Source organism: Filicampus tigris, chromosome 7, assembly GCF_054856515.1.
Source record: "Filicampus tigris isolate MCC_2025a chromosome 7, RoL_Ftig_1.0, whole genome shotgun sequence".
Lineage (NCBI taxonomy): Eukaryota > Metazoa > Chordata > Actinopteri > Syngnathiformes > Syngnathidae > Filicampus > Filicampus tigris.
This window is the reverse complement of record NC_141223.1, coordinates 25477501-25531881: the sequence shown is the minus strand read 5'-3', so window position 1 is coordinate 25531881 and position 54381 is coordinate 25477501. Positions and strand designations below refer to the sequence as shown.

The 54381-nt window shown below is 42.1% G+C and overlaps 1 protein-coding gene and 2 long non-coding RNA genes across 3 annotated transcripts; 1 reads left to right on the top strand and 2 right to left on the bottom strand.

Moving 5' to 3' along the window:
• Positions 1–4643: 4643 nt before the first annotated feature.
• Positions 4644–18529, top strand: masp1 (MBL associated serine protease 1). The gene is made up of 12 exons (XM_086036452.1): positions 4644–4741; positions 5421–5655; positions 5747–5948; positions 7484–7615; positions 8051–8247; positions 8392–8539; positions 9630–9748; positions 9998–10085; positions 11199–11273; positions 11357–11604; positions 13282–13467; positions 13854–18529. Exons 1-12 carry the CDS (start codon positions 4737–4739, stop codon positions 14247–14249), a joined length of 2031 nt encoding a protein of 676 aa, XP_085892578.1. The 5' UTR covers positions 4644–4736; the 3' UTR covers positions 14250–18529.
• A 9055-nt stretch (positions 18530–27584) lies between these two features.
• LOC147145363 (uncharacterized) lies at positions 27585–29745 on the bottom strand. The gene is made up of 3 exons (XR_015087506.1): positions 29217–29745; positions 29067–29147; positions 27585–28979 (listed from the first exon to the last, which is right to left on the bottom strand). It is a non-coding gene; the product is annotated as an uncharacterized LOC147145363 (long non-coding RNA).
• A 348-nt stretch (positions 29746–30093) lies between these two features.
• Positions 30094–40856, bottom strand: LOC147145362 (uncharacterized). The gene is made up of 3 exons (XR_015087507.1): positions 40801–40856; positions 30360–30455; positions 30094–30150 (listed from the first exon to the last, which is right to left on the bottom strand). It is a non-coding gene; the product is annotated as an uncharacterized LOC147145362 (long non-coding RNA).
• Between the last annotated feature and the right edge of the window lie 13525 nt (positions 40857–54381).

Genomic DNA, 54381 nt, shown 5'->3' with positions numbered 1-54381 from the left:
CAAAAGTTGTGTCAGTCCTTCATTCACAGTAGAGCTGTTCGATTTTTCCTAACAAGAAAATCCCGATTATTTTCTCTCAAACCCGATTTTACGATTACGATTTCTTTGTAAAATAAAGAATAATGAAAAATTAAGTATTTTGAATGTCTTTTATTTAATCTTAATTTTTCTTTCTTTGAACTCAAAATGCCAGTCAATTTAACTTAATACACAGAACAATCCATTGGGATTAACAGCATTTTACTTACACAATAGATTTCAGATCTGTTCTTAATTAAACCAATAATGAAATAAGAAAGTGCATATACCATCTGAAGGTCCGCTGATAGTGTAGTGGTACACACGCCTGAGTTGTGTGCGGGCAGCGTGGGATCAATTCCCGCTCAGTGACAGTGTCTATGTGTGCCCTGCGACTGGCTGGCGACCAGCTCGGGGTGTAGTCTGCCTTCGCCCATTGACGGCTGGGATAGGCTCCAGCAACTCCCCGCAACCCTGTATAGGATAAGCGGTTTGGAAGATGACATGACATGACATGACATATACCATCTGAAACGAAATCATCAACATGAGAGAAGGTAGACAGTCAATCCTGTAAACCAAACAGTCTGTCAGCAAGTCATTTTGCCAACCAGCTAGTGACTAGCCTTTCACCTTTCTCCCTGGTCTTACTTAAACATAAATCAATGATTAGTGCAAAACTGTCACTCAATAATACAATGTACTGTCAAGCTTAAGTACGTATGCACCGGCTGGCCAGAGGTCCGTTGTAGAAGAGAAAAAAGTGGTGCTTTTCAGACGTTGAGTTACTTGCTCACAGGTTGTATTGTACATACGGGGCACACACTGCACTACAGATCTATATTTCCCCGATTTATTAAGTAAACGCTCTCTTGCCTGAGCAAATTGCAGAATCGCCGGTAGCGCTGGTGTTGTTGTAGTTTTTCCGGACTGCGCGCTCGTGGGAGGAAGCAGAAATGCAGAGGAAACTACGGTGGCTTAGATACACCAAAAATAAAAAAATCGAACGTGCCGATTCGAACGTTTTTAACATCGTTTTATCCAGAAAATTTGGTTTCGGTTCAAAATCGCTTAATCAGCCCTTAAGCAGCCCTAATTCAAAGTAAGAGTTTTTGGCTACAGAGATAAGATATTATTTTTTCAAAGAAAGTGTACAATGTAAAGTTGCATTTCAACGAAACTAAAGAAACAACCCCATTCACCATGTCATCCGTAAATGAAATACTGTTTTTAAGCATGTTGCACCACACAGTAATCCACTCTGCAACACGTTATGGATGTAAGTTGCATAACTGATCAAAAATATTGTTTTTTAGATCCGACACATATGCTTATTGGAAATTCTAGAAATTCATATAGTGAAACCTGGGCAAAGCCCGCAGGTATTTTTTTTCCCCATCCATTTTAATCCTACAATTCAAATAAATCATGTCCAAATAGGGTGCTTTTTTGCTTTACGATTCCTATAGTAAAACGTATCACAGAATGAGAGGAAACTCACAATTTAACACAGTAATAAGTATAATTTAATTTGAGCAATGTGTATATATAAAGTGGTGTAGTGAGTGGTACACACACACGGTGGTAGTAATATACACGGCCACATCGCCTGTTATCCATCGATCCATTATCTAGACTCAGGCGTACACATAATTTTTTTCGTGCAGGACTCGCATGAGTACCAGGAGATTGTCTTTGGTGCTCACTAGTGGTCCAACGGATCACATAAGTCACAGTTCGGATCGGTCACGGATTTTGAGTCACGGATCAGATCGTTTTTTGTATGAGCAAAATAAATAAATAAATAAAGCTAAATTGAACTTTGTCTTAATTTATTTTAAAAAAAGGGGTTTGCTCATAAAACATTTTAAAAAATCAACTCTTAATATCTAATATGGCCGTTTAGGATTTAAGAACACAATTTAACACAATTTTGTAAGTGGTATAGTGTATACATTTCAAGGTATCCTGCCAGACATTTTGAGCTGAATGTTTTCTTACAATTATTAGGCAAAAGTGTTGTTATAAATTAAATAAAGATAGTTTTATTTTTAGTTTGGTTTTTTTTCATAATGAAAAAGGCTTGAAGTACAATTCAAGGCACCTTTCTTAAAACATAGACAGCACATTACAAAGTAATCTAACAGCTGCTAGCCACTAACGCCGGAGACTTGTGCCGTATCATACAATGACAGCGTAATTAACCAGCGGTTTGTTCGAGTCGGAAATTAGCGACTGAATATGATTTCGAGACAGCGTTGTGTTGGTGTTAAAACGTTAAAACTGCCGATACGTCAAAAACGGAAGTCAAGTTAGCCGTTACGCCACCACGCAAACCAACTTCAAAGTCAAAGTTCACAAAGGCTATTGCATTGGTATTGATGAGTGAATGTATTATTTGGTAAGCTTTATTTTGAAGTTAGCCTTTGTGGAGGCGCTGTGTTCGTTGAGTATGTTTGCAAAACGCTGTTCTCGAGGGTAACTTCCTCTGCTGAATGCAGACTAATCACGTTGCCTTATTGTGAACGCGCATAGTTTTTTTCACCAACCATTCTGTGGATCGTGCCCATCCTGAACCGTTGTTTGATCCTTACCAATCAAAGATGATTCTTTGCACTGCACCATTAGTTTATACAGGTACGCAAATGCGCGTCATGATGCAAATGATGGTACGCATCAGTGATTTCTGTTGCGCATGCTAACCTGCGTACCAGTTATGTGCACCCCTGTCTATACTGCTTATCCTCACAAGGGGAGAACGGGGGAAACGGGAGCGCTGGAGCCCATCCCAGCTGTCTCTGGGCAGTCGGGGGGGGGACCACCCCCCAATTGGTTGCCAGCCAATCGCAGGGCACACAGAGACAAACAAACATCCGCATTCACAATCACCCTTAGGGGCAATTTAAAGTGTCCAATCAACCTACCATGCGTGTTTTTGGAATGTGGGAGGAAACCAGAGCACCCGGAAAAAAACCACACAGGCATGGGGAGAACCTGCAAACTCCACACATAAAGGCCGGGGCCGGACTGGCACCCACGACCTCTGCACTGTGAGGCGGACGTGCTAACCAGTCGACCACCATGCCGCCCGCCTGTTGCCCTAACGAGGCTATTCTAAAATGTCATATTTACAATGTACGATGGTCATAAATAGTTTCAAGTGTATAATTTTAAATGAAGATTTTCCATACAGTTATAAAATTGGTGGTCGACTAATCAATCCGATGCACAGGAAGCTGCAGTCCAATTGATGTGGTTGTTGATGCGCTTCATCCAATTCTTTTCCGCAGCCCTTCGTCTTGCTGATCGCATCCAGTTTCTTTGAAATTCCTACAGTGAGAGCAACATACAATCCATTGAGTAAAATAACAACCCATTTTTGCACTACCATCTAGGATGGAGTTTGGTTAGTGACAGGCAGGGTTCTGCACCATTTGGAAAAAAGGAGATAGTTACAATTATCTACACAGGAGATGACATGGCTGTTCACAAGGAATTAGGTGGGGGATGAAGTGAGGTAGGTGTTGAAACGGTTGATGTTTCACATGTGAAAGTGGTCTGAGTGGGTGCTTTTATTGATGTCTTGTTGGAATGACAAAATGCTCTAAAAATTGACTCTCGTGATGGATTGGTCCATTTTTTACCCAAAATTGTGTTATTTTTAACCCAATTGTTTTTAGAGTTTTTTAGTTCAAGGTCTGCAGAAGCTGGATAATGATCCTGATCATTTAAATCAGGTGGGTTGCACCAGGGTGACATAAAACATGCAGGTTACCGGCCCTAGAGGGCTTTTATTTCTTTGCTTTACTTTTAAATGTTTTTGAAATTAAAAAAGTTAAAAATGCAACTCAAAATGCTGTCCAATAAAAATGTCCAAAACACAACATAAAAGGAAGACCCGCATCCACCCTCCTTCCCAACAAACCCAAAGACATATATCCGCCTGTATATCAGCACTTGCACATACACAACCACCCACCCACTCACACACACAAACACACACACACACACGCACACACCCCCCCCCCACACACACACGCACACACCCCCACCCACGCACACACAGCACACAACCTGATAAAGTGTGTTAAAAAAGACATGACAAGGCACAGAAAAACCATATGAGGAAAGGGTACCCAAGTGGGGCTCATTCACGCCGAGGGGAATGACAGCACACGGGCCACGGGGAGTGCCACCATCACATAGACCCCATGCCTGGATTAGCCCTGTAGACCCCACACCTAGTGTGGAGGCCCCCCAGAGCCCTGAAGTGCATGCGCTTGATGGTGACGGTAAAAGTGATGGTAAAAGTGAGTGATTAGTTAATTATTATGAGCTCAATAAATTGAGATTGCTAGTTTTGCAATCTCCTTATCCCGGCTTTTTATTTTGTATTTATGGCGGACTTTCTCTACCTCCTCTAGAAACGTCTCCTATGGCGCCACAAAGTGGCAGCCGTGTATGGAAACCCATCTTGGAATGTTTCACTCTCAATGAACTTTGGAGATATCGATGACGTCGTTCTGACTACGTCCCGCAGCCAGGCCAGCGAAGTAGTCCGGCGAAGCATCGTTTACGGGTCGCCCCGCCCCCTCGTCTCCATGGCGACCGCCCCGCGCCGGCCCTTTGGCGGCCCCTCAACGTCAGCATTCCAGCGGGAGCCTAATTGCCCGTCATTCACACTCGCACGCAAGACTGGACGGCGACACGCAGGCAGCATGAGGTCAGTTTGACTTGATTGATTGACTCTCGACTGACTTAATAATTGATGGACTGTCATCTAGGGACTTATCGTCCAAGTTGGACTAATTGATAAGTGTCACAGTCATACTTTTTACTTGTTGATTGAAGTGTCACTGATTGATCGATTGATACTTGGATATATGGAGCTTCCGCCACGAGCTGACATTTACTCATTGCTTATCGATTTATTATTGATTGAAATTGATTGATTCTGATATCATTACTTAATTGGTTATCTGTCGGATCGTCCAACTGGCAGTGTCAGGTAACTTTGACTTATTATCATTATTGATTTGTTAATCATTTATGCATATATTGAGCCATTGATTGATACATCTAAACTTCTTCCTTCAAGAGTTTTATTGTACTCATTTATTGATTCATTATTGAGACTTGAATTGATTGTTTCTTCAATTTATTGGTTGTCAAGCAACATGTTGATAGAGAAAGTGTGTGAACATGCGTGTGAGTGCGCATGTGTTGTGTGTATGCGTAACTGCGCGTTTATGTATGTGTGTGCCAGTGATTGTGTGTGCATATGCATCAATGTGTGTTTAGGTGTGTGAGTGTTTGTGTGCGTCTGTTTTTTTGTATGTGAGTGTACATGTGTAATTGCATAGGTGTGTGTACGCATCCATTATTTGCGTGTGCGCGCATAGGCAGTGGCAGGCGTATTTGTGCGCGTGCGTGCTGCTGGGCCTGGCGGAGGCCGAGCACGTGGTGTCTTTGACTCAACCCTTCGGAAGCTTCCAGTCACCAAACTTCCCGGCGACCTATCCCGATGACACGTGCCATCGCTGGGACATCCGCGTTCCCGACGGCTTCCGTGTCCGACTGGAATTCAGCCATTTCGACCTGGAACCTTCTGACTTGTGCCAGTGTGACTACGTAAGGGTGAGATGCGCACACCCATACACACGCGCGCACACACACACACAACAGAAACCTGAAGAGCAAACAGCGACATGTAATGTTGCGTGCGCAGGTGGAGGCCGGGGGTGGTGTCTCGGACGGGGGCGGGGCTTCTGTCCTGGGCGTGTTCTGCGGTGGCGAGTCTCAGGATCCGGAGAGCCTTCCGGGTCCCGAGCCGCTAAGCTCTCCCGGCAACGTCATCAGTGTCATCTTCTCGTCCGACTTCTCCAACCAGCAAAACTTCTCCGGCTTCCAAGCGCACTACAGTGCGGTCGGTGGGTCCGGCTGTCTGCGTGACACGTCTGCGCGTCAGACTCGCGGTTTGGAGTTGAGGCTTCGAAACTCAGCTTGTACTAGGATTGGGATTGCTTTGAGATTTCGCAATACAGTTCATTTGGATTTTGGCTTTTGTTTTTCAAGTGTAGTCAGTTTTGAATAGTTTTCGTGTTAGCTTTAGTTTTTTAAATACTGAATATGGGGTCACAATAAAGTGTGCAATAAAGTAAAGTCATAAACTACAATAAGCAAACGACTATTTGGACCTTCCTTCCTAAAACCGGAAGAAATATATTAAAATGATGAAAGTTACGCAGGAAATTCAATGACAAAGACGAAAACCAAGGACATTTTTGTGATAATTATACTTACTTTCAGGGGAACTCAACTCAACAATGTTCTTTACAACAATACAGTCATCCCTCGTTCATTGCGGGTAATGGGGACCAGAACCCCCCCGTGATAGGTGAAAAACCGTCACACAGATGTTCACTTATTTTTATTATGATTACAATTTTTCAATTTCAAATGACATTTATTTTAAAGTTTTATTTTGGAGAGACTTACGCCTCTATTACACCGTTGCGAACCCCCTGACATGGTTTCCACCCTTCTACTTGTCTACTTGTTACACAACAAATTTAACTTTAAAAATGCAAAATGAAGAATCAATACCAAGCTGCAGGCTGTGAGAGGAACGTTAGTTTCAACCGTGAAATTTTATTCTAAAATTGGCTTACCTGAATCAGAGTGCCGTGGTGCATTTTATCCAAAGGTACAATCCTGGTGTAATGCACTTTTAAAGCAGCACTGGGCAAGAAGAATTCCTCCTTAATAAATTTTTTTCACAACTCTTTTGATGAAATATTGATTTACGAGTAGTTGAATTGGACTTTTGTCATGTCCCAGGGGAGTCTGTATCGTTTTTCACTGGCACTAAGCAACTTTGAGGAGGATGAGAGCAACCCTGGAACACAAAAAAAATACAAATGTCCTGAATTGTTTTACGGCATACTCACTTCCTGCTTTCGCTATAAGGACGGAAGTCGATTCGAACGTCTACGCGCTATTACTGGTGTCATGGCAGAAGCGCAAACAAACAAAAAAATAGTAACAGTATTGTTTAAACAAAATTAGAGGAGAGTTCGGAATGGAGTTAACCAAGTCCGCAGTACTTTGTGGTGAGCCCTTCTTCCAGCCATCTAACATTCGACCAATTACGTCTAATTTCTGTTAAAATCGCACTTTTGTCTCTGCAGACAGATTGTTGTAGCAGTCCAACGACATTTCATCTCATTTTGAAATCAAAATAATCCTCACAAATGAAATGACAACGACCCAAAGTTCAATGCTATTCAATGAGCGGAGAGTTTGTTTCCACCGACTTGACCGCCATCTTGACCTGTGACGTCATTTTGACGTATGCTTGGAATTGTCCATATGATTGAAGGTGTTGCCCAAAGCTAGGGTAGGCTGAGGTTGACAATCACCATTTTTGACTGGTGCTTTTTGTTTGTCCTTTTGCCAACCCGAGACGTGGATGAATGCACGGAGGGCGTGGAAGAGGATTTTGCCTGCGACCACCTGTGTCATAACTACGTGAGCGGCTTCTACTGCTCCTGCCGCCATGGTTACCTGATGCATCCCGACAAGCGCACGTGCACAGGCAGGTGACAGGCACTCGCGCGTGCACACACACACTCAAAAACACACACTGAAGTCAGTAAGAATGCGTGTGAAAGGCCAACTTGTTGGTCCCCCAAAAACTTGTGAAATTTGGTTCTGTGCCAGAATGTTCAAACACACAAACGACCTTTTCAACCTTTAAGCTACGCAACAGATACAACAACTATGTGGGCGTGTGTGTGTGTGTGTGAGGCCGCTGTGTGACTGATAGTGCCGGCGGATTTCTTGTAAATATTTACATGTACTGCATTTTTCTACTCACACACACACACACGCGCGCACACAATTTGATTAATGAAGTCTATGTTCTTACTTTGTGTGTTTGGGTTTCTTGCTCTCTCTGTGTGAGAGGGTGTGTGTGTGTGTGTGCGTGCGTGTGCATGCAAGTGTGTATTGTGCGCGTGTGCATGAGCAGTGGAGTGCAGTGGCCTGGTGTTTTCCGAGCCTGTGGGTTCCCTGAGCAGCCCCAACTTCCCGTCGTCGTACCCGAAGAGGACCGAGTGCTCCTATGTAATCCGAGTGGCGCCAGGACTCAAGCTCCGCCTCCACTTCAATGACACCTTTGACGTGGAGGACCACCCGCAAGCCCTCTGTCCGTACGACTACATCAAGGTACACACACACACACACGCACACACGCACCCACGCACACACACCCACACACACACACGCGCGCACACACAAATAGAGACAATGTTACATTCTCACACACGCACACACACATGCCCAGAATGAGTGCATGCATGTGCGTTTCAGATCCGTGTGGCGTCTGAAGAGTTTGGGCCATTTTGCGGTGGTCAATCTCCCGGCGTCATCCAGACGGACACCAACGTCGTCGCCATCTTGTTTCACAGCGACCATTCGGGAGAAAACGCCGGTTGGAGGATGACGTACACCTCCGAGGGTGAGTCACAGGCATGTGTGCACACACACACAGAGCGAGGGTACTATTAAGTTAGCTAACGTGTGGGTGAGTCATCCAGGTGGTGGAAGTTTGTCAAGACCTTTCAACTTAAAGGATTTTGTGCTTCTTAGGAAACGTGCCCACGAGGAAACAGTCCACCTGGATTTTTACTTTTTTAGAGTGTAAGGGACACGAAAAAGGTTACCCTAAAAACTTTAAGGAGTACAAGTACAAATAATGAAATTTCAATGATTACTTTGGTTAAAAAGGTAATGAAACGGCCTAAAAAAAAAGATGCAGAAAACTCCATATTTTCATGAGCAGGATCTGCCCAATGTCCGTTTGACCCAGTGCGTGCATGACGTCACTGGCCCACCAGCGTCATCTTCAGACTCTGAAAATCGCGATGACAAGCTGTCGGTAAGTATTGGTTGCTCGTATTTATAGTGCAATCAAAGGAGAAACTAAATGAATCAGAAGTAAAACCACAATGAGCACACAGCAAGTCAGAGACGTGGCTCGATCATATCCTCCTTCTTCACGATTTTGCCCCACCTGGAATGCTTTCAAAGCGTAATGCTAAATCAAGGAAATACTCGGTTAATGTGTATTAGTTCGAGAAAGCGTCATGGATATTTAAAGTTTAATACAACATATTAACGTTTGTATGTTTGTATGGACAATCATGTCCCATACACTTTAAAGCAGGGGTAGGGAACTCTGGTTCCTCGAGAGCTAGATCCTGCCTGTTTTGGATCCCTCCCTACTACAACACACCTGATTCAAATTGCGAGCTCATCAGCATGCTCGGTAGGAGTTGCTAAAACAATCCTGTTCATTTGAGTCAGATGTGTTGTAGTTGGGAGAGATCCAAAACAGGCAGGGGATAGCCCTCGAGGAACTGGAGTTCCCTACCCCTGTTTTAAAGTCACATTCTCTGTCTTTGTGAATAACGACATCACTTCACCAATGGTTTGAGACAAGCTTTGGGCAAGTGAAGATAAAGTGTAAACTTCTCCAAGAAGCGACCACTCGTTGATGAAATCCTCTTTTTACAGATTCCTGTCTTGCTTTTATTTTATCGAGACAGGAAGTCAGTGTGCGTCTCCAGCGCTTCCGGCCAATGCAATGATGAGCCCACTCCAGCTAGAGTACTTGGCTGGAGACCGTGTTCTGGTCTCGTGTTCACCGGGATTCATGCTCATCAAGGTAATGTCATTTCCTCTTCGGCACTCTCTCCTTTAAATACGCCTTCATTAGCTTAGCTAATGTTATAGCATAACTCTTGTGATCTTATGCTAACATCAGCATTAGCAAGGCTGTGGCTGAAATGCCACAACTTAAAATAAAAACCCATGCTATCGTTGTTAACGGCCACATTTCTGTGATGATTGGCATCACAGGAAGTAGCACACATGCCAACAGGAAGAATGAAGCGTTTTTTTTGTTCGGCGGCAGGATGGTGAGCGCATGGATGGCGACTTTGAAATGCACTGTCAACAAGACGGCACCTGGGATACCACACTTCCTGTCTGTCAAAGTAAAAGTAAGCGTTGCACCCCTTCACTCCCTGTGTGTCAAATTTAGAGTTGGTCTCCTTCACTTTCTGTCAAAATACGAGCTGCAAGCAATCGTTTACTTCCTGAAAGCCCAGCTGCGGCCGGCCAATTAGCTCTCTTGACACTCGGGAGGCGGAGTCAAGGCCATGTTGTTAAGGGTCCTCTGGTTCCACAGAGACCGTGCCCTATTGATGGTTAGGTGAGCACGTCGTCAGTGATGAAGCTCCGTCTCTTCGTGTGATGTCACCATAGTGGTGGATTGCGGAAGTTCGAAGGCCCTGGGCGGAGCTTAAGCGTGACATTGCGACCCAATTTGACGCCTATGACCGCTACGGCGACAAATACGCCCTCAACAAGATACGCATTCTGTGCGTTTACTGTCGCTTGCGTTTGATGGCATTTCTGTTGTTGGACATCAGTTTCTGTCATTTGTGTTTTTGAACATTTTGACGTCGTTTGCTGTCATTTATTTAGTTTGATGTTAATTTCACGTCACTTAATTTGCCTTTTATGATGGCACTTGTTTTTCCACTTTATTTCTTTGACGTGACTTGCACTTTTTGCTCAAACTTGCATTTTGATGTCATTTGTTTTCAGTCTTTTGTGTATGTCACTTGTCTTATCTGTCATTTATCCTGTCTGTCAGGTCTTTGATGTCACTTGTGTGTTGATGTCATTTGGTTGCTGACACCTGTTTTTGTCCGTTTTGTGTTTCTGATATCATTTGCGTTGTTTGATGTCACTTGTCATTTTTAATGACAATTTGTCACCTGTCAAGTTTTCACTTTGTCGTCACTTTTTTGATGGCCTTTTTCTTGGATGTTTTTGATTCGATCTTTTTGCTTGTGTCACTTGTGTTTTATGTCTTTTCTGTTAGATGTCACTTCGTGTTGCTTGCATTTTGACCTCTTGGTTGGCGTCGTTTCTTTTTTGATATCACTTGCCTTCATGTTATTCGTTTGGTTACACGTGTATTTGGTAGTTTATTTATTTAGCATTGTGATGTCATTTGTGTGTGTGTGTGTCTTTTTTAATCACATTTTTGTTGTTTGATGTGACTTTAGCGTGATATTTTTTCTGGTTTGTCTGACCTGTGTCAGGTGAGTACGGCTGCGGCACAAACGGTCTGACCGTCCATGACTCGGCAGGTGCGGAGCTTCCATCCTGCGTGCTGGGTGAGTGCTGACGACCCGTCATGTTGTTTTGACACGTTGTCTTGTCGTTTCAATGATCATGTCATGTCATGCTCACCCGCTAGCGTGTGGCCGTCCGTCGCGTCCACTGGCCACGCAGGTGAAGCGCATCGTGGGTGGTCGCGTGGCCGAGCCAGGGAACTTCCCCTGGCAGGTTCTCCTGAGCGTGGAGGACTCGAGCCGCGTCCCGTCGGAGCGCTGGTTCGGCTCGGGCGCCCTGCTGTCTGATGCGTGGATCCTGACCGCCGCCCACGTTGTGCGCTCCCGCCGCCGTGACACCCGCGTGGTCCCTGTGGCCCCTGAGCACATCAAGGTGATAGCAGACAACAGCTGCTATTCGGGTCAAGTTTGAGGAAATCTAGTACTTGGTGTTAAAATGAACTCAAATCCACTGATGTTGCTTTTTGGGGTTATGGCTGAGGGGTTGGGGTTGCCTGCCAGGGGTTGAAGAGTTATCGCCTTCTCAAGTTTGTTAGCACGCCGCTTAGTTCTTTTGAAGTGGAAGGATGTATCTCCTCCTACAGTATCACATTGGATTAGAGAGGTATTATTTCATCTAAAACTTGAAAAGATTAGATGTGTGAACGGGAGTTTCCTCTTTTGTGGGGAGTCTTTTTGGACATTCTATGATCAACCATCAACAAAGGTGTAAGATTGAATATTTGTGGAATATTCTGGCAGTTTTACATAGTATTGGTCTTTTTGTATGTGCTTGTGATTTGTTTACTTATGTGGCGGTAGAGTTAGGGCAGTTGAGTTTGTGTGGGTTTTTTTTTGCGGAGGTGGGGGGGTCTTTTCTTATTGTTGCATTGTTTAAACTTTGATAAATATATCAAACAGAAAAAAAGTTTGGAAACACGGACCTCAGCAAATATGAATGACTGCCGATCGTTGGCGTGCAAAGCACAATGGATGCCAATCCTAACTCTGAAACACTACTTTGAAATCCTAACCCAAATTTAATACTAGGACTACCACAATTCTAAAACTAATAGATCTCCCAGAGCCATTATTGTTCACTCTGGAAACATCGCCTAGAATGATTGTTAATCACTACTGTAGCTAATCTGAGCCTTTGCCATCGGAGGGCTGGCCATCGGAAGGCTGCTCTTGCTCAGGGTCGATGTCTGAATCAGCCAAACCATCCAGCGACCACTCATCCTCAGGTTCTGCTATATTAAAAAGCAGATGTAATGCCACCTCTACTATATGTATTTTTATGGACTTGTAACTTTTCTCCAAAATCAATATTGGTTGCTATGGAGACACTGTGGTGCCATCCCAGCACCGCGAAAGATTTACATGAAATTATTAGTTGTCTGTTGTATTTGTTGTTGTTGAAGGAATAATTAATCATAAATATATACTGTATTTTTTAATACAATAAAAGGGCAGCATAGGAATGATATACATACAGAGAGAGGAAAAGTCAAAACTCCTAGAACATCATTTATCTATGTAAACAGAGAAACAACACATCAACATGACGGCTCTGGGAGTTGAAACCCGACCCCTAGTTTAACCCTTGTTTGAAACCTTACTATAAAACCCTAATCTGCATTTGAAAGCCTAATTTGCAAGCAAGTTTTCCCAAGTTTTCGCCGCTTCCGTATGCCAATAATAAATCCCCAATGGGGGCGCTATGTGCCGTAGATGCCCCCTCTGGTGACTTAACGGGGCCACTGCCTCTTTGGCCCAACCCTCTGCACACCCCTGCTGCCGCCATGTCCACTTGTGCTCTCAAGTTGACGTCGCCAGGCAGAATTTGTTGGACATTTTTGGAAAATAGGACTGATGGCTGAACAAGGAGGGTCTGATTACTTTCTTGATGCTTGTTTCATGATTGTGCTTTTCTGAAATTCCTTCTAGTTTACTCAGTTTGAATTCCATTTAAAGTCAAATGAAAAGTGTTTGACGTGATTACTCATGTTTTGCTAAAAAATGTTAAGGAGTCGTGCGGTGACGTGACGGCCAGTGCGTTGTGTGCCAGGTGTTGGCGGGAGCGGTGGACGTGCGGGACAAGCAGGCATCGTCAGTCCTGGCCGTGTCCCGGGTGCTGGTCCATCCCGATTTCCAGCCCAGCGACTTCGACAATGACATTGCCCTGCTGAAGCTGAGCATCAGGATGGAGCTGAACCACGTCATCCATCCCGTCTGCCTGCCGCCACCGCCGCAGGTATGTACAGTAAATGGCCGCTCAATTACACCACCAAATATTAAATGTTAGTCACGTAAAGTTAGTTAATCAGGTCTGTTTCAATACTTTTGCTCACTTGAATAGTGGGTGGGTTCAAACCTAATTTGCTCTGAGGTGTTTATCACATCTCGATGTAAAATAAAAGCACGGTATTCTGAACTTTTGTCTCATATTCATCTCTTGATTCCCAAATGTGTTTATGAATACAACAGAAACAAATGAATTGACCTTGCCCTTCCAATACTTTTGGAGGGGACTGTAGTTCTCAATTGATGCATGTTCTCAGCCCTTATCTTCAAACATGTCAAATGTATTCAGGAAAGAACATCTCTGACTTGCACATTTGTTACCTCTGCGTCCGACAGAGTGATGCCCCGGCACCCCCACCCCACTCTCTGGGCGTGGTCGCTGGGTGGGGCATATCGCACCCCGACATTACGTCCGACCTGCTGCAGTTTGTCCGGCTGCCGGTGGTCACGCAGGACGAGTGCCGTGCCAGCTATGCTGTCCGCGCAGGCGGCTACAACATCAGCGACAATATGTTCTGCGCCGGCTTTTACGAGGGCGGGCGCGACACCTGCCTGGGCGACAGCGGGGGTGCCTTTGTGGCCCAGGACCCTCTCAGCCAGCAGTGGGCGGTTTTCGGCCTGGTGTCGTGGGCAGGGCCTGAGAAGTGCGGCAGTCGACGGGTGTACGGCGTCTATACACGTGTGAACAAATACCTCAAATGGATACAGCAACATCTCTTGGTGGTCCCGTGATGATGTCGCACACAGAACACGCATGCGTCTTACAATTCTAGTGTGACTATGTACTGTAGTCTAAATTTAGATAGCACAGTGGCTAACATATAGCTAGCCCTAGCCAAGCTATATTGAACGCTCTAGGTATCACGTAGGAGCTCCGATATAGCTAACAATTATTGTAATTTCAGTTATAGCATCACACGCTAACAGAAAGTGCTAACTACACGAGCTAAGATCTGCAAGGCCGATTGTATATTAGCTTAGGTATCTTAGTGCTGCTGAATCCTTTGACTAGCAAAGTTAGCATTTGTTCCTGTCAGCACACAAGAGTCAAAATGTATGTCATGTATGTATGCAAACATTGAACACACATTCAATTAAATAAATATTAACCAACTCTGTATATTATGTTAGAATATCAAGCAGGCAGGAATTTGCCATTACACGTCACATTCTTGCAAAGTCATACTCTTGCAAGAGTGAAAAATATTGGCGCCTGTAGGCGAGTAGATGCAGTATTTTGAAGGCATGCTTCTAGGATAAGCTACCCTACTTTGTAGATTTAAGAAGAGCTTCAGACAACGAAGCTTTAAACCACCTATGTCAAAGTCAAGGCCCGCAGGCCACATCCGGCCCGCGAGAAGGTTTTCTACGGCCACTGGATGATATTGCTTTATTATTAGATCCGGCCCGCAGCCCGCAGCAAGCCAGTGTGGGTAGCAGATCTGAACGGGTCCTTCGCACCTGCCGAAGATGTCACGCTTTAAAATATATTGTAGCGACTTCAAAGAACACGCCGTCAGACGTAGTTTGATCAACATGTTTTTATTAGTCCAACCGGCTAATAAGGGCCGCAGCCGACGCCAATCCAGTACAACAACCGTTCAGTCAAAAAAGAGCAACAGCGTGTTTTCTGTTGAACGATTCAGATTTTAAACATTTTTTCCCAACAAGAAATTTCTAGAAGTACTTTATGGGAGGCGTGCAAAGCTATAGGGGACAAGCTATTTCATTTGCTTCTCAGAGGAAGAAGGTCGAGATGGACAGGCTGTCTTGGCTCTCAGATCAGATTTTCCAAATCAATGTGCAATATGCTACTGCCCCCTCGGATCCTCTTTACGATGAACATCTCAAACTCCAGGCCAAACATGTTCTTTTGAAACCAACTAAAGTGGAAGCGAAACTGTTGAGGATTGAATGGCGTTACTTTGAAATGGGGGACAAGGCCGGTAGACTTCTTGCTCATCAAGCTAGATCCACGGCCCTCTCGAGGCTGATTCCAAGGATAAGGTCTACAACTGGAGCAGTGATTTCTGACCCCAAATTGATCAACGATACCTTCCTGGATTTCTATTTAAACCTGTATAAGCCGGGAGATCAGGAGCGTTGTAACCCTCTAGAAAAGCTTTTTTACCTAACAGTTGATGTTGATGTGGCCGAAAAGGTGGGTTCTTCGACTATGTTGTCGGACATATATAAAGTGATTGGACAGCTGCAGACTGATAAATTGCCCGGCCCAGACGGCTATGGAGTGGAGTTTTATAAATTGGGGCCACACTTTAACGTTTACAACGAGCCGTTCTCCATCGGCAAGCTTCCTCCAAACCTGTTTGAGGCTGACATTTGCCTTCTACTTAAAAAAGATGTGGTAGCTAAAGGCTGAAGCTACTCGAGGGCCAGTATCCTGCATGTTTTCTATGTCCCCCTAGTGCAACCGACCTGATTCAAACGATCAGGATCGTTATCCAGCTTCTGCAGACCTTGCTGACTATATGATCATTTGAATCAGGTGTGTTCCACCAGGGAGAGTTGGTAAACAGGCAGGATACTGGCCCTCGAGGGCCGGAATTGCCCACCCCTGTCCTAAGATGATCTCTACCGACCAGACTGGGTTTATGGCTGGAAGGAACTCATCATTCAACAGTAGGCATCTTTTCAACATTATTGGCTCCGCTGGAGTTGATGTGGTAATCTTGATTGCAGAGAAGGCATTTGATCGGGAAGAATGGAGATATTTATTTTATGTCTTAAAATTTTATGTCTTGAAAATTTGGTTATGGTTCTGACTTTATTGCAAGGATTAGTTTGCTTTATAATTGTCAGATGGCACACATCATTACAAATAGCGTGAGGTCTGCCTCCTTTGCCCTTCATCGTGGTACCAGACAAGGTTGCCCCTTTCCCCCCTTCTTTTTGCTTTGGCCGTGGAACTGTTGGCCATTTAGCTTCGAGCTAAGGAAAGGGTTGAGGGCATTGCAATATATGGCATTACCCACATACATGGGCGTTCCAACTCTAAAGGATGGGGTGAGCATAAGGGCAGTTGAAACGTCTTGTACTTGTCTGTCTATGTATCTGCATGTAGGTGGAAAATTACTCAATACATGTGTGGTCAGACATGAGTGGAGAAATCAACAATGTGGCAGGAAATTTCAGCAATCACCTTCATATTAGCAAATGTTAGCTTGACTTCTCCTGACCTTCTTGCGATTAGTTTATGAAAGCATCATGAGCAGCAAATGTATGATTATCAAATGATTGTGATTGTTATAAGAATAATTACTCCCACAGTTACTCCGACCTTTGATAATCTTTTTTAATATGAATTTTCTCCGCTTAATGGATAAGTGTGAACAGGACGTGGCTCGCTGGTTCTCTCTTCCGCTGTCACTGTCCGGTGGCTTAATTTGGTGAAAATGGTGATGCTACCCAAGTTTCTCTACTTGTTCCAACATATCCTGGTTTTTATTAGATAATGTTTTTTGCCACTTGGATCGCTTGATTTTTTTCATTCTTGTGGTTGACCAAGGCCCACTGCATCAAGAAGGCCATTCTACAATTATCAAGGTAGCCTTGCCTTGCCAAATTTTATCAGGTACTATTGGGCGTGTAATATTGGACATTGTAAAACCTAATCACTGGTTGGATGGGTGAAACGTGTTAAATTGAGTTAAGGTCCTCAAAGCTTTTGCTTCATTCTCTACTCACCACAGAACTGCCTCTTAAGGTACACAATCTTTCTCAGAGCTCTGTTGTCCTTAGTGCTATAAAAATTTGGGTTCAGTTTCGCAAAGCCTATGGCTTAATTGAACCATCAGTTCTTGCCCCTGTTGCCATGAATCACCTCTTTACACCATCCAATTTTGACCCTTCTTTTGCAGGTTGGCGTGACAGGGACTTAGCACATATTAGGGACCTCTACGTGGATGACCACTTAGCTTACTTTAAGGAACTCGTAAGCCGATTTGAGCTACCTCAAGCACATTTTTTTCGCTTTTTGCAGATTAGACACTTTGTTCAGGCTACTTATTCTAATTTCCCTAGCGATCCGGGTCTTTGATTGAGTTGGCGCTCAGCTTAGACCCTGCTCAAAGGTGTTCCATATCGGCCATTTACAATTTCTTGGGATCCCACGACTCCCACTTCCTCCTTTCTGCAAAACGGAAGTGGGAGGAGGATATTGGAATAACGATACTTGATGACCAATGGGAGCATATCTGTAAGCTTGTTCATTCCTCCTCTATTTGTGCTTGGCATGGTCTGCTTCAGTGCAAAGTTCTTTTTAGGATACATTATACGAATGTAAGGCTTGCTAAGATTTACCCTAATGTCAATGACAATGAGTTACAATAGGTGCGAACAATCACCGGCTAATCACACCCACAAGTTTTGATCGTCCTAATCTTGTCAATTTTTGGCATCAGGTTTTTAATACGTTGTCAGTGGTGCTCAATGTCAAACTTGACTTCTATCCATGAAATGCCCTCTTTGGTTGCCCTCCTATTCCGTCACCAGATCTGGCTAAACGTCGTGTACTGGCCTTCACGACTCTTTTGGGGAGTCGTTTAATTCTATTTAAATGGAAGCATGCTCTTCCCCTGACACATAACAACTGGCTTCGAGAGGTTCTGACTTAGAGAAGATGAGATTTTCTTTCTCAGGAGATGGTGTTGGTTTCATTAAAACCCTTCAGGGAATATTTAGATAATCTTGTGATCGGCCCCCCCCTATCGCCCTCCTTTTATTATTTGTGTTATTCCTTTACTCATTCATATATACTAAGCATATGGAAGGATGGTTATATGTGTTAGATATGTTATTTTGGATTGTCCATTATATAGTTCCCTAGGTTTTGTTAAATTCAATGTGCATTCATTAGTCACAAATTTTATTTATCATTATTTATTTATTTATATATTGTTGCAATGTTCTGCAGTTGTCTAGGACATATGCCCAGTTAGCAATTTATAAAACAATCACTTACTCAATGCGTCTTCGTTTTATCTTTCAAGAAGGTATCCAATGTAAATAAAGACTCACACAAGCCGATTGAATTTGCTCGTCTGTCTTTTCTATCTCTGAAGTTCAGGAATCATACAATGATCAAATCTGGGCAGCTTTTCCATCCTCGCGAATGCTCTCACTCGAGACGGGCGAGGGCAGAAAAGGGGCACAATCTAACATGCAGCCTTCGCATTTATACTGTCTTCAAAATCTAAACATAATGTGGGCTTGTCTCTTCCCTTTCTGGCCTTGTCTGTAGGGTTGATCCTCTCCAGTTGATCCCATGGTCAGATCCGGGCACACTGACTCGAAGACTCTTAACTGATTATGCGATGCCCGTAAATGTAATTGCTATATTGGTTTCTGGGTAACTTGTTGGCTGATATAAAGCCATTCATATAGATCCTTCAACTATGAGATAGTACACAAAAGCAAATACACTGTAAGGAGACAGGCATAATCTAGTAGATTAAGATCAGCAAAATGTTTCTTTATACTTACATTTGTTCCTGCTTGATTGTGAGTGTGATGGGTATTGTTCTGTAGATGTGTGAATTCCATGAATAGGCCTATGTGTGCATTTTATTTAATGAAACCCTGACTGTGGGTGGTTTGATAAAGAATAACAGACACACACAGTTACTCCTGGCTAATGGAGAAGGGTATTCATGGTGTGTGGCTACTTTGACGCTCACGGGGAAGATTCGATGAGCAGAAGTTCAATGAACGGAAACTGTCAAAAGTGCAAGCAGAAGCTGTATTTGTTTTTGGACATAAGAATATGGAGTCACTGCCGGTAAGTTACGTTGTTCAAGAGTATCTGCAAAAGTAGACAATAAATAATATTAGCAGACGTTAGCTTGTCATGTCAGCAGGTGAATTGAAATAACAGTATGGAGTCATGGGTAAATTGCGTTATCCTGCAACCGTGCATCTGCAAGTGTAGACTTTAGTTAATATTAGCTTACGTTAGCTAGCAACGTTAGCCTCTAAATATAATTTTCTGTCCGTAAAACGCATTGAAAAGATGCTTATTTCGTGGTTGCTGATTTACATTTCTCAGCACCTAGATGTTATGGAATAAGAAAGATCAGAACTGGGCACTTGACCCTTTTTTGCTGGTCCGTCCTCCGTCCGCGACCTGGGTACTAGGCGTGTAACGTTATACGTGGGTGTATTAATATGTTTCGGTATGGCATGTTCGGGTCGGTCCACCTTGCGTACCGTTTCTGAGTTTTTATTAGGCGCTATTGACTGTTGCACGCGGGAGAGGAGAGTGGCGGCACAAAAGAGGAGCCAGTACGCCATGCATGGATAAATGGTATTATTATGACATACGTAAACAAGCCAGTGCTCGAAGGTCCCCCTGTACACTGCGGTCTCCTGTTTGGGAACATTCTGGCTTTCCTGTTAAAATCGCAGATGGGGAAAGGTACGTGGATAAGTCCCAAAGTTGTGTGCCGACATTGCTACATGAAATCGGCGGCTATGTTGCAGGTAGCACATCTAACATAATAACGCACTTAAAACTGCATCATCCGACTTTGAATGTTTCTTAGACAAGGAAGCAAGCAGTCTTTTTGGCCAAAACCAAAGTAGAATAGCTTTCTTCTTCGTTCTCCGCTGCATCTCTCTCTTGCCATACGATGCATTCATGAACCGCGGAAACATCACAACTCTGCAAAACACAAATCCGACCACAACACAGATAACCCAATTCGTTACAATATGCTGTTGAACATCCAAAGATTTCAATGCCTAAAGAGTGTAAATAATTTCATAAAGGCTTTAAAGTCACTGTATTTTTTTCATTATAAAAATAGTTTTAATATAGTTAGCAGTAATTGTAACTGTTATTGTATGTATTTTTTTCATCATAAAAAGTGTATATATTTACTGTCATGACAACTTGTCTTTAACTTGAATATGTAGAGGTGTCATAGTCATAGGCTGTTGAGATCTTTATTGTTAGTGTATTTTTTATTCGAGTGTAATTTCTTAGAATATCACCCGAATGGTTCGCTTTTATTTTTTCTAAAAAAAAAAGTACCGTTAACTTGTCATCATTTCAAAATTAAAAAAAAAAAAAATCTGTTTTTTTGTACCGAAAACATACCGAACCGAAGTTGTGATGCAATGCGGCAGTTGTCGCCCGTGCCGAAGCGGGAGTATAAAGAAGCCTAAAAAAGCCTTTCGCCGAGTAGGTTGAGATGAACTTTGGCCGCCTCGTGACCACATACACGCATGAGGGCCGATTAGTGGACTGGACTAAAATCCACCGCCGCTCTTTCTTAGTCAGCTCCATTGTTTTTCAAACGTGTCACCCCCTCGTCCTCCGCTCCAAAAATGGGCGTCCGTCCGGTACGGACTGCCCAGCTCTGAGAAAGACATTGTATACACAGTAGGGGTGGGAATCTATGGGTACGTCACGATTCGATCCGATTCAGAACAGGGGCGGGGCCAGAACGTGGCTGATGGGTGGGCCTGGAAAAATCAGGGTGGGCCTGAATATTTCTCTCACTGAGCACAATCTTTCTGTCCCAACACATCATATATTCAAATAAAAGAACAAACCGAATAATATAAAGTTCTGATTCTTAGACAACCACAATTATGCCATTCTAAATATTCAATAAAATTAAAAACAATTACAACGAAACATAAATTCAAACAATAAATTCATAATTTACTACAAATTTGAAAGTATATATTTTTTCATGAATCTCACTGGGTGAGCAGTCTGTCAATCTGGGTGGGCCTTTGCACACCCAGGCCCACCCATAGCTCTGCCCCTGATTCAGAGGCCCATGATTCGACTTAATTCCGATTCAGAGGCCTATGATTCGATTTGATTGCGATTCCAATGCATCACTACATTGGCTTACATTTTATAGTCCATGTAAAACACTGGTACCTTTGAAAAAAAAAAACTCAAGGAAGAGCAAAGATTTATATTTCACACTTTGACTTTTCTCCTCTCGTATGAGGTTTTGTTTGTTTCCCCATCTTGACACGTATTAGCTTACCCAGCACAGACGTCTGACGCACAAGCGCACGCAATCGCTTGCGCATGCTTTTAGTTTTTTTAGTAAAACTTTAGTAAAAGATCGATTATAAATCCTTGAATGGATTCATAATCTTTTTAATACGCTGAACGATGCATCGAAAAAATGATTATCGTTCCCAACCCTAATACACAGAAAAAACATTAAGCTCTTGTTTCTGAATAACATTAGTTTGTTTTGTTTGAGTTTTATTTCAAATAGCTCATTTTTAACACAATAGTAATTCATATTGATATAGTTTTAAATGCAAGCTCTGATGTCATTATGTCATTTAGAGCAGTAGCCCCCAACCTTTTTTCTGCCACGGACCTGTTCATGCAAGTCTATACCGTTCGTGGACCGGCCCCATAACTATTCACTGTCAGCGGGGGGCGGGGTGGGGGATGTGCGAGTGGGGCCCAATACATCTGTTTGCTAGAGATATTAGCAATAGCGTTACGCAACGGAGATGCTAGCTTGTTAACATTCGAGTGTCGGAAAACAAAAAACTCAAAGAATATTACAGTGCATTTAATATTTGTGTTACGCGACGGAGACAACTTGCCTTCACCGTCAGCGGGGGGGTTGCCACGGCCCGGTCCAAAGTGGCCCGCTGCCCGGTGGTTGGGGACCCCTGATTTAGAAGTTTGGCAGGGTACAACAGAGTCTATATTTTTTCTTATTCACTGATCAAAGAAAAATTGAAGTCTGTGAGATTTGTATCTCTTTAAAACACAACAGTACAATCATTACCTACTTTGTTTAGGAAAGATTTTGCTTGTACCCCAAATGTGGTTCAGTATTTTTTTTTTTTTTAACTAAATAAAGATTTGGAATTTGCCAACCAAATATTTGATTAAGTAATAAAGGGAAATAAGTGACACTTAAAATAATGCATATCGTATTTTCCGGACTATAAGTCGCTCCGGAGTACAAGTCGCACCAGCCATAAAATGCATAATAAAGGATAAAAAAAACATATATAAGTCACACTGGAGTATTAGTCGCATTTTGGGAGGAAATTGTGCGCTTAGTACACATCATTTCCACCGAGCTACGATGGTATCATTTCGCTAACATTCACACATGGAGCATACAAGAAAGTTACTGTAGGATAACTTTAAACTCACCAAAACGGTTGTAGATCGATTAAATAAGTCTTTTATTTATTCCCGACCGTGTAGAATGTTTCCAAGTCTCCAAAAGTATTTATGTATTCGGTCATAATTATGTCTTCGTCTCCTCTGCGCTCGGCTTACGTGTGTGGCTGCATGATGCAATACCCCAGCCAGAGGCAGGCAACTGCCTGTTTGTGGTTCATTCTTGTTCAACCATCGTCTGTCGGTAACTTAGACAATTGTGTGTAATGAGCATGCAACATTTATATACGAGCTGATTGTGTTGTTGACTGACCATACTAATCGCTATCACTAATGCTAATCACGATCTCTAATCGTTAGCATGTCTGCTTGTTTGTGGTTCATTCTTTTTCAACCATCGTCTGAAACTAACTTACACAATTGTGTGTAATGACATTTATATAAGAGCTGAATTGTGGATGATTGTAGGTTGTTGACTGAACATACTAATCGCTATCGCTAATGCTAATCGTGATTGCTAATCGTTAGCGTAGGCTCATCCGTCCATGTCTATGAAAGTACATGTGTATGTAATGCATAGATTGATATAACGTGCTCATAACGTGGACGTGTACGCGGAAGTACATACGCGCGCCGCGCCGACTCACAGCAGATTCGCCGGAGAGACGAACGACGAACGAGTGAGTCTTTTTCCCCCCACATGCTACAACTTCTTCTTTTTTTGAGACTACCCTGAAGATTTTTGGGAAGCAGCGGATCGCTGATTCCATCAGTCTCGGCCGCACAAAAACTCGGACACCGGCGGTCTTCCACGGCTTCCTCGGCTGCTCAACTGCCTTCATCCACCGGGCCACTACACACAATTATGTCTTTGTGCACCACTTGCACTTGTCTCATTGAAAGGCTTTCCTTGCTAGAGGGACGTGTCCGTCAGCTAAAGCAGAATAATGCGGTAACCGTAGATGTGGCGGACACAACTGTTAGTATGGGTTGTAGCCAACCTGCTAGTCCGGTTAGCATTAGCCCTAAGCGGCCTGCTAATCGCGGTGAGCCTGTTCAGACGCATACGAGATTCAGCCCGTTAGCTAGTCCCATTCCACCTCGGTCTACTGGCTCCCGCACTTTAGTAATAGGTGACTCCATTACCCGTAACATTAAGCTAAAAAATCCTGCCACCGTAAGGTGTATTTCTGGGGCCAGAGCACCCGACATTGAAGCTAATCTTAGGGAGCTGATTCGCAAAAGGATTAGACACCAGCACAGGGCAAACAACACTAGGTACTCCGACATAGTGATACACGTCGGCTACAATGATACTTGGATGAGGCAATCAGAGATCACAAAGAAGAACATAGCTAGGACTTGTGATCGTTATATTTTTCGCTCACGATGAATTCCCACGCGAAGCAAACCCTCACACTCTTGACACAGTATCGTGAAATGCTTACATTGTCAACGCTCGCTCTTGTATTTGTAAGATGTAGATGGTAATTCTGCCAAAAATAGTAAAGTCTCGAGTTAACCAGCGATTAAGGGCCTACATCGCTTTCTCTGTGCCATGTCACGTCTTTTTAACACAGTTTATAAGGTTTTGTGTGTGTGCTGATGGTACTGGTGGCTACTGTATATGTCTTTGTGTATGTTGGGAGGGAGGGAGCGGGTCTTCTTTTTATGTTGTGTTTTGGATGTTTTTATTCCACAGCACTTTGAGTTGCATTTTCGTGTATGAAAAGTGCTATATAAATAAAATGCGATTGATTAATCTATCCTTTAGAAATATACAGGTGTCATCCGCAAATTGACTTATCTTAAATTCTTTATCAAAAATGGTAATCCCTTGAATATTCCCAGCATTATTAATAAGTAGTTGTGTTGCCAGTATAAAAATCTTGGGAGAAACCGGGCATCCCTCGCAAATACCACATAATACTGTAAATCTAGGGGTCACTCCATGGTTTAGATCAACAGAGCTGCTGATGTCAGTTATAAAACATTTTCACGATATTACATTTAATCCCAAAACCTCAAAAGTGCAGCGCTTCTAACAAAAAGAGATGTTCAAAGGTATCAAAAGCCTTAAAAAAATCTATAAACAGTATATAACTATCAGTTGTAACATATTCACACTCATCTCACAAATCAGCCTCGTATGGTTATGTATGCTTCTACCCTTAATAAAAGCCGATTGTCATGGACGTGGAGGACTGCCCTGGTTGGGCATCTGATGTAGCGCTGATCTCTGCAAAAACATAAAGTTGGATGGGCGGGAGATCGTCCTATGTGTTACACACAACCAAGCATTCTTTGGCATTTACCTCGCTGCTCCATGGATGACATTGCTGGCTGACTGGCTGGCGGGCTGGCTCCTGAGCAAAATGAGGGGCTGTCTTGAGTGAGCTGCTTATTGGTGGGGTCCATCTTCCGGCCATTCCCGAAGGCGGGCTTTGTTGACCGCAAGGCAGGGGAGCACGTGCCTCACGTAGGCCGCCTGGAACCAGGCCATGCCAGGCAGTGGGTGCATGGGCTTGACAGCGTCCTGACCTGCGACGTGGACGCCCAGCTGCGCGAGGACGGACAGGTAGCCGATGCACCCGGCCATCCACTCCTCGCAGTGTGTCAAGCTGGGAAAAGCTGCCCAGATCTGATTATTGTATGATTCCTGAACTTCAGCGAGGGTTAAGAAAACTGACGAGAAAATTCATTACATTGGATACCTTCTTGAAAGATAGAACAACCACGCATTGAATAAGTACCGTATTTTCTGGACTATAAGTCGCTTCGGAGTACAAGTCACACCAGCCATAAAATGCATAATAAAGGGGAAAAAACATATGAGTCACACTGGAGTATAAGTCGCATTTAGGGGGAAATTGTGCGCTTAGTTCACATCATTTCCACCGAGCTACGATGGTAACATTTAGCTAACATTCACACATGTAGCATACTGTAAGATCACTTGAAACTCACCACAACGGCTGTAGATCGATTAAATAAGTCTTTTATTTATCCCCGACCATGTAGAATGTTTCCAAGTCTCCAAAAGTTTTTATGTAATTGGTCGTGATTATGTCTTCGTCTCCTCTGCGCTCGGCTTGCGTGTGTGGCTGCATGATGCAATGCCAGCCAGAGGCAGGCAACTGCCTGTTTGTGGTTCATTCTTGTTCAACCATCGTCTGTAAGTAACTTAGACAATTGTGTGTAATGAGCATGCAACATTTGTATACAAGCTGATTGTGTTATTGACTGACCATACTAATCGCTATCACTAATGCTAATCGCGATCGCTAATCATTAGCATGTCTGCCTGTTTGTGGTTCATTCTTGTTCAACCATCGTCTGAAACTCCATCCATTATCTATACCGCTTGTCCTCACAAGGGTCGCGGGGGGTGCTGGAGCCTATCCCAGCAGTCTTTGGGCAGTAGGCGGGGGACACCCTGAATCGGTTGCCAGCCAATCGCAGGGCACACAGAGACAAACATTCACACTCACAATCACACCTAGGGGCAATTTAGACAGTCCAATCAACTTACCATGTATGTTTTTGGAATGTGGGAGGAAACCGGAGTACCCGGAGAAAACCCATGCAAGCACGGGGAGAACATGCAAACTCCACACAGGGAGGCCGGAGCCGGGATCGAACCCACGACCTCTGAACTGTGAGGCAGACGTGCTAACCAGTCGACCACCGTGCCGCCCTGGTCTGAAACTAACTTACACAATTGTGTATAATGACATTTATAAACGAGCTGAATTGTGGATGATTGTAGGTTGTTGACTGAACATACTAATTGATATCGCTAATGCTAATCGTGATCGCTAATCGTTAGCATAGGCTCATCTTGTTCATGTCTATGACAATACATGTGTATGTAATGCATAGATTGATAGTATTTTCTGTTTGTTGTGCAGTTTCACAATACAAACAGGTAACTTAGCTGCACACCTACAGTCTGTGGAGTTTGTTTGTGAATGTTTAGCTGTTTGGATAAGCTGGCTTCCTCGACTAGCAAGGTTTTTTAATTACTTTTAATTCAACAAAACATTAGACTTTAACCATTTGAATTATTCATGCATTTTAATAGCTTTTAGGATGTATCTTATGTTTCTTTATGTGGGTTACAATAACATGTGAAATTATATAGAAGTAATTGTCATGGCTTGTTAGTGCTGACTTGTATTTATGATGTTTTGTTTCCCTCTGCAGGCGTTTTAGCGCTAAAGCACCTGCAGAGGGAGGCAAAACATCATAAATACAAGTCAGCACCAACAAGCCATGACAGTAATAATGTGTTAATAATTTCACACATAAGTCGCACCCCTGGCCATACAATGAAAAGAAAAGCGTGACTTATAGTCCGGAAAATACGGTAGTTTTGTAAATTGCTAATTGGGCTTATTGACTCGAGGCCTACAAAACATTTCAACAGCACTGCTACTGAATGTTAAGCTTGACCCACCAACAATGTCCCTGCGCTTCTTCATCTGCACTGAATGGGAGCGTGCCAAAGAACCTGTTGTCATCCTGTCAACACACCTGTTTTGAATTGGCCAATTAGTGTAGTGAGTTTGGTGAATCAGAGTCCAACACTTATGTTAGGCTCCACGTTATGTCTGAATACAGAATTACAGTTTCTCTTGTTTTGTCTGATTCTCAAGGAAGTTGTTGTTTTGTTTTTCTTTCTTCACCTCTCCGCCTTTGGCAACAGAGTGTGCTTCCCTAATGTGATGGCAGAGCCAGGTGGCACTGTTGCGTGCCTTCATTTGGGCAATTACTTTTTTGTCACAGGCCAGCCTAGAGAGGCATAGATCGTAAGTAGAACTGTTCGATTTTGCCTAACAAGAATATCCCGACTATTTTCTCTCAAAGCCGATTTTACGATTATGATTTCTTTATAAAATAAAACATTAATGAAAAATGAAGTCTTTTGAATGTCTTTTATTTAAACTTAATTTTTCTTTCTTTGAACTCAAAATGCCAATCAATTCAATTTAATACACACAGAACAATCCATTGGGCTTAACAGCATTTTACTCACACAATAGATTTCAGATCTGCTCTTAATTAAACCAATAATGAAAGAAGAAAGTGCATATACCATCTGAAACGAAATAATCAACATCAGAGAAGGTAGACAGTCAATTCTGTAAACCAAACAGTCTGTCAGCAAGTCATTTTGCCAACCAGCTAGTGACTAGCCTTTCACCTTTCTCCCTGGTCTTACTTAAACATAAATCAATGATTAGTGCAAAACTGTCACATCAATAATACAATGCACAGTCAATCATAAAAGTACGGATGCACTGGCTGGCCAGAGGTCCATTGTAGAGGAGAAAAAAAGGGACGCCTTTCAGATGTTGAGTTTCTTGCTCGCGGGTTGTATTGTACATGCGGGGCACACACTACACTGCAGATCTATATTTGCCCGATTTATTAACTAAACGCTCACTTGCCTGAGCAAATAGCAGAATCGCCGATAGCCATGGATGGTGTTGTAGTTTTTCCGGTATGCGCGCTCGTGAGAGGAAGCGGAAATGCAAAGGAAACTACGGTGGCTTAGATACACCAAAAATAAAAAAAATTGAACGTGCCGATTTGGTGTTTGTGAATGTTGAACGTGCCGATTTGAACGTTTTTAACATTGTTTTATCCAGAAAATTCGGTTTCGGTTCAAAATCGCTTAATCGAACAGCCTTAATCATAAGCATCGTCAACCGGTCAGGCGGCGAGAGGGTGATGACCGGCTGCGGCTGGCTTCTCACCTGTAAGTCAGCACCGCCGGAAACAGCATGTGCTTGGAGATGTGCAGTTGCTTGATGATGCGCTCCTCCCAGGCAGAGTACTTCTTCTGGCCGGTACACTCAAGGTACTGTGTGTCCATGAAGTACCAGCCGGTTGCGTCCACCACACGCCGGACAGTCCTGTATAGCCCCTCTCCCGTCAGTCAGTGGCTGCAGTTGGGGCACGCCAGTTTCAGCCCCCACATCTTGTATGGTGCCCACAAACAGAACTTCACGTGGAAGAACTGTTTGCAGGAGGCAGGGGGCTGCATGAAATACACTAGCAGGCTTGGGGGCTCCCACCAGAGCTGCAGTTTTGTTGTGAGGACCGCTTTTCCACAGGCCGTTCTATCAAAAAGAGCTCCGCTCACCCACTCCTGCTCACCCTCGGGCAGTGTGGCTAGCCAGCCCTTTTGGATGACCCGCTGCTGCGCCGCAACGTGTTGCCATGGACCCACGCGACCATGGGGGCAACGTGCCCTGCAGGAGCAGGTGACATGGCAGCGGTGCTGGTGGCGGCAGGTGAAGCCCGGGACACTGGCAAGCAAAATTGAAATGAAGTCACTCCTCACTTTAATTTCTTTGTCACTGCATTTGTCCCACTGACACGTTCAAGTCACTTACGCTGAGACTCCACCTCTGCGGAAGCTTCAAAGAGCATGAGGTCTGATGGCTCCGACGGGACTGACAGCTGCTCACTTGTGCCTGTAAAGAGATGAGCACCTGATAACAGTCTGTTTACCTGAACTAGGGCGAAATCTTGTATGTTGACACCTTGTATGTTGTCTCTTCCGACAATGCAGGCATTTAAAACGTACATATATGAGCCAGGCAATCCTGTCTTTCTCCATCTCATATAGTCCACAAACCTACACGCAGAAACCACCAACAAAAATTGCACAGGTTAACCAGTAAGAATACTTCCCATACGCAACAAATGCAACTTACGCTCTACGCTGCTCATCAGTCGCCTAATATAGGCCTAGATAGACCAAAACGACGTTGGCCAACAGTGACAGACGCTTATCCCTGGTGGCGTCTGGCCAGCTGTCGGCACGTCACGCTGGAAAAATACACCGCAACAACAGACAGCGATGCTGACCATTAAAGTACCTTCTGCGCATGCATAAAATGTAATACCCTTCCATACCATCGGCGGCGGTAGTCACCATTTCTCATGGTTAGAAAAATCCAACTGGAAAGCTGTTGGCTGGGGGCGGATTATAACAACGTAAACAATGCATTCGGCTATATTCTTTGCTCACGATGAACTCCCACGTGAAGTAAATACTTAAATTGTCAACCTCGCTCTTGTACTTGTAAGATTATTAAGGCGGCGAAGGCGGGCTCACTGTTATGCTCATCCAGCTCCATGACAACCGGCACACCCATGGTCATCATCCGGTGCCGGATGGCGGCCGACATTTCTTGGAAGAGATGAGCATATGATGCCAGGGCGTCTTTATTTGCTGCTAGGGGTGACTGTGACAGGTCGTCGTTCTCCCACTCTTTCTGGTGGGAGGCCACGACCATGCAGGCATAGCCCACATCATGGCTCAGGAGCCACTTGAAGGTTTGACCCCGGTACTGGCCAAACTGGAGCTTACTCTCACTGAGCACCAGTTGCCAGCACTCGGGGTCTCCCTCGCCTTGGACAATGACTTTCGCCTGCGCAGCACCCTTGCAGGTGGAGGCTGCAGGTTTTGATCTACAACAATAAATGAGGCGTATTTTATACTATATTGTATTTCATATTTATATTTATTATATTTATATTTGACAAATACACTTGTGAAATGACAAGCACTTTGATAATTTTAGCTGTACAAGGCATTAAAAATGAACAGGAAATTCAGAAACATGACTGGTCAGTGTCATCATTTTTCCCATTACAATAATGCAATTCTTCTGCGGTACCTGTACGCTCGAGCCACCTTCGTTGCCTCAGAGCTGCAGCTGCAAATCCTCCATTTCAGGCAGCATATAGATAAAGCGAGGCTTGAAATCCATTGCCTGCCACACACACACATAGGCAGAGTCAAAAAAACATTTCACACACACTTGCACATTGACATTGTGCATATTCATTCACAAATGCATTACTACTACACTGGAAAAAAAATACTTAACTTTTGGTTGCACATGATTAAAATGTGGTTTATTAACAAATATATAATAACTAGTAAACTGAAAAAAAGCACTTAACTTTCAGTTGGACACATTCACATCTAATCAATATAGTTTCATTGTTATTGTTGGTATTGTCATGGAAAAGTACACACGTATAAGCGTATATGTCAAAGTATATAGTAAGTATTAGGGGTGTAATGCTTCAAAAAAGTCACGGCACCTCGGTATGGGGGTCACGGTTCGGTACGGATTCGGTACAGCAAAAAGTCTCAAATGCATGAGACAATTTTTTTTATTTAGTTTTAACAGAGAGCAAGTTACAATTCAATTTACTATAAAGCAAAAAACATTCCCTGTTATAAAAGCACAAAATAGAATAAAAACTTGCACATTAGGGTTGTTCATAATAATAATTACAATAATAAAGATTAAACACAGGAAAATATCCTTCCTTGTATGGATAGAATGAGGTTGCAGATAAAGTCAGGTAGCACTTGCCAACTAGTAACTTTAACATCATTATAAGAGCAGCAGAGGACAGCTCATGCTCCACCACAGCTCTTGTGCGATTGTATATGACAGGGAGAGCGGTATTTGTATTTTTTTTTTTTTTTTTTAAGTATACAGGGACAGTGCATATTAATTAAGCAGTTTCCCATAAATATGACAGATTATAGCCAATGGCTAATTTGCATCTGTTGTCCCTGGGGCAGGTTGATGTTATAACATCATCCAAGTTTAAAATACAGAACAATTTCAGAGAAGAAAAATAATACAATAATGGGCAGCCATAAATGCATTGAATAAGACAGAGTATGATTTGTGAAGTGCTACAGTGCTAGGTTTCGAATTCTCAAGTAGTAAGATACTATTGCACTTCAGTAATGTACACAGATGTTTGTGCACGCACTAATAACAGTATTCACCTACACATTTGTTCATTTATATATAATGTCACAAAAAACACTAAACACCAAATATGTGCGCAACAAACATTTCCAAAGACATATTCATACACATAAATTACAAACAGATCAAAAGATGATTACCCACTCTATACCCAGATAGCAAAAGTTGTTAAATAAATGTTGAATTAGCGTTAAGAAGGTTGATATATTGGTTTTAGTTGAAGACTGATGGTAAATAAACGTTGGTTCAACAACATCTTGTCAGCATTGAAGTTTGTGATGAAAAGATGCAGTTGAATCAACATTGTATTTTGGTTGAATTAATCAATCAATCAGTCAATCACATTTTATTTATATAGCACTTTTCATACATAAAAATGCAACTCAAAGTGCTTTAAAACATTCAAAGCAAAACATTTAAAAAAAATATATATATAAATATATCCATCCATCCATTATCTGTACCGCTTATCCTCACAAGGGTCGCGGGGCGTGCTGGAGCCTATCCCAGCTGTCTTTGGGCAGTAGGGGGGGGACACTCTGAACTGGTTGCCAGCCAATCGCAGGGCACACAGAGACAAACATCTGCACTCACAATCACACCTAGGGGCAATTTAGAGCATCCAATCAACTTACCATGCATGTTTTTGGAATGTGGGAGGAAACCGGAGTACCTGGAGAAAACCCACGCAGGCACGGGGAGAACATGCAAACTCCACTCAGGGAGGCCGGAGCCGGGATCGAACCCACGACCTCTGAACTGTGAGGCGGACGTGCTAACCAGTCGACCATCTTTGTTGTATTACTGTATGTGTGTTTTGTCACATTATCTTTGTCATTTGAAAGTGAAAATTTGGATGCCACATTGCATACTATTTTGTCCCTGGGTCAGAGCAATATGTTAAACTAGCTGAATGGAAATCATACATTTACTCACTTTCGAGGTTAGCATCATGCTAATACCTTAACTGCTTTGTGCATTTCCTACTGGTGTTTTTCAGCTGGGTTATCAGGATGTGGCAGTAGCACTGGTGCCCATTACCACCATCCGCAGACCCCACAGTGGCATAATCTGCAGCGAGAGACCCAAAAACGAGCCGGAGTCGGGATCAAACCCATGACCTCTGAACTGTGAGGCGGACGTGCTAACCAGTCGACCACCGTGCCGCCGAGTAGGAAACCTACGACTGGTAAAACTGGTAAAAAAAAAACCTTGACAATACTAGTCCCTTGTCAAGTGGTACAATACAGAGTGAGTCTATAAAACTGTAAGACAGAGTTAGTCTTTGAAACTGTGAGACAGAGCTAGTCTTTAAAACTGTGTAAGCCTTGAGAATACTAGTCACTGTCAAGGTAAAAGACAGAGTAAGTCTATAAAATTGTAAGGGCGACGGTGTCCTGTGCGGGACTTAAACCCCGTGAAAAACGCTGCTAAGTGTGACTGTGTAAACTGTGTGAGTGGATATAAACATGATTGTAAGTGACAACTTTGTGTGGGAAGAATTGGGAAGAATCCTCCGCCACTTGTAATAGAAACTTGAGGATTGCCACACACTGAGTTGATTTTGTCACTCTGTTTTAAGGTAAAAAAACAGTTTAAGACACCCCAGGTGTCATAAAATTGACTCTACATCAATGAATGGGGAAAGCTAACAGTAAAATCGGTGATAAAAGTGATCCTAAACAAAACCTCGCATGCGAAGATTGGAAATTTGTGGAGCGTCACTGTCCTTCCAAAATAAAACACTTAAACCTTTGGATAACAAAATATGACTTTGCTGGCCATCTTAAAAAGAAAATAACAACAATAATAACAATAAACATGCAGGATTAAATAAGAACAAAACGAGAGAAAAAAAATGTGAAAAAGAAAAGGATGGCGAAGACCTGTGTATACTTAAATTCCTTGTGAAACCCTGTGTGAAGTGTGTAAGTGAACAGAGTGATTGGAAATTAAAAATATCACTAGGTATTTTATTACTTATAATGTAGTAGGATTATGAACAGCAGACTGGTGTGGGTGCAGAAGCAAAAATTCTCTACCTGAAAAGGTTGAAGTGAGAATTACCACAACAGGAAATTTGAATTGCTGTCCTACTGATAAAAATACAGTTTTTAGAACACCCTAGGTGCTAGCAAACTGGACCAAATTGTCTATACAATGGGGGAAATGGGTGGTAAATTTAAATCATAAAAAGCAATGAAAGGATTGGAAGTCTGTTGAAAAACAGGATCCTGATAAGATCCAATATTTAGACACATCGATAGCCGAACACATTTTTAATGGTTAAGTTAATTACACAGAAAGTAGCCGTGTTACAGGAATCAATCATATAGCAGAAGCGTTTAATGGGCAAAAAGTAAGAAGCGAAGATAATGTGACTGGAGCGGCAGCGCAGAAATCAGGGAGGGGCACCTGGGCTCTCTGCTCCTCTCTTGTCTGACTCTGCGACACGGCGGAACAATTCTTGTTCATTATTATAACATTTGGCTGAAGAAGAGCACAAAGTAAGCAAAAATAAACTACGAATGTAGAAACAACAAGTCAAATATTTGGGACACAATCTAAGTGCTGGAAAATTAATTGTAGTGGGGAATAGAAAAAAAATGCAATTCTGTACCCCACTGTTTTAGTGTTAAGCACAGCATTATTTTAAATTATGGCGACCCCTTATTCAGTTGATAGATTGTAAAGGTCATTTTTTTACCTCAGTTTTGGTGCGGCAAGATAGAGACAAAACTAAACTAATGGCATATTTTTTCTTTCGAATTGGATGGTGCATCTTACAACTGTGTAACAGCAGTTATTGCAGCATCCATTGCTGTACAAACAAGTGCAGCAATGGATGAGTGCCTCAGTTTCCAGTCGTTTTCATTGTTCCATACCCTGATTTTTAGAGTGCCACATGCGGTTTCTGCATTGTTTTAACAAACAACCATGATCTTTTATCACTAGCGAGACATTTACCTTGTATGGCCACGCTGTTATTGAGACAACATCTAACTAGAGAGATGCACAATGTTAAGCCCAGCCACATTGTTACTACTTCCTAAGGATGGGGCAAGACATGATTGCCACACTGTAAACACAAACATTCATATTACTCAGAAGTATTGTGTTGAACTAACTCACTTTTTGGTCATTTGTTTTCCTGTTACAAATACAGTTATTGCACACAATAACTAATATATCCTTGTTGGAATAACAGTTTTTAAATATAAAATCCATCCATCCATTCATTATCCAAACCGCTTTATCCTCACAAGGGTCGCGGGCATGCTGGAGCCTATCCTAGCAGTCTTCGGGCAGTAGGCGGTGTCCGCCCTGAACTGGTTGCCAGCCAATCGCAGGGCACTCATAGAATATTAAACATTTTGTAATAAAGATAATAGATTAGCACTGTGGCGGCATGGCTCAGTGGTAGGGTCGTTTTTTCCCAACATGGAGGTGGTGGGTTTGATCCCTGGCCATTGTGACCATGTTGAAGTATCCTTGAGCAAGATACTGAGCCCCCAGTTGCTTCTGATTCTGTGTCATCAGGAGGTAAATGAGGTGCACTGTCTGAAGCACTTTGATTACCAAAGGTAGATACGCGCTATACAGGTGTTAGCCCTTTTAACCATTTAGCGCTATACACTCGAGATAATACATTTAAATTTAAATCATTAATTTGGTGGTAGTACTGTGCACTCAATATTAATAGCTTGTTTAAACGTAATGAGTTCAAGTTAAGTTTACTTATGATTTCTAAGGCAACGAGTTTCCATATTTTTTATAAACTGAACTCCTTGTTTTTTTACAGTGCAGGAGTTGGCAGAAATAGCTCTAGTTTTCGCATTTGCCACAATAACAATGACCTTTGCCTGGTATTGGAAGAACAGAGACATGATAACATCAACGGGCAACCCAGTTATGCATGCAGAACTCTTATCAAAGCTTTTAGACGCAACACAACTATCACACACACTCTAGCTGTCTGCAAGTGTGCAACGCACACATCAGGCACAGGGTGTGTCCCGTGGGAACGCATTTACAGTTAAGACAACTAGAGACTCAGCTACAGGACCAACGCAGTAAAAGACATACAAATTTACACCAGGGCATATTAAATGACATTAAACACCACAGTCCTGAAGCTGGACAAGAACTTTGAGGGAAAAAAACAAACAAAAAAAGGTACATTATTTTCCGGGCTATAAGCCGCATCTATTTTTTTTTCCAGAACATTTTGGAAAAAAACTTAAATAAGCTGCACTTTTATATAAGCCTCACCTATCTATGTTGAAAACGTTTATGTTTACTGCATTTACAGAACGATTATGAACTGTAAATGTACATGTGTGTACCTGAGCAGATTCTTTCCTAACAGTGCCTTTTAACACTGCAGCAACGTTGCTGATTAAAACAGAAGAGAACCAAGAGAAAATAAACAGTACTTATCTTCATTTCACTGCCGACTGCCACTCCAGTTTGTCAGCTATGGTGTAAACACAAAAACTGTACTGGAAAGAGTGTTTCCATAAGCACTCCGTTCAGCTTTGCTATGCGAAATTCACAGAGTGGACTACTCTGAATGTGATTATTATAGCGAAATCCAGCAGCGTACCATCCCAAAATAACTCACGATGATTATACACCTCCACGCATTCAAACATGTCTGTAAGATATATTAAACAATTTAGGACATAAATATATATATATATATATATATATATATATATATATGTATATATACATATATGTACACATGTATATATACATATATATATGTATATATATGTATATATATATATATATATGTGTATATATATATATATATACATATATATATATATATATACATACATATACATATACTTTCTGTGTTGATCAAAGGTAGTAAATTGTTTAATATATCTTACAGACATGTTTGAATGCATGTATAATCATCGTGAGTTATTTTGGGATGGTACACTGCTGGATTTCGCTATAGTAATCACATTCAGAGTAGTTCACTCTGTGAATTTCGCATAGCAAAGCTGAACGAAGTGCTTATGGAAACACTCTTTCCAGTACAGTTTTTGTTTTTACACCATAGCTGACAAACTGGAGTGGCAGTCGGCAGTGAAATGAAGATAAGTACTGTTTATTTTCTCTTGGTTCTTCTGGTTTTTTACACCATTGACTACAATTACCATGGACAAAATATCATATTTATAATAAAAAAATCTTATTGATAGAAATATTGATCAAAGGTAGTGATCTCCCACCACAGAGTCAAAACATTTAATATTGTAGCCCGCACTATATATTAAATATGCTCATAATTTAACTTTACCAGCTGCAGTATGGTAGCAAACATTGCATTTTGCATGTGTTGAAATCATTACTAAATAAATTAATCACCGATTTAAAAAAAAGAAAGTAACTTAAACATGAGAAAAGCATTAACTCTACAAATACAGTAATATTGTAAAGAAAGGTATTACTTTCACATGCAAGTAACTGTAGTAATATATCACATTTTGGAAGTGACTGGTCATTAATGATTATTCCCGCCGTCATCCGTGATTTAGTCTGAAGAAGTCAATATCAATCTATCCAACTATTTTAGTGTATTAAGAGAAATTCAGGTATGCAACGACACAAAAGTTAATGAGTTCAAATACGGATAATTGTGTGTGTGTGTGTGTGCTTATATATATACATATATATATATATATATATATATATATATATATATATATATATATATATATATATATATATATATATATACACAGTACTTGATTTAAAAAGCTATGTGCTGTTTTATCTTAACCCAATAAGGCCAATAAGGCCTAAAGCGTCTGGCTCAACAGCTCCCCAAAACCTAAGGGCGTCTTTGGAATCACCCTTGAAAACCTGAAGTTTGCCCAGAAATTCAACACCTACAAAATAATTTATATCTCAGCCCCTGTAGTAGAAAGAAACATAATTCCAAAAGAATTTGAGAACTTAGACATGTGGCTTTCACACGTACTCGAGTTTATTCATCTTTACTGTTTCAATCGAAGATGTAAAAATAATGTGTCAGTGCAAGATAAGCACTACGTTTAATTTAAAGAATATCGAGTGGTAATTACCATCCTCTTTTCTGTTACAAAGACGTCGATATTGTCATTATCTACAAACATATGTCTTGACCATATATCACGTTCTACTGGTTCAAAGGCCACAATAGCGATGCCGATATCACTGCAGTTATTCATTTCAGAGCTGCCGCGATCAATCGTCCGTCACTTCGATTCCTCTGTGATTGCGTCAATAACAAATACAAGGACAGAACGTATATGGGCCATTCTACTGAATTGGTTCAAATTCAGAGTTGGAAAATGTGTGAAATTTGTATTTTATTTCAGAAAAACTTTTATTGTATTCATGGGGCACAAATATAGTAAAAAAAAGGATAAGATTCCACTTTCGTCAAACTTTTGACAGGTGTGACGTCACGTAGGAAGTCCCGCTTAACCACGCCCTTTTTACGACGTCATATCCGGTTTAAATTCCACCCCATTGATGATGTCATCTTGCAGTACATAAGCCCCACCCCTAACCGCGCTCTTTGATGGCGTCATGTTGTAGTCCATAAGCACCTCCCCTAGCCACACCCCTTTGATGACGTCATCTTGCAGTCCATAAGCCCCATGCCCTAAACTAGCCCCTTTGTAGTTCGGAAACTTTACGTTGCCACGCATCGTTTCCTGTCAGCCATTTTGGCACTTCCTTGTCCCCTCCCCTTTAACACGCCATTTATGATTAACGCCCCCTTCCAGTATGCCCAAATATGGACATATGCTTCCGCCTCGTTCAAGACATGCCCGGGCATGTTTTGAACAGTGATGTCACCCTGAGCATGTACAGACATGTTTTTAGGCTGCCGCCATCTTTTCCGGCATGACCAAATATGGGCATTATGCTTCCGCCTCGTTCAAGGCATGTACAGACATGTTTTTGGCTGCCACCATCTTTTCCGGCATGCCCAAATATGGGCATGGATGAGATCATATGCCCGTAACATGAAACTCATTGTATAGCTTGGGGTAGATGTCCAGGCTTGTTCAGACATGTTTTTAGACCCTCCCCTCATATGCTGCGCACTACCACACACTAAAACAGAAAGTAAAAGCGATCTTCCTGACAGCATCATGATTGAGGGAACATGTATTTCTATTCATAAAGGCTGTGGATCAAACGCTGTTCAAAAATCAAGGATTTCTTTGGAAAGAAGACAACACCCGCCCACTGAATCATTGGAGTAATACCACGTCATCTTCACATTTGACTATGAAACACCTGAACTACACCTGTACAACATTGTGAATGATTCTTTGTTTTTTTTTAATGATTGAGAATAGCAACCCTTATTGTTCTAATACAGCTTGTTAGGGCATCTTCCATACAATTAAGACAACATATTTGTGAAAAGTCTGAGTGCAAAATACCATGTCATCTTCACATTTGACTATGAAACACCTGAACAACACCTGTACACCATTTAGCATGCTTGGTTATGCTTTTTTAATGAGAATAGCAACCTTTATTGTTCTAATACAACATGTTAGGGCATCTTCCATACAATTAAGATAACATCATTGTCTAAAGTCTAAGTGCAAAATACCACGGCATCTACACATGTACCTATGAAACACCTGAACACCTGTACATCATTGCACATGCTTGGCTATGTTTTTTAATGACTGAGAAGAGCAACCCTTGTTGTTCTAATACAGCTTGTTAGGACGTTTCCTATACAATTATCAGGTTAGTGTACAATTAAGACAACATAATTGTGAAAAGTCTAAGCGCAGGCCTCTTCTCATTTTCTGGTGTCAGCACGAAAAGAGTTAGTAAATACAGTGCAGCTCGAACTCTGATAAACAGCACAGCTAGCAACAAGCTTTTGAGGGGATGCGTGTGCGTGTGGGTGTGTGTGTGTATGTGGGCGTGTATGGGGGCGATTGTGTGAACGTAGTTGTATATGCATGTGTATGAGTGCGTTTGCGTGTGCGTTTGTGTGAGCACATGTGAGCAAGGCAGGAGGAGTCAATCAGAGGAATGTAGATAAACGGTGGCTTACCGGCGATTTCTTGAGAGGCTTTGTGTATCAAAATGGGTGTCCATTTAGGATGGGTGAGGGGCAACTAGTGTAGAATAATAATAAACTCACTTTTTAAAAATTCTGAAATGATTAATATGTATTCTTTTTCTTTTCAGAACAGTACTGAGGTGTAACAAGTTCCCTAACAATTAGGTTAGTGATAAAGGGACTCTAATCACTAGCTTGTCTATAAACAGCGTGCAACATAACTTGGTGTGTTTTTTGTAACTTTAAAAAAAAGTCCCCTTCCTCTGTTGCATGCCTAACAAGAACGTACCCAAATGGTCTGCTTATGTACCTCCAACCGTCAGCAACCATAAATGCAGACGTGTCAGGGAGAGTTCAAACCATTATTGTGGAAATATTTCATTTAAAAATTCATTCATTTATTTAAAATCATATTTAATCACTTACATGAGGTTTTTTTTACAAGTTGGTCAGCTTCAATGTTTAAAAACTTTAACATTGACTAATGTTGACCTTCTTTATTATTAATGCAAATGAATGTGTAGACTAATTATATAGACTCTGTATTTGATCATTATCTGCTATTGTTGACCTTTTTTTTTTATTAATAATGCAAGTATTGTGTAGTCTTATATTTAAACACCTACATACCGTTTTTACAAATTAGTCTCAACATTTAAATCATCAACATGTACTTGATGAATCCCTATTTTTATCAATAATGCAATTATTGTGTAGATTAATATTTAATCACATAACGGTTTTTTTCAAATTGGTCAGTCTCAACATTTAAAAACTTTAACATTTACTAATGTTGGCCTTTTCTTTATTAATAATGCAAGTATTGTGTAGACTCATATTTAATCACAACGTTTTTTCAAATGAGTCAGTCTCAACCTTTAAAGTCATCCAACTTTACCTGACGAATTCCTATATTTATTAATAATGCAATTCATGTGTAGACTAATTATAATGTATATTTGATCATCTGCTATTGTTGAACTTTATCTCCAGTGTTTAAACGTCGACCTGTTACTTTAATGGATACTTTTACGAGCATAAATGTTTGTTTAGAATCTTTGTATTTTAAAAATCATGGTGAGAGATTGACGTAAACACATTAATCAAAGCGGGAAGTAAAACCTATACAATATAATATTACTTGTTTCAGCCTAAAATTCTGTCGTATTTTATATATTCATGTACAGACATCATGAAATACAAGTTCCTCACCAGTGAATCAGTACGTGCATGAGTAGACCTCCACATACTTGAGTATTCAAGATGGCTTATCTTTTTTATGACCTCATCACATCCACCTAAGCAGGAAGGATGAGAAAACAAACGACAAAGAGTAAAGTTACATGCAAAATCAGAGACACCCTGAGCGAACCATCCTCACACCAATCTGCCTCCAACCAGCTGCTTGAGCGATGAATACCAAGTCTAAATTGACTTTGTCAATTTGTTGAGGTATTTAAGATTGGTTGAAAATGTAAGGTATACATTGTTGTGAGGAGGTAAAAGATGATCTGAAATGTTAGGAAGAGTATCTTTCAGTTCATTTGAACCTAGCATGTGTTTAACATGAGAGTAACTGTCAAATGTATACGGTTCTTACACGCAAGTATTTTTAATTTAGAGTTTGATAGTGTTGAACTGTGACTCTCAGGTTTTTACATGCTTTTTATGACTATCACAATTTTAAGCAGACAAATGCATACTTTTACGAACACAAATGTTTGTTGAGAATCCTGATATTTTAAAGGTTGTTATGAGGGTTCATCTAATTTATCAGAGCAGCAAGTAAAACCTACACAATATATTGTTTCAGTGAAAGGGGCTAAAGTTCTGTCATATTGAGTTATTTCTGAACTTTTCCACCTCGAGCCGCATACGAATTCATACGGTGCGTACATCAATGTCCTTCAATTAACCACGCCCCGTCCATCTCTCACTTGCTCTCTCTCTAACGAGAAAACCACGCCTATGGCGAGGAGCTCCGGTCATGGACGTTTGAGGGACGTCCATTGGTGGTATATTCTCCTTCTCAGCCTCCTCGAACACCGACAGCTTCTGCTGAGGATACTCCGTTGTAAAAACGTGGTCAGTGGTCACCGTTGGTTCCACCGTGAGATTTACGTCAGCCACATTCACTGCCGTTTCTTCACAATCATTGTGGTCTTGGTTGACGGTTATCTGCATCAGAGATTTGTAGGTGGTGGGCGTTTGTCTCGATCTTTTAACCTCAGGTCTACTCTCCATCGGCTGACCCCTTTGGGGTCCCAATGGTGCCCATACCGTTTCTATGCATCTGAATATCTGTCGGGTTACTGCCATTGTGGATGTTGTTTTTTTTTTCTCGAGCCACAGGTTGTTATGGGTTGGTTTGGAGATCTGCTGTCTTATATCTACCGAAAGGGGTTGTGGATGACACGCCTCCTCGCCATAGGCGTGGTTTTCTCGTTAGAGAAAGAGAGAGAGAGAGAGAGCGCATGTGAGACATGGACGGGGCGTGGTTAATTGAAGGACATTGATGTAGCCACCGTATGAATTCGTATGTGGCTCGAGGTGGAAAAGTTTAGAAATAACCCAATATGACAGAACTTTAACCCCTTTCACTGAAACAATATATTGTGTAGGTTTTCCTTCCTGCTCAGATAAATTAGATGAACTCTCATAACGACCTTTGAATATCAGGATTCTGTATTCAAGCATTTGTGTTCATAAAAGTATGCGTTTGTCTGCTTGAAATTGTGATAGTCATAAAAAGCATGTAAAAACCTGAGTCACAGTTCTACACTATCACACTCTAAATTAAAAATACTTGCTTTAATACATCAATGCAAGTTAAACATGTGAATCATTGAGCTAAGCATGTTCAAATAACATTGATAATGGCATTCACTTCATTCAAAGATTTCAACTTTTATGATTTGAGTTCATATAACATTGATCATGACATTCACTTTATTTAGCATGTATACTCACATTGTATTGTTGGTTAGCCTAAAAACAACATTCAAGTTGACATGACTTCATAAACTTATCTTGACACCTTCATTTTCTCAACACGTGGTTTCCTTGTTAAGGGCCCAGCTCTTACCCAAACAATTGAGTGAGACAGGGCATGATTTAAAAACAAAAAGTAGCTTCGACGGGTTGATCGTTTGAGTTCTACAAATGCTTGAAAAAGTTTCCTGGATTGAACCATTGAGCCACTTTTAGCAAAGGCTAATCATGATTTTTACGGTTTCCTTCTGACCCGGATGTTGTAGTCCGCAGGGCGAATATTACAGAAGGGAGAAGAGCGACGAGAGAGAGCGATGATATTAAAGAAGAAACACGATCTGGTCAAGGGCCATACGGTCAATTGATTTTATTTGTTTAAATATGATAACACTTGAATGTCGTAGTGTGAAATGCCTATTTAAAATGTTCTTTAGCATCACGTATACCAGCTTGCATTAAAACCACTGCTCGTGCACATATACATACAGTATTTGCGTGTCAGCGTTGTTTTTGGCAGGCAGTTAGTCTTAATCTTTTGGGCAGAAATGCTTATTAGTTTTAGTCACATTTTAGTCATTCCTATTCATGATAGTTTTAGTCAACAAAAACTCCCCAAAATGTTTTAGTAGACACATATTCAAGAAGCTTTTGTCTAGTCAATTTAAGTTGAAAATAGACATATGAATATATATATATATATATATATATATATATATATATATATATATATATATATATATATATATATATATATATATATATATATATATATATATGAATGACAGTCCCAATGGTGCATTTTAAAGACATAAAAGAATCATTTACAGAATCAAAGCAGTCTGAATGTGTATATGTACAGTATATGTTGCAGCTGGCTGTGTATGCTATAAGCCAGGGGTTGGGAACTTCAGTTCCTCGAGAGCCATATCCTGCCTGTTTTGGATTTCTCCCTACTACAACACACCTGATTCAAATGATCAGCTCATCAGCATGCTAGGTAGACGTCCGAAACAATCCTAATCAGTTGAGTCAGGTGTGTTGTAGTAGGGAGAGATCCAAAACAGGTAGGAGATGGCTCTCGAGGAACTGGAGTTCCCTACCCCTGCTATAAGATAAGATAAGATGGCAAAGCTGTTGAATAATTCAACTTTAACGTAATGATTAACGCCCCCTTCCAGTATGCCCAAATTTAATAAAACAAGCAAAAAAACAAAAAGAAAAATTAAGATTCATGCTCATGCTAGCCACATGAATCCGCTTTTCCAATAAATTTCCAATTCCCAATAAAAGGGTTACAAGTGATAATATTCGAAGACAACATATCACATTACCTTCGGGGTTATTTTCAAAGTCAATTGTGCCTCCTGGTGGACAACAATCTCTTGCAATCGTGTGCATGTTCAGATTTCGTCATATTGTTTTCACTTTTCTTTTTGCTGGCTCTGGGTAGTCTTGGTGATAGCCACTGCTGTTCCCTGCCCTTGTTGTGAACACACGTCATGTTTTACTCCATCAAGTTGTTTTAAATTCATGATGTTCATGTTAAACATATTACACGTAAGCTTGCTATGTTTTTGGGTTAGGGTTAGGGCTGACTTTGGGCGAAAGGCAGACAACACCTTAAACTGCGTACCAGCCAAGGCACAAGGCAAGGCACACACAGACACCGTCACTGAGCGGGAACTGATCCCATGGTGCCCCCACACAACTCAGGCGAGTGTACCACTACGCCAACTGTGACTATGATAACAATTTTTTGTGATTACCAGTCCAATGAGTACTTTGAAATGCTTTTCAGATGTAGCATTGAATTGTCTATTTGAATAGAATGCCGTGATTACTGTTTGGGACTATTTAAGATGTCTTAACTACGATATAAATTAATGAATTGTTAGTTTAATGTTATATAGTTCTTGTTATGACAAATCCATCCATCCATTATCCAATCCGCTTATCCTCACAAGGCTCGGGGCGTGCTGGGGCCTATTCCAGCTGTTTTTGGACAGCAGGCGGGGTACACCCAGAACTAGTTGCGAGCCAATCGCAGGGCACACAAAGACAAACAAACATCCGCACTCACAATCACACCTAGGGGCAATTTAGAGTGTCCAATTAACATACAATGCATGTTTTTGGAATGTCGGAGGAAACCGCAGTCCCCGGAGAAAATCCACGCAGGCACGGGGAGAACATGCAAATTCTACACAGGAAGAAGGCCCATGACCTCTGCACTTTGAGTTCTTGGTAAGTCAACGTTTTTAACTTCTTTCTTGTGCAATTTCGGTGATCATTCGCATTCGCCTTCTTCAGAGACGTTTGACAGCACTGTCATGACGTGCCAGCAGGCAGCCCAGCGACACCAAAACTGCACAATATCTGAATAAAGTATTTTATGTGTTAATTTGTTTGTTCAATTGTTCAATAGTTGTAAATTGTAATTTGTTTATTTTTATTTTATTTGTTTAGCCCAAATCACAACAGTTATCGCAATCAAGGAGAAAACAAAACACGTTTTAAGGTGCAGTAGCCCTATGCTTGATTTTGACCTACTTGAGCATTGTAGCACTTTTTTGCCCCCATGGGTAAGACTAATGCCCACCCACACCTGGCATCCTGGTAACACCACTGCTACCACCGTTCTTAACGGCGCACTGACAAAGACTGAGTTAAATTCATTTTCCTCTGGACACTTTTTAGTGGGAACTGACTGCGCTGGGCCATGAGAGTCGGTTGCTCCGGAGACACTGCTGCTTTGTTTTACTGTGCTCTACCTAACGCTGGACTCTTAACTGGATGTTCTTATTGTTTCGTCCTCGTGTGGCCCGTACAACGCGCCGCCGTTGAGCGGCCGACCCAAGCCGCGCACCACGGGGGTTTGGGAGGTACCGGCTGCTACCCCCGTCATTTGGCGAGACCCGGCCGGTGCTCGATAGACACTATCCTGGGCACACTCGACGTCAACGCCTAGTTTCTTTTTGTGTTGTTTTCAACCCTTGTTTTAAAAGGGTAATTGCCGGTAGCGCTTTTTAACTGATTGTTTATTGGTTCTTGTTTTGGTGTTTTTATTTCTTTGTTTGTTGCCGGACTGGAGGTTTGCGGTGGCGGCCATACTCCGGATTCATGTATTGCTGTGTTGTGTGGACCTGGGTGTTTGTTAATTAGACCACTGTGTGCCACCAAGTGGGGGTGTTTCTGACTTCAGGGAATTCTACTTCTTTCGTGCCCCATTGTGCGCTACCGGTAGGATCCAGTCCTGCTATGTGAATGTTTTGTAGGTCTGGATTCCATAAGCCCAATTAGCAATTTACAAAACAACTAATGCATGTTTGTTTTATCTTTCAAGAAGGTATCCAATGTAAATAAAGACTCACACAAGTCGATTGAATTTTCTCATCAGTTTTCTTTACCATCTCTGAAGTTCAGGAATCATACAATAATCAGATCTGGGCAGCTTTTCCATCCTCGCGAATGCTCTCACCTGAGACGGGCGAGGGTGGAAAAGGGCACGGTCTAACATGTAGCCCTCACATTTATACTGTCTTCAAAATCTAAACATAATGTGGGCTGGTCTCCTCCCTGGTTGGCCCTGCCTATGAGGCTGATCTTCACAGCCAGTCCTGTGCCAGATCAGGGCACGCTGACTCAGACTTTTAATTGATTATCTGATGTGTAATTCCCATTTTGGTTAGCCTGTTGGCTAATATAAAACCATTCATATATTTTGATCCTTCACACCCTCTTTTGGCCTCATATACTGAGGCCGACACAATTTGGAATTGAATATGAAAAAAAAATTAATATAAAACGCGGACCTCCCTCTTTCGGCTTTAAATACTGAGGCCGACATAATTTAGAATCTAATAATTTGCAAAAAAGAGCACCTACCTCTTTCGACCCCACATAAATTTAGACCCATGTAGTGTGCCAGAAAGGTTGAGATGCAGCTGTGAAGATAGCCCCTGTGAGTATGTCTGACCCCTAATGAAATCAACTCGTATGTTTGGCAAGAGTGTCATAGAAAAGGAAGGTCACAGCAAGATAACGGCCCAGCTCAAGTCACCTATCTAAACATATACGCCAAAAAGGTCTAGTCTCACAACCCCATCTGAGTGACCTTATAGATCACTCAGCTAAAACACGTGCGTGAAGTTGGCCCCCGCACCCCATACGCAAAAATAGGGGGAAAGTTTGTTTCGTTAAAATTTTCGTTTGTACCGCTACCGTTTTTGTGCCGCTACCGTTTTGCACAAAATACCCAACAGATGTTTACTACATAGTCGCTGATGGTGTCGTGGTACACACGTCTGAGTTGTGTGCAAGCAGCTTGGGATCGGTTCCCGTTCAGTGACTGGTGTCTGTGTGTGTCTGTGTGTGCACTGCGACTGGCTGGCGACCAGTTCAGGGTGTAGTCTGCCTTTCGCCCATAGTAAGATGGGATAGGCTCCAGCACCTCCCCGCAGCCCTGTACAGCAGGGGTCACCAACTCCGGTCCTCGAGGGCACCTGCTCCTCAAATCCTGAGCAGACCAGCTGTGTGGAATTGTCCAGCACATGTTCAACCTGAGCCTGAAGCTGGGCAGAGTCCCCCAGCTGTGGAAAATATCCTGCCTGGTCCCAGTGCCAAAGATCCCCCACCAGAAGGAGCTTAACAGCTTCAGACCAGTGGCGCTGACGTCTCACCTGATGAAGACCCTGGAGAGACTGGTCCTCGTCCACCTGCGCCCCCTGGTGAGCTCCTCAATGGACCCACTCCAGTTCACATACCATCCTGGCATCAGTGTGGATGATGCATCATCTACCTCCTCCACACTTCACTCTCCCACCTGGAGAAGGCGGGGAGCACTGTCAGGATCATGTTCTTTGATTTCTCCAGTGCTTTCAACACCATCCAGCCCACCCTATTGGGAGACAAGCTGGAGCGGGCGAGAGTGGCCCACCACCTCATCACATGGATCCAGGACTACCTCACAAACCGGCCACAGTATGCGAGGACACAGGACTGTGTGTCTGATGTGCTCCTCTGTAGCACGGGGGCCCCGCAGGGAACTGTCTTGGCTCCCTTCCTGTTCACTCTCTACACCTCAGACTTCAACTACAGCACCCCTACCTGTTACCTGCAGAAGTTTTCTGACGACTCTGCGATTGTCGGCCTCATCACAGGCAGAGATGATCGGGAGTACAGAGAACTTACTTAGGGTTTTGTGGACTGGTGCCAGCAGAACCGCCTCCTGATCAATGCGGGGAAATCCAAAGAAATGGTGGTGGATTTCGGTAGGCGCCAGCACTCTTCACCTGCACCAGTGAATATCCGGGGAACAAATGTTGAGAGAGTCTCAACTTACAAGTACCTGGGTGTTCATCTGAACAATAAACTGGACTGGAGCGACAACACAGACGCTCTCTATAGGAAGGGTCAGAGCAGACTCTTCCTACTCAGGAGACTAAGGTCTTTTGGGGTTCAGGGGACACTCCTCAGGAACTTTTATGACTCGGTGGTTGCATCGGTCATCTTCCAGGGAGTGGTCACCTGGGCAGGCGGCGTCTCGGCCCGGGACAAGAAGCGGCTGGACAAACTGGTCAGGAGGGCCGGCTCTGTCCTGGGCTGCTCCCTGGACTCTGTGGACTCAGTGGGGGACAGGATGATGATGGCCAAGCTGTCATCAATGCTGGACAAACCGGCCCACCCCCCCCATGGCACCCTAAAAGCACTCCACAGCTCCTTCAGTGACAGACTATTACACCCTCGCTGTGCAAAGGAGAGATTCCGCCGCTCCTTCTTGCCTGCTGCTGTCAGACTGTTTAACAGGAACATTGGGTAGTCTCTACAAACTGGCGGACATTAGTGCAATCGTGTAGTCCTGCACCTGAGTTTATATCGTACAATACTCAACATTCCCCACTACTGTTAGTCTAGTTTTATTTTTATCCAATGCTGTTCCTTACATTTCACTGCAGCACTGCAGCACTGTCACTTACTTAGAGCATTTTTCCTCCGTACTATGTACAGGCTAAAATGAGTGTTCCTCATACTTTTTATGTAGATGTATGTTGGTGTGTATATACATGTGTATATACACATAGTTACTGCGTATGTTTACATAGGTTAGATCCTGAATGTTTGCCGTTAATGTTATACATTAATGGCTACATTATGCCGCCGTCCCTGTGTGACTTATATCTTTGCAGCTGTAACACTGAAAATTTCACCACTGTGGGATCAATAAAGGCCTTCTTATCTTATCTTATCTTGTCTTATCTTATCTTAAGTTGAGACACTGCATGTGAAAGGGGGAATGACGTATAACATGGGATTTTTGAGCGCCACAAGTCAGCTTTTATTAGATCCAATAATAATTGAATTTATGGAACTATGGTAATTATGGACAGGTTGTTGTTGCACTTTCATAATTTAACGTTGAAACGTTGGCAATACAATTCCCTTCAAAGGACAACAACCTTTCAGTCCATTATATATTTACTGTGGCTATTTGTTTTCTTTCTTTCTTTCTTTCTTTTTCTTTTCTTTCTTCTTCTGACTAAGGGAGGGTGTTTTTATTTTCTGGGACTGTTTAGAACAAATATTAAGAGCTGCATTTCAGTTTTGGGAGTTAATTTGTTAAGGATGTTAGGTTTAAAACCCGTTAAGATTCCAGCGTCCATATTTCCTCGAGGATAAAACACAATTTAGTGGCCCAAAAAAAAAAATCATTCAACATTTTAAGGTGCATACTGTAAATGGCTTTAAGTTGTTACCTAAACATACTACATTTCAGGGATGTTAAATGGTTCATACTAGGTTTGTGAAACATATAATTTTACTTTCAAAATGATATTTAATGTCTAATTTATATATTTATGTATATTAACATGATTTAGGGTATTAGTTGACCCCAATTACAAGAACACCATAATATTCAAGTTTAGAGTTACATTTGATAAATGAAGCAAGCATTTTAAAATTAAATACTTGTTGTTATTCATCTTCCAAAGTCAGAGAGCCACAACAGATGAATGAAAGAGCCGCAGGTTCCAGACTCCTGTTCTAAGACAAACAAAACAGTCCAGTTACCTACATGTTAAACCAACCAAAAATCAAAACGAGAATAATGTTTGTGTATTAGGAAGGTCTAATGAGGAAAATGCATGCTCTCAATTTGAGGGGAAAACAATTAGGTTTAAATCAGCTACACAGCCATTTTAACACAATTGTTAGAACGACAGTGCAATATTCACTGCACTCTATCTAGCAATCTCAATACAGTAACTAATTATTTTTTAAACAAAGTCAACATTATTTAGTCTGTATGTTGTGAAAGATCTTCATTCAAACTATATTTAAAGTTATTTATACCCTATTATTTGTTTTTTTTAATCGATTCAAATTGGAGGTATTAAAATTACGGAGTCATTTGAACGCAGCATATTCAAACTGGGAGAAAAGGAGCGAATGCGAGCTGCGCGGTCTTTGAGGTTCGGCAGGAGAGGAGAGCGAGTGAGTCCCGAACGACAATTGAATTAATTAATCCATTTCACATTGTGTTTTTTAATTGTTAGAGTGATGCCTGTGATGGAAAACCTCTAGCTACGTGAGCAAAACATATCATGCTAAAATGATCATGAATGACAACAGAGCGGGTATATTAACTTCTCCAAAAAAGCTAGTCTTAAATCCATTATAATCTCCCTTTCAAGAGTACTGATAAGCGTTGTGTTTTATATGATTTTCATGAGCTGTACCTTTACAACGAGGTACATTTTCGTAGCATTGGGCCTTCAACGAGCCACACAGTGCACCTCGATCTCCCAGCAAAAATTGTGAAACTTTCACTCGAGCATACGAGCTACTTCACTAGTTTAAGACAATACCACAATCCCTATAACATAAATTATAAAAGGGCGGCACGGTGGTCGACTGGTTAGCACGTCCGCCTCACAGTTCAGAGGTCGTGGGTTCGATCCCGGCTCCGGCCTCCCTGTGTGGAGTTTGCATGTTCTCCCCGTGCCTGCGTGGGTTTTCTCCGGGCACTCCGGTTTCCTCCCACATTCCAAAAACATGCATGGTAAGTTGATTGGATACTCTAAATTGCCCCTAGGTGTGATTGTGAGTGCGGATGTTTGTCTCTGTGTGCCCTGCGATTGGCTGGCAACCAGTTCAGGGTGTCCCCCGCCTACTGCCCAAAGACAGCTGGGATAGGCTCCAGCACGCCCCGCGACCCTCGTGAGGAGAAGCGGTACAGATAATGGATGGATAAATTATAAAAGCCTAAAAAGAAGCCTTTTACCGAGTAGGCTGAGATTAAATTTTGCCGTCACGCGAGCACGTCACAACATGAGGGCCGATTAGTGGGCTGGACTAAAATCGACTTCCGGCCATGATTAGTCCAGCCATTTTTTAAAATTTGTCAGCCGCTCCCCGCTCCCCCCCACCCCAAATATGGGTCACCGGCTGGACCGGAGGGTCCGACCGGTCCGGCCCAGGGACGGACTGCCCAGCTCTGTGTGTCTGATTTGGGTGAGTAAAACATATGTAAAAAATGGAAAACGTAACCACTTGAATGTTGAACGTTGCCTACAGTGTCTACGTTGAAATGATAGAAATTAATGTAGAATAGAAATTAAATAGATTTGCTCATTCAGAACGAAGCTAAAATGTGGTTTGTGTCTTTTGTGTGTAGGTTATCAAGCACAAATTCAGTACAGTATTGAGCTACGTTTGAGAGGAATAACGTAAGAAACTAATGAAGAAAAATGGTAAAGTGACTTTTTGTGTACTTTATATTAAATATTCAAAGTTTGTGGGGAAATGTTGGAAACCTTAAAAAAAAAAAGTAAAATATCCAAGCGTGTGTTGTAGGTAGGGCAATGAATGGACAGAGCAAAAGTTATACTCTAAAATAAGTGATTGTGCTTTCATTGGGCTAACTTCTAGTCAGTGAAATAATTATGAAATTAACACAACCTGGCATCCCCACCACATATGCATTGCTTTATAGGCATTTTTTTTGTTCAACACACCTGATTCAAACGATCGGGATCAAGATATGGCTCCTGCAGAACTTGCTGATGAGCTGATCATTTGAAACAGGTGTGTTGCAGCAGGAATAGATGGAAAACAGGCAGGACAGCAGCCCTCGAGGACCGGGGTTTGACACCCCTGGGTTAAAAGGACACTTGGATGCGCTTAATATTGGCACTTATATAATAAGTTTGCATGTAAAAATGACATCAGGTCATCACAGTTGGGGGCGCGGCCATTTTCCTCATTAACAAGAGGCGTTATTTATGGAGTCACTTATTTCCTAATCTTTCCCAAATGTATTGATAAAATAGTAAATGACAACTCTTTTTGTTTTCCCGATCAAAAAATAGATGAAATGAACTTGTTAGTGAAGACATGGCCATCCAGCCCAACCATCCCTTTAAACAGCATATTTATGCCCAATTGTCCATCCATCCATTTTTTATTCTGCTTATCCTCGCTGGGTGTTGGAGCCTATCCCAGCTGACTTTATGTGGTAAATTGGGTATACCCTGAACCGGTTGCTAGCCAATCACAAGGCACACATGATTCTGCTTCCTCTAGAAGAGGGCAATGTGACTTTCATGCAGTTACATGACCAGTGACCGCACTATGCAAGACTAACAGCATTGTATAAAATAAAGATCAAATTATTATTTATTACAACCAATTGTTTTTTCTGTAGCTTTAATCTCTGATTGTCAGGCATGAACCTCATATCGCCACAACTGAATGCCAACTATGCAAATATACGCAGTAACATGTGTATATACACATGTATATACACACCAACCTGCATCTACATAAAAAGTGAGGAACACTCATTTTGGCCTGTACATAGTACAGAGGAAAAATACTCTAAGTAAGTGACAGTGCTGCAGTGCTGTAGTGAAATGTAAGGGACAGCATTGGATAAAAATAAAACTAGACTAACAGTAGTGGGGAATATTGAGTATTGCACGGTATTACTGTAGTGGGGAATATTGGGGATTGCACGATATGAGCTCAGGTGCAGGACTGCACAATTGCACTAATGTACGCCAGTTTGTAGAGACTACACAATGTTCTTGTTAAAGAGTCTGACAGCAGCAGGCAAGAAGGAACGGCGGAATCTCTCCTTTGCACAGCGAGGGTGTAACAGTCTGTCACTGAAGGAGCTGTGGAGTGCTGTTAGGGTGCCCTGGAGGGGGTGGTCCCGGTTGTCCAGCATTGATGACAGCTTGGCCAACATCCCCCAACATAGTAGGAAGGAACAGTAGTGAACATTGCTTGTTTAAAGAGGAAGTCACCCCCAATCATAATCTCTGTTTCATAATCTAAACATTAAGATAGCTTGACTAAATTGGCTCTTGTCATTTATTTTTAGGACCATTCAAGAGGAACGCAGCCACAAAGGACATCAACAGGAATGACGCAGAGGCGGCTCTGTCCAAGTGGTTCACGGGACTCGTGGTCAAGGTTGGAACAGGGCAGTTAGAGCTAGGAGATCACAAGGCAACACACAGGACAATGTGGCTCAGTAGGCAGAATGCCATTTACCACTGCCTTGGTATAGTATATTTATTGGTGGGGCGCTTCACAGATTTTGCCTCTAGTGCCACACAGCACTTTTATTTATTTTCTTTTTGTTACACTGACAGCATAAAATACGCGTGTGTAAATGTGTACAATTTATTTGACAGTTTTCAACCTCAAGGGAATTCAGTTTAACGTGTAATAAACTCTGTCAAAGGATAAACCATGTGATATTGTTTATTTTTTTCACTCTGGATAAATTAAGACTCACAAAGGTTTATGCACTTTTGACCTCTTGAGTTTGAGTTGAATCAAATTAAGTTTTGATCTTGAGTTAGTTGCTCGAGTACAACACAAAATATGGCAAAAAAAAAAATAGAGTGCAATATTTGGGTTGCGCGTACAATACATAAATATGTTTTACCAAAATGTGTCACATGTAGAAAGTTAATGGTTAGAAGTCCGTAAAATCGCTGAACTTTTACCTTCTACTTGTGACCCACCAAAACCACTTGAAGCCCACAACTGTGGCCGATGTGGGTTGCATTTAATTTATCCAGTTGGAACCCACAAAATGACCATTCAGATTCCCAATTCAAGCCCATGTCGGCAAATACACGTGGGGCATAGATGGTTCGGACATAAAATTGCCCATTTGGAATCCTCCTACGACCCAGTCAGAAACCCATGTAAGCCCATGTGTGATGACACGTGTGGTGCCCTGGCGGAACCCAGGAGCAAAACCAGATGGAACCCAAAAAGGGAAACACAAGTGTGGCCTACATGGGTTCCATATTGTTCACCCAGCTGGAACCCGCTTATAGCCCATTTAGATCAGAGTTCAAGACCATATAACCAAACACAGGTGGCACATACCTGGTCCCCACATAAAATTGCCCATTTGGAACCCACCTAAAACCCAGTCAAAAACCCATGTAGGCCCATGTGGGCTAACACACATGTGCCCCTGGCGGAACCCAGGAGCAAAACCGGATAGAATCCTAAAAGGGTAAACACAAGTGTGGCTGAGATGGGTCCCATATTTTTAACCCAGCTGGAATCCACTTAAGTCCCATTCAGATCCCAGTTCAAGCCCATATAACCAAACACATGTGGTACTTACCTGGTCCCCACATAAAATTGCCCATTTGGAACCCACCTAAAAAACCCAGTCAAAAACCCATATAAGCCCATGTGGGCTAACACACACGTGCCCCTGGCGGAACCCAGGAGCAAAACCAGATGGAACCCATGCCCATACACCCATGT

Excerpts from the sequence above, each read along its gene's own strand:
- masp1 (XM_086036452.1), top strand. Across the intron at positions 8,540-9,629 it reads GATGACGTACACCTCCGAGG|GAAGTCAGTGTGCGTCTCCA; the intron begins GTGAGTCACAGG and ends TTATCGAGACAG. Across the intron at positions 13,468-13,853 it reads GCCTGCCGCCACCGCCGCAG|AGTGATGCCCCGGCACCCCC; the intron begins GTATGTACAGTA and ends TGCGTCCGACAG.